General features: G+C 45.2%; 1 protein-coding gene across 1 annotated transcript; it reads left to right on the forward strand.

Annotated features, from left to right (window-relative positions):
- Positions 1–2,487: 2,487 nt before the first annotated feature.
- On the forward strand, positions 2,488–53,381 carry BAALC (BAALC binder of MAP3K1 and KLF4). The gene is made up of 3 exons (XM_088442661.1): positions 2,488–3,181; positions 45,687–45,850; positions 48,487–53,381. Exons 1-3 carry the CDS (start codon positions 2,989–2,991, stop codon positions 48,595–48,597), a joined length of 468 nt encoding a protein of 155 aa, XP_088298787.1. The 5' UTR covers positions 2,488–2,988; the 3' UTR covers positions 48,598–53,381.
- The last annotated feature ends 18,708 nt before the right edge of the window (positions 53,382–72,089 follow it).

Here is a 72,089-nt window from a genome sequence, read left to right on the forward strand (position 1 = left end):
GGTTACACAGCAGGTGCACAGGTGTATTCATTAATTATTAACACATTTTAACAGATCCACAGGTGGAGCTAATTATTTCACTTGTGATTCTGTGAGGTGACCTGGAAAACATGCACTGTTTGGGGTCCTGAGGACCGAGTTTGAGAACCTGTGCATTATTAGATTAAAGCTGGAAGACAGAAGAGGACCTCATGCATGGATTTAGATATGTAATAAATTGGAAAAGAGATTGTGTTGAAGAGTATTTATTTAACTCAAATCATTTGTTTCACTGTGGCAGTTTTTTATTTACCAGTAATTTTTGTGCTGTACAGGTCCAGCTACTGTACCACGGGTTTGCTGGCACTTGCCGTTCTATAAGTGCCAGTATACCCAAACAGTTTACCTCTGTCAGGGTTTGCTGAGACCAAAAGGCTGGACTAAGGCAAAGAACAGATGTCCAAAAAATGTCCAAAATACAATTAAAATGCAATGTGAATGCCATGAAATTACTTGGCACTAGTGATTGTAGCTAATGCCAAAGGTGTTGTTTGCATACGAATAAAATATTAAAGCAGTTGTGGGTGTGTTATGTTAGGTCGACAGTTCTCGTGTTGACATGCATCCGGTCGACATGAAAATATCAACATGGTCAAAATGTTGACAATCAACATGTCAACAGTGACCATGTCGATATTTATCATGTCTACAAGGATGACACATCAACATGCTAGAATGTCGACATAACATCCTTGGTGGTCCAGCGGTCACTTACCTGTTCCTGGTGGCAGCAGTGTCTTCAGCATCATTTTACGGGTTCCGCGTGCAGCACTTCTGGTATAGTCCTGTGCCGAGCGGCAGTTCTAGTAAGTATTTCTCTCCTAACTCTAATCTCTGCCCTTGGCCCTCTCCCTAATGCCTAACCCTATCCCCACCACATCACAGCCTAACCCTATTCTCCTCCCACAGCTTAACCCTCCTGGCGGCATCTAACTCTAACTGTTGGCATTCTGAGAATGTCGACATTTCACATGGTGACATTTCAGATGTCGACTTTGTGAAAATATCGACATTCTGAATATGTTAATATGGTGCCTGTCGACATGTTGACCCATGGCGACACTGTGATGTTGACATTTTGAATGCCACTGTATTGCCCATCCAAGTTCTGCGTACCCGCACACATCTGCACCTATGCCCATAACTGCCCTCTTTGGCTACACAAGCAGGTGCTCGGTGTACATGTACAACAGGGGTGGGGAACCTTTTTTCTTCTGAGGGCCATTTTGATATATATAACATTATTTGTGGGCCAGGTGCAGGCCACGCCCCCTCCGTGTGACGTCACGCTACAACCGCCTGTGATTACACCAATGCCCGGAGCATCCTGAGGATTCTCCGGGGAGCTGTAAGGGCAGCGGTATGACCACCTGAAGCATCCTAAGGACGCTCCAGGCGGCACTGTTGCATAGCTTCTGGCTGCAGGGTGCCATTCTAGGCACCGCTAGTCAGATGAGGTTAGCAGCAAAAAGCCCCAAGGGCCAGACCAAATGATTCTGCGGGCCTTATGTGGCCCCCAGGCCTGAGGTTCCCCATCCCTGATGTACAAGGATGTGCTTTGTGCTGCATTAGGTGGATGCCATAAAATCCCCCATAATGCTGCTATGAAGCGCTGAGCCTCCCATGTGTTGCACCAATACTCAGAGCCCATAGGCCACATAAGTGAATGTCTAGGACGGCATTGCTCCATGAGGGTGCCCAGCAGGCACCGCAGCCTGGCTTCTGATTGTCTAGGGGTCAGCAGAAAAAATCTTGCATAGGGCACCAAATGGACCAGGGTCGGCTCTGTCAGTAGCCCTGCAGCCAGTTGCATTCAGTGCTACACAAAGATCTTGAAAATCATGAAATGTTTCCTTTGTTGCAGAACCACTGCTGCCCAGCCAATAGGTTTATGTATATTTGTGTCTTATGGTGTAACTTATATACAGTATATGCATTTTCTATGAAGAAACCTGTTGTATTGTGAACGCTTCCATGTCCATGCTCATTAACCATCTGCAGCTGCTGCAATGCTATTTTCAGGAACATTAGATAATATAAATCTACACAAAAGAACTATAGGAACTACAGGATTATATGGGATTGAGTGAAGGCAATAACAAATAACCCCTCAGGAAAACAGCAATACATGTATAAAATAATAAATCACCATTTTTACACAACCATCACACCTCCTTATCATTGCACAGGTGATTCATAATGTATGCAAGTATTTTGTATGTGGGATTCCCTCCTGTTAGTGGATGAGTCCCGAGCCAGTGGTTCTGCACCCATGGGGAGATAGCTGCAGCACACGTCTAGCAGCTATGACGGTGTCATGACGTCACGGATCGATGTGCTGCTGGATTTCAGGGGGGAAGCTCTAATGCACAAACTCCACCTTCCTCACGTTGTGTCTCTGACACCAGCACAAAGAGCTGCTGCAGCCTCACTCTGCAATAACCAGCTCCCACAGCAGTCTGCCTACACTATCTGGGGTGGGGGATGCTTGCTGCTATTTACTGGGACCATTCAGGACAGAGAACCAGTGCACTGAAGTGCAGGATCTGGGAGGAAGATGCAGCACATAGCACAGGAGATAGAGGAATGCAGCCAGAGATGGGGACACAATGATCGCACTTTGTAGGTTTCCCCCCAGCACCAGCCCACCTCTGCATCCTACCCTGACTGGCAGCCTGGGGTCTTGGCATGTTCCTCCCAGGATCTCACTGCCTGGCTCCTGGATATAAAGTATGGACAGACATCTGATGTTAGCTGGTCCTCTGTAAGGGCTGCACTGACCACTCAGCAGCAGCAGCATCTCCAGTGCTTGTGGTATGACTGCAATACTAGGCAGTGTGCGCTGCAGGTAGGGAGCGGACCAGTCCTTGCGCCTCACTCCCCACAGTTCCCACACATTAATATTATATCATCCACTGCTGCTGCTCAGGTTGCAGAGTGGAGACTACTATGGGCTGTGGAGGGAGCAGAGCTGATGCCATTGAGCCCCGTTATTATGAGAGCTGGACAAGGGACACTGAGTCCACCTGGCTGACCAGCACTGATACTGAGATCCCACCAGGAGGACTGGGACATTCCTGCCAGGACGACCACAACTCAGCCGAGTCTGGTGTCAGGGACAAAAGAGGATCCATTCACCCTGGTGAGACAAGTCACTCATCATCATCATCATCATCATCTCCACCACCAGCCAGATACTTATGGTCTACTGTGTTTTTGTATTATGCTGACTTATTGTCATGTATCTCCATTCATTTGGGGTGGGGGGGCAGAGAAACTTCATCTGAGGACATTTGCTCTGATTTTGTCACTGAGGTTGCTATGTTTAGTGTCTGCTCATATGTCATATGTGTGTCGTGTATTAAAAAAAATATTTTGTAGAATATATAGAAGAAATATAATTTATTTTGCTGCAGTTTCTATTTTTCTTTTTAAGACATTGACGAGTCCGGGAACTTAGTAAAGTACATAAATTGTCAGAAATGTTTTGGGAAGTAGCTGCTAGGTGACTTTAACATTTGTATCTTGCAGAACTGTAGCCTAAGTAAAAGTTAATGATTGTCCCAGTAGTTAGACAATGATGTCTAGACTGGAATGTGCTCAGGGATAAAATAAAAATGGGGGGGGGGAATACTTTTACATGTTCAATAAATATTTTGATATGTTTTCATTCAAGCTCTTATAAATTAGCTGATCTTAGAGGGGTTTAATATTTGAATTGTTATTGCCACCATCTATGTACTGCATATATATATATATATATATATAATATATATATATATATATATATATATATAGTGCCTTTCAAAAGTATTCGCCCCCCCCTTTGCATTTTTCATGTTTTGTTGCCTCACAACCTGGAATTAAAGTGGATTGTTTGAAGGTGTGCATCATTTTATTCACAGAACATGCCTACAACTGTGAAGTTGTGTTTTTTTTAATATTGTGAACCAAACAACATTTAGGACAGCATAACAGAAAACTTAAGCGTGCATAACTATTCACCCCCCTAAAGTCAGTACTGTGTCGAGCCACCTTTTGCGGCAATTACAGCTGCAAGTCACTTTGGATACGTCTCTATGAGCTTGCCACATCTTGCCCCTGGGATTTTGGTCCATTCCTCAAGGCAAAACTGCTCCAGCTCCTTCATGTTGGATGGTTTCCGCTTGTGGACAGCAATCTTCAAGTCTGACCACAGATTCTCAATTGGATTGAGATCTGGGCTTTGACTAGGCCATTCCAACACATTTAAATGTTTCCCCTTAAACCACTCGAGTGTTGCTTTAGCAGTATGCTTCGGGTCATTGTCCTGCTGGAAGGTGAACCTCCGTCCCAGTCTCAAATCACAGGCAGACTGAACAGGTTTTGCTCAAGAATATCCCTGCATTTAGCACCATCCATCTTTCCCTCGACTCATATCAGTTTCCCAGTCACTGCTGTTGAAAAACATCCCCACAGCATGATGCTGTCACCACCATGTTTCACTGTGGGGATGGTGTTCTTGGGGTGATGGGATGTGTTGGGTTTGCGCCAGACAAGCGTTTTGCTTAGTGGTGGCCGAAAAGTTAAAATTTTAGGCTCATCTGACCAGAGCACATTCCTCCATACATTTGGGGAGTCGCTCACATGCCTTTTGGCAAACTCATATCGTGTCTTCTTATTTTTATCACTAAGTAATGGCTTTTTTCTGTCCACTCTTCCATAAAGCCCAGCTCTATGGACTGTTGGCTTATTGTGGTCACATGCACAGATACACCAGTCTCTGCTGTGGAACTCTGCAGCTCCTTCAGGGGTTACCTTTGGTCTCTGTGCTGCATCTCTGATTAATGCCCTCCTTGCCCGGTCTGTGAGTTTTGGTGGGCGGCCCTCTCTTGGCAGGTTTGTTGTGGTACCATGCTCTTTCCATTGGATGATGATGGATTTGATGGTGCTCCGGGGGATCATCAATGATTTGGATATTTTTTTATAACCCAACCCAGAATTGTACATCTCAACAACTTTGTCCCTGACTTGTTTGGAGAGCTCCTTGGTATTCATGGTGTGATGCCTCTTGCTTAGTGGTGTTGCAGCCTCTGGGGCCTTTCAGAAAAGGTGTGTTTATACTGACAGATCATGTGACACTTAGATGTCACACAGGTGGACTTCATTTCACTAATTATGTGACTTCTGAAGGTAATTGGTTGCACCAGAACTTTTGAGGGGCTTCATAGCAAAGGGGGTGCTTACATATGCACATGCCAATTGTCAGAAATTTCTTTATAATAGACTATTTCGTGCAGATCCATCACATGACATTCAGATAATTTTTTTTTTTTTTATAAATTACAGGTTGTAATGTAACATAAAAGGGAAAACGCCAAGGGGGGTGAATACTTTTGCAAGTCACTGCATATATATATATATATATATATATACATATATATATATATATATTGTTATGGATTAGGTATGAAATACCAGCAGTCGGGATGCCTGCTGTCAAAATGCCGACAGCGCACCCAATGCTCTGTGTCCCGACAGGGGCCAGGTAAGTATACTAACCAGGGCCAGCCCGAGGCATGTTCGACTAGTGCGGTTGAACAGGAGCGCCACCCCATAGAGGGCGCACCCCTCCCAACATCCCGATTTCAGCACTGTCCCGCTTCTCCAACTGTGTCCCACAGATGGTCTTGTCGGGAGATTGGGCACCCCCACCGCCGCAGCTGTGCGGTGGTGACGGACCCCAGAGTAGCTGAATGAATGCTGTGTGCATGCGTGCGGCATCCATTCAGTGCAGGGAGAGGGCTGGTGGAAGCTAGTGACGGAGTGCTGGACTTGCCCCCAGCCTGACATTACACGGGAGGCGTGCCACGCAGGCACGCCCCCAAATAACATTTAATTACCATAGGCAACGCCCCCTTTTCCGGTGCACGACTAGAGGGCGGATGCTACCCAGGCTGCACAGGGCGCGGCTACCCCTGGAGCTGGCCTTGATACTAACCCAACCCCCTTCTCCCCCTAACCCTCCCTTCTTGCACCCTAAACCTCCCCACCCCGCACCCTAACCCTGTCCGTTAGTGCCTAAATCTAACCCTCCCAACTTGGTACCTAAACCTAACCCTCCCCCCTTAGTGCCTAAACCCCCCAGTGGTGCCTAACTTTAACCTCCCCCCCCCGAAGCCTAACCCACCCATGGTGCCGAAACCTAACCCAGCCCCCCCGCGTGGCTAACAGCTAAAACGCCCCGGTGTACCCTCGATCGGGGTGGTGGCTGTCAAGATTCCGGTGTTGGGATCTGGACTGGCATCAGGATTTCGATGACTATTTTTAGTCCCGGGTCGGGTTTCCAAAGCCGGGATTTCCATAGATATCATCCCGTCCGCCTGCATACTAACTACATACCATGTGTGTATGTATATATATATATATATATACACACACGTGACATTTTTAAATACCCAAATGTATTTGATTCATAGACAACTTAAAGAAATAAGCCACATTGTACCATTAATGTTCCATCACTATTGTATTTTTATTATTATGAATATTGTTAATACTACATTTAAGGTGAATTGTATTCTGCTTAACTATGATTCTCATTTTAAGCCACAATGTTTCTTGTATTACTATTTTGCCACAAAGCAATACTAATTATCAAATCATTTTAAAAATGAGTGGTCAGATTCAAATCAATGTTTTTTGCAGCCCTTAATGCTGGGGTGCTAATGGGGAGGGGGTGTTACAAGTGACTATAAATATTGCCTAAAAAATACTTGCCATACCTCTGTGTATATTACAAGTGTGTTGTGAGTATTATTCTTGTGTGGCATTAGATAAAATTAGTCTGAGTCATACCCATGAAAATCCTGTGTTTGCATTGATTTCATAACTTATGCAGTGTTTGTCTCCATTATACATTTTTTATTCTAATGCAACTAACCCTATTTGTTTTTATTTCTTTTTAAATGGTCGTAATCTCATATATTGTATACTTGTACTATCTAGATTGTTTGTATTTAGGTTATACTAATATAATACTAGGCATTGTAAATTGCAATTGATCTGGAACGTGTGCAGTGCTGTTGGGAATATAGGGCCTGATTCCAGACCCGTTCGCTAGCAAGCGATCGCTCGAAGCAAGCGATGTTTTTCAATGTGCACATGCGTATGCTTCGTATTGCGCGTGTGCGAACTAGAACGAGTGATGGGGAAACTCTCGCCAAGCATAGACAGCCCAGCTGAACAAGCGACAGGTCAAGCCGTTTGTGGGTGGTAACAGGGCCAGGCCACTGGAAACGGGGGAGTGGAGGTGCGAACGCAGGCGTGCCTGAGAATTTTAATGCCATTTCAGAGGCGTGCATAATTAACAGCCAGCGTCATAGGACACATCACTTGCTAGAAATATACACTGAAGTGCTCGCAGTGCTTGCAGCAGGGTATAGTCAACCTCAAGTGCTGCGTTCGCATCCGATGGTGCTCGATGTACCAATGGTTTCATGCACTTCCTGGAGATGACGTGCTCAAGTGGGCGTCAAACAAAAAGTGATCGCTCGCCAAAACAAAGTGGGAGTGCTTATGACTGGCCCTGCGAGCGGCTGCCTTGACGTCACTTAGCTGAATTTCCATACGCTCGGAGCGAGCGATCGCATCTAGCGAACGGGTCTGAATCATGCCCATAGTGTGTATGATTCATAGAAAACCACGGCAGTGAGAAATAATCTAATTATTCCATTTGTTCATTGCGTCCAGTGTTTGTTACTGATATGTATTGCAGTTACAAGTAGCATGACTGTCATGTTATCAGTGGCAATGAACTGATTATATTTTCCATCTAGTTCTAACATAATCGCCAACTGCTTTATTTGTCAGGATGGCAAACAACGTTCACAGAGATAAACAACTTCTCTGTGACGACCCCTAATAGCGCACGTGATTATTATGTCACACAGCTCTCCCAGCACCACACCTTTATAAATCATTGGCTCCTCTCCAGCTCTATTGTGATAGACAGATGGCAAACCCATGTCTTTCTCCACCTGAGTCTCACACTCAGCGGGCACTAATTATCTGGGCCCATTCGAGGGGCCCGGGTTGGGGCGGGCAATCTGCTGAGGGGGACAAATATCCCCCTTTGTAGCTTTGCAGAGCTGCACATAGTATTTTACATTGTGTTTATTTTTTAAGGGGGTGTGGCCACACCTCCTAGGTGTGAACACGCTCATTAGTATGCAGGCCCCTTAAACGTCTCAATGACCCCCCCGATTCCCAGCCTCAGTCCTCAAGGCACACTACTAGTCCAGGTTTTAGTGATATCCATGCTTGAGCAAAGACAGTTAACCCTATATATATACTGGGAGGTGCTACCTGATGAGACTAATTGCAGGCACAAAAACAGACAAATCTCAGGTGCACAACTCCAAATTATTTATAATATATAAATGCAATAAAATGTTGCAGTCAATAGAGGTTTTTAGCATAATCTTGGCCAAGGTTATGGGCCTACCCACTATATTCAGGTAACCTCTTTAGGGTAGGTCTCTAACATACTATGATTCAAATCCAGAGCGCAGGACACCCCCAAACTAGCCCAGCTAAGCCGCCCCAGGGCACCGCCATAGTAAGAAAAGTGCAGTGTAAAAGAGATAGGAGCAGCTACTGCTGCATATAAAGAATGAAAATAAAAAGTGAGGTACATATATAGTAAACAAACAGTGAAGGGTTAAAATGTGTTATAAAGGAAAAATGTGTTACAATGCGGTGCCCTGAAACAGATCAACAAAGGCAATCAAGGGGGACCCACGCCCCAAAAATGAACCAAAGTTGCACTACAGTATATAAAACTTGTAGGACTTACCTAAAAATGTGCCTAATACCAGTGTGCATATTCATTACAAGACTCCATGCTTTTAAACCAATAAGGAGGCTGCGGCTCAGCCTCGAACGGGGATCCGAGTCAGGGAGGGAACACCCGAACAGCGTTCGGGTGGACTCGGATCCCCAAAGTTCGGAGCGGTTCGGATTCCACAGAATCTGAACCGCTCATCTCTAAAAATAAATTAAGGTTCCTATAGTGGAACTGCCCAGAAACCACCTTACACTCAAGGCAACTGCCCTGAAGAGGTATGGTAGCTGTGATTAGCTCCTGACGTCACATTGGGGAGAGATGCATCAACCATAGTGAGATGTTGGAATCTCAGTACAGAAAGGGGCAGTAAGCTTCCAGGTGTTAGGCATGGGATATATTACAGGTATGGGCCTTTTTTTTGTAAACTCCCACTTATTGTCCTTGGCAGCACCCCCATAGAATGATTTCATATGTACCACAAATTGTCTAATTGGGGCCATTACACAAGTATATATATTTTTCCTAAACCTAGTGCAGAAGTGCTTCCCCAGCCCCCTACCCCTAATTTAATAAGGTATGGGCTGTACCTAGGTGCCGTGCTCAGTTTTGCTACACCACCAAATTTACACCAAACTCCTGGCACAACAGTGCAAGGTAATAATGCAGTCTATTAACTAACATAGTACGGTATGCTAAAATACACATATATATATATATATATATATATATATAAATAAATAAATCAATTATTTTGGTGCTAGGCCAGTGTATGACAATGTGAAATAAAACAATAATAATAAAAATAAAGAACACCCTAAATGGGTATAAGTCTTTTGAAGAAGTCTGTGTTTTGTGCCTAGAAAAATCCACTCATATTGGACGGCCAAAGCTCCTTGTTGTCAAGCACACCAACTTCTTCAATCTGAAAAATAACAAAAAACAAGGGCGCCTCCTAGTGCAATAACTGTGTGAAGAGGGCTAAGAGTGAACCTGTACCATGTGTATAAGATTAAGACAGCTTATCTCATGTCCTTTGTGAAGATCCTCATAAGGTCACTGACATCAGTAGTGTTTTTCACAGTTTTAATGGCAATCCAAAAATATAAAAATAGACATCCATAGTGTAATACAGTTTAAAATTTCAGAGCTTCAATATTGCAAAATGAATGCCCGTACATTAGAGATAGTAAAAAACAGCTTATCTAAGAATCAGCATACAGTAAAGTACCCAACGCGTTTCGTCCAGGTGGAACTCTGTCCTCTCCTCTAGACTTCCTCAGGGGTAAACTATCCTCTAGACTTCCTTGTTTTTAGCTTAAATAGATGTCTGAAAATATCTTCATTAGTAGTTAATGTATCTCCAAATGTAAGTTGTTCCTTGAAGAGTATATTTTCTGCCTCATCATCTGTGAAGCTGTATGATTCACCATGAACAGCAGTGATTCCTGTATACCCCGCTGCTTCATTCAAATGAGACGCAGAGCTCTGCTGCTCCATCTAATGTCAGACTGCTTGCAGATCTGGCACTGAAATAAGAAAATCCTTGCGAAAAAAATGATGAATATCTGGGAGGTGCCTTGACCCTTAGGGGAAATCCCAACGAAGTCCCCGATACAAATAAGTCCACACGGTCCGGCAGTCTTTTCCTTCTTATGTATTGGCCTCCGTGCCTTCCTTAAAATGGTAAAGACAGTGAGAACAAAGAAGGCGGCACTGGAGGGCTTAATTGCGAAATATTTACTCCAACGTTTCAGGGCATATACAGCCTTTTTGTCAAGGTTACATAAGAACAAAAACAAGTCTTACCTTAAATACTGTCACCCGAGTGTGCAAGTGCTGGCTCCGGGGATGGCGCGCATCTGCACGTTGCAGAGAGCGTATCCCGGTGATGACGTGAACAGGAGGCAGTTTATATATATATATATATATATATTATATATATATATACATTTTGCCTTGCTGTTGCACCCAACACATTGCTGTTGGAACATATCTTTCTTTATGCAGCCAGAATGTGTCTTCCTCCTGGTCCTCAGCCACCAGTGCCACCAGGCTTTGGGCATCTCCTTGTTGTGCATTACAGCTGGATTACATAAAATGAATATATTCCTGTCTGTGATTGTTTCCTATGTAGATATAGTGCACACAGACAATATCCAGGCTCTCGCTGAGACCGACAAGCTCTTGCGGGTCATTTAAATAATAGAATTCCTTCAACTGCTCATGTCATGATTATAGTATCACTAGATGTGCTGATTGCTTCTATTGCTCAAGCTATATATTAAATACAAAGACTACATACACACTGGTGATTGTGATGTTAAATCATAATATTCATATACAAATCACATTGCATTTTTAATATGTATTTGGGACAAAGGAGGACATTGCCGAAACACAAAAGTGTCTAGTTGCATCTCATCGTATTTACGGTGTTCTTCCATACTTTCATCTTGGTTGATGTGCATAAGATGCAGGGAAATGAAACAAGAGGCGTAGAAATTCAAGCTAAGCACACGTATGACACAAATATATAGGGCCAAATGTAATAGGGTGAGAGTTTAGAAAAGTGAGAGTTTCCGACACTTTTTAAACTTTGCTAATGTAGTAGAGTCCAAAAACAAAGTAACAGAGCGAACTTGCATGTTTTTTTAGATTTAAAAAACACTCACGATTTAAAATCTCATTCAGATGTTTTCCCATTTTGAAGATAAAACTCAACCAATGTGAGAGGTTACTGCTAAACTCTCACATTTTCTAAACTCTCACCCTGTTACATTTGGCCCATAGTCTCTTGTTTCGTACAACTTTTACTGTTACACTCGTTTGCATGTGTTGCAAATGCACCTTCAATACAGAATTTTAATGTTAGTATGTATGTAGCCTAACAGAGTTCTCTCTTGTTATTAGGTTGTATAGGGCTAGTTCTGAAGATGTTGGTAGTGTAGCCATTCTACTGTTATGTCAATGCCTGTTTGCGTAGTTACACTATGTTGGTCAATGTTTGAGCAGAATGGAAACCCAGCAGTATCCGAATGAACTTCCTGAATTCCTACTGCTACCATGTAATATACAGAGGACCTTTCTCTAAAGTCCCAACGCCCTATACTAATAAAAATAAAAAAAACCTCTACAGTGTTTCCTCATTACCAGCAGTAATATACTATAGATATCAATGGAAATTTGATTCACTTCATATGAAATCTGATTGTTTAATATTATTTAAATTCCCTTTATGTTAACTACTATTATTTTAAAACAGATTGGTTTCCCATTTTGAACATTTTGTCCAGTTCTTTCAGGTTTATGATGGTTACCCAATGTGGTGTAAAAGCCACGTGTTTGATATGCAGTCTCCATGCTGTATGACTGTGGTTGGTATGCATTAAAAGCCATTCACAGCGAAAGCGTTCAGAAAGCATGTCTCCAAGGATGTTTACAATGGTTCTGTTGGATGTGATAATTCATATCAGGCTGAAGGTAATCTGAATTCATCATCCTTCTATTAGCTGCAGAAACACATACATGTTATAGTTCAGTAATTTCTTCAGTACTTAGGGCTCTATTTATTAACATTATGTTGACTAAAATAAAGTGAAAAAGGCTGTTTTCACACCCTTTTCACATTATTTTAGTATCACCTATAGTAATTACAGGGCAATTGGAGTAGAATTCGTAAAATTGTACTCCAACCCCTAAGTATCACTTATTTTTAGTAAAGCAGATCGCATTTCCCATAATTGTAATGGGAAATGTGATCCGACCAGAGTTACTAAAAATAAAATGTGAAAATATATCGGGGAAAGCCCTGTGATAATAACGCCACCTGGAGGTGGCGTTATCCAGGATCTCCCCTGGTTACCGTCCTCCTACTCTGCTCTAACGGGGAGAGCAGAGCCGGGAGTCGGTCCTAGTAATCAGCTGTGTGGTCTACACAGACCGCAAGCTGATTACTGTAAAAAAACAAAAAAAAAGTAGTAAAAAAAAAAATTTACTTACCTGACTCCAGGGACCGGTGATCCAGTCTCCGGTGATGACTCCCCTCCGGTCAGCTGGTCTCCCATAGTGCACTGCTGCCCGGTCATCAGGTGATCGGGCCCCAGTGCAGTATGGGAGATCACCTGACCGGAGGAATGGAGAACATCACCGGGGCCCGGAGCATGCAGGTAAGTGTAATTAAGGGAGAGGGGGGTCGCGGGGGGGAGGGTCCGTGATCGCAGGGGTGGGGCTTAGCGCCGGGGGGTAGCAGCGGCGACTGGTCGGCGCATGCGCGGGCACTTAATCACGGTATTTTTTGCGAAAATACCGTGATAAGGCTCCGAAGGGGATTTGCAGGGACAGAGCTTTATCGCAAGCTCTGTCCCTGTAAGGGATTTGTAGTAAATCCCTGTAATATTGCCTGAATTCGCAATGCGAATTCACTCTGTAATATCACACTACAATCTGCATTCAATATGCGGATTGTAGTAAATAGAGCCCTTACTGTTGGATGGCTGATCAACAAATGGTAGAGCCCATTAGATCCTGGAGGATCATTCGTCGGTCAGTTTTACTCCAGTCTGCAAATACCTAGAGGTCATACGTTTTCTGGACTAACAGTGCTTTTAAATAAGACTTTTTAAAAAAAAAAGTTCTGTCTTTATTTAAAAATAAATACTGACAGCCGAGACAGTTGAATAAACTTGTGATTTGAGCTATCTCGCCTCTTACAGACACCTGATTTGTCTGGTAGTCGGTCAAATCAAACTATAGATTTCTCGATTTGAATTCTTATTGTACCATTAAAAAAAATAAAAAAACATCTGGAAGCCAATATCTATGTGCCAATTTGAAATCTAGCTTTTTTTTTTCAGCTTTGTGCCCGTTAGTAAATCTGGTAGTTTGAAAATCACCAGGAAAGTTACTTAAAAATCATTGGTTTCAGTAAATTCCACCCCTACACCCCCAAACCAGAAGGAGCATGTGGCGGAGAACCCAGGTGCACTGGTATGCATGCTGTTTTGCCTTGTGTTATACCCACAGTTGCCAACTGTCCCTAATTTTCAGGGATAGTCCCTTTTTTGCAAAAAATACAGTGATAAGACTGTGGAGGGGATTCGCAGGGACAGAGCTTTATCGCAATCTCTGTCCCTGCAACATACATGCCTACCCTCCCGGTTTTCGCGGGAGGCTCCCGATTTTTCGGGTAGCCCCCCGCACCCCCGGAAGGGTAGGCATTTCTCCCGCATTCTGCCCACTTCCTAGTGAAGTGGGCAGAATTAGGAGAATACCCGCGGCAATCGCGGGTCTCCGTGAAGGGGGCGGGGCTTAAGCTGTGATTCTGCATGAATCACAACATTTGGCCCCGCCCCCTATGTAAATTGTGCCCAATCGCGGCAATTTTACCGAGAGGGGCGGGGCTTAATGACGCGAATCATCAAGCCCCGCCCCCGTCGGCCCCCTGCTGCATCTCTTACCCGGGCTTCTCCCGGGAAAGAATGTTAAAGGTAGGCAACCCTGCCCTGCAAGCGATTTTTGATAAATCCCTGTGATATTTCCAAAATTTGCAATGCGAATTTAATCGAAAATATCACACTACAAGCGCATTTTAAATGCAAATTGTAGCAAATGGGGCCCTTAGTCCATTTATAAATGTATTTTATTAACAGTAATTTATATAACACATATATATAATATTACCAAGTGCTTTAGTAATTCACATTGATCCTTGCCCGGTGCAGATAACAATCTTTGGGGGTCTATTTACTAAGCAGTGTTAGGAGACAGAGTGAAAAGTGATAAGAAAGTGATAAGGTGCCAGCCAGTCAGCTCCCAACTGTCATTTTTCAAACACAGCCTGTGAGATGACAGTTGGGAGCTGATTGGCTGGCACCTTATCACTTTCTTATCACTTTTCACTCTGTCTCCTAACACTGTTTAGTAAATAGACCCCTTTATTTCTTACCACTTGGACAAACATTAGGGTGTATATTGCAACGAGCCAATTAACTTATTAGTATGTATTTGGATTGGGCAAGGAAACCGGATCACCCAGAGTAAACCACCAAACATGGGAAGACTATACAAACTCCATGCAGATAGAGCCCTGGTTGGAATTCAGACAATTACCCCAGAACTGTGAGGCAGCAATGCTATCCACTTTGCTGCCTTGCTGCCCTTATATGTAAAAAAAAGGTGAGACTACAGTAATCGTAGTTACTGTTATATTAGTGGATGGGTCCACTGTTGGGGGACAGGCAACACAAGTCATTTGGCCCCAACCCCCACAGCGCAATGGCGCAAGTCACAGCAACAGGCACAGGGGGTGGGTCCATTATATGATTGATTAACAAGAGCATAATCCGGTCTATGCCCCGTCCATTTCATTAGGAGATTGTCGGGATGTTGGAGGGTGCAGCACTCTTCTGGAAGACTGCGGGGGTCATCAAATTTTCATAAGTTGTCAACTATATCCACAGTGCATTTCTACATAGCAACTGTGCAAAGCTGTCACTCACACCCACCCTGCGCAGTAAGAGAGGCACCTTGCTTCTATTATGGCAGCCTGCGAAAGTATAAGCAGTCCGGTTATATTATGTACATTATTCAACTCAGCAATACGCATCTTGATTTATATTATAATAATATAATATACGGGCTCAACATACTCTATAATGACTATTTTTAAATGAATGTGCCATGTATAAGGACAGCAATTAAAAATAGCAAGTGCACAATTTTCTTGCATTTTGTCAGTGCTAAGCATTTAATTGCTACCCTTCTATCCAGCACACATTTCCCCATAGAGATTAAAGAGCCCATAGCCTGCAGCATTCCCCTGTACAGAGCTCACGCCTGCATTGCATTAGGAACCCAAGACTAGCAAGTTCTAAAAATGTGATAATTTGTTAGAGCCAATAACATTTGTATACATAGCAGTGAAACATGTTTTTCTAGCAACAATGCTCTGTTGTTCTAAAACAGGGATGGGGAACCTCAGGCACGGGGGCTGTATAAGGCCCGCGGAATAATTTGGTCTGGCCCTTGGAGCCTTTTTCTGCTAGCCTCATCTGGCTACCAGGGTGCCTAGAATGGCACGCTGCAGCCAGAATCTATGCAGCAGTGCCACCTGGAGCGTCCTTATGATACTTCAGACGGTCACACCGCTGCCCTTACAGCTCCCCGGATCATCCTTAGGCTTCTTCGGGCATTGCTGTAATCACCGGTGATTGTGGCCCCGCCCCATGTGATGTCACACAGAGGGGGTGTGGCCTGCAGCAGGCCCACGAATAATGTTATATATATCAAAATGGCCCTCGGCAGAAAAAAGGTTCCCCATCCCTGTTCTAAAAGAAAACTGTGAGGGAGTTGTATCAAACCTTCTAAAGAAGACAGGTGGGGAATTTCCCATAGCAACCAATCAACTTTACAGACTGTACATTATTGATGACCGCTAGAAGTTGATTTGTGGCTATGGACACCTTCTCTACTTTTTCTCTTTTGAAGGTTTGATACATCTCCCCCAAGGATGTAAGTCCACAGAAAGTTCAGAGCTAACAATTCACGGATTGGATTTAATGGATCTAATTTACGAAGTGCTAACATGGTCCGTCCGTCGTCAACAAATCAAGGTGCATGGTGTACGCTCTGCTATAGGGAAACACCCCTGCCTAGGGGAATGGGTATGAAATATGCGGCCGGCGGTTCGATTCTCGTCAGCGGCAGCCCGACATCAGCAGCTCTGGAAATCCCGATCGTGGATGGGTGAGTATCTACTAACCTAACCTAACCCCCCTAACCCTAACCCTCCTTAGGGGTGCCTAACCCTAACTTCCCCCCCAAGTGCCTAACCCTAATCCCCCCTCTAAGTGCCTAACCCTAACCACCCCCTTCCCCGTTGCCTAAACCTAAGTCCCCCGGGGGGGTGCCTAACCCTAAGTCCCCCCCGGGGGTGCCTAACCCTAACCCTCCCTCCCCCTAGCTTAACCCTAACCCTTTAGGGCTCCCGGGGGGGACTTAGGGTTAGGCATCCCCCCGGGAGCCCTAAACCTAACCCTCCCCACCCGCGGCTGTCCGCTCGCGGCGCCCGGCATCACTACGATCGGTCTCCCGGCATCGGGGAAATGCGGGCATTCACAGACGCCCGCCATTTCACCCTTGCCGGGATATGACAGTCGGGAAGCCGGCTGCCGGTATTTACGCAGTCGGCTTCCCGATTGCTTCCCTGCCTAGGGTTGCAAGAAAGCAGAGAAATCTCGAGAGAAGCACTGTGCAAAAGCATAAGTGCCTACTGAACTGAAAGGTCCACATTTTTTGTGAAGTCCACATTCTTGTGAGTGTGGGGACATTGGGGCTGTTATTTGCGTGGAGTGTGCTTAGCAATTAATTTCTCCATTAAAGATGGTATTGTTAAAATTATGTGAGGAGACCCTTAGACCGCTAGACCTGATCTGGAGCAAAAATAAAGTCCTTTTGTGAAATGAAAATATTTGCATGCCTCTTGGCACAGCAAGAAATGCCCAGTAATCATGCCCTCCTCCCCTTTATCTAATTCCAGTAATCTTGCTCCATATAATGATACAGCATTTTGGATTTTGTTTCTTCACTGTTCAATGGATACTCTAACCCCCAACCCCCCCCCCACCCCAACTAACTTTCCCACTGACTACCCAGAAATCCATTTTGTTTGCTGCTAATCTAATTGCACCTCTGCAAATCAAGAGGCACAGGGAGGTTTCAAGTAAATAATTCCATGAAAGATGAAGGGAAATATTTTTTTCTGGTTCTTGATCATAACTAACAATCCAGCAAGGGTAACAGGTGTGGTGGCCCTGTTTAGCTGCAAACTATAGAGATGGAAAAAGGGTGTTGATTACAAAGTACCTGTTTCAGGAGTACAGAGGAGATGTATCCACGCAACTTCTACAGAAGGGTCCCAAAGTGTTGTTGCCATACCTCATTGCCAGGTCACCTATGCTGCTTCACTCCCCCTCTGAGCAGGAAGTGCAGATCGATCTGCAGCAGAGCACCAGGTAAGGTAAGGGCAGGTGTCCCGTAATAGAAGACCTGGAAAGAAGCCCCATCAAAATGTTGCTCTGGTTCCTTTCTCACAGTAACGCAGCAGCAATTATGGGAATAATTTAGAGATGAGCCGATCTTTCCGCCAAGCTCAGTTCTCAGAACGATGCAAAACATCATCTTTCACGGACAAGACGTCTTCTTTGTCTGTAAAATATGACGTTTTGCCTCGTTCTGAGATCCGAACTTGGAGGGAAGATCTGAGCCAAAACTGAACCGCTCCTCCCTATAATAAATATGTCTTGTGAGTTAAAAGATTTTTAAGTAAAAAATAGAAACTATCCCAGGAAAGCCAGGACACATGGGATCCCTAGGGATAATGTGTAGGTTATAAGTGTCATTGGCAGCATCTGAAACCTTTATTCTGAAACATTTTACTTATTTGTCATGAATGGAATCATCCTGTTTTCACTCATTTATAGCGACATACTGTTGTTGTCACCAGCGAGGAAATCGCATATTACTAATATGCCCTTTGTCATGAATTCATCACTTCCATTAGTCATGGAAGTGATACCGTGTAGAGAGCACTGGAGTAGCACATTGTGTCTGTGTGGGTGTAATAGAATTTCCATATTACTTTTTATTGACAAGAGTGTAGATATAATAACCTCTAACACCTCGCACATGTGTTATGGCACAGAGGATATATAAGGTGCCTCAGGTCTAATTGGCTGACATCTCAGTTTCAGATATTGCAATCTTGCAAGATCAGCGGCAGGTGTGCGCGACACCATTCTCCGCTGCTCCGCTGTGCAGAACAGTGGTGAGCAGGACAAACTTCTCATTCCGTCAGTACAGGAGGTGGGACATATGCCTCACATTGGGATGGTCCCATCTAAATTAGGACATTATTACCTATTATCTTGAAATCATGTGTACTTACAGGGGCAATTTCAGTCTGCGCATGCGCTACGATGGATACCACTGAAAGATGCAAATTGAAATTGCGCACTGAGAGATTGATTTTCAGTAGACATTCCTGGGAGGTAACAGCGGGGTGGCTAGCCAGACACGGATGTGTCACGGGTATGTCGACCTTACTGGTCTTTCCCAAAACAGACTCTCACCCAGACTCGGACTGGGCCGACGGGGATTCGTGGAAATCCCAGGTGGGCCCCCATGGACTTGAAACTCCGCCCACTCCCGTGGGTAGGCGGGGCCAAGCATGCCTCACATCTTTCGCAACCCAGCTGGCTGGCTGCATGGTGCAAGCTACCGCCGGGGGGCGAATGAAGTGTCACTCACCTCCACTCTGCTCTGAGGGTTGTCCGCCGCCCCCCCCCCCCCCCCCCACTTATAGCTTCGCCCACTTCCATGGGTGGGCGGCGCCAGGACTGCATCACTTCATTCACAACCCAGCCAGTCGGGAAACAGCTACACTTAAGGCCTCCATACACGGTGCAATATGCACCTTGCGATGCGACAGCGGATCCAATGGCCAACATATCGGACAGTCCCCACACACGGAGCGATTGGGTGGCTGCCCGTCCGATATGCCGGCACCCTCCTCCACGACCTGCGCTGCATGGAATCGTACATTGTTCCCCCAGATCATCTGAACATGCAGAAAGATCTGGAGGAGCGATGTACGATCCCACGGGAGCGCGCACTGGCCGATATCATACTCACACACGAAACGACATAGCAGCGATATAATTCCAATCTGTCGGATCGACTCCTATCTGCTATATCGCACCGTGTATGGGGGACTTTACAGTAATATATTTACAGCAATATATTAGTTCATTCACCAGCCGGCGGCTGGTGAATGAACTAGTGTCATCTCAACCCTCCTCTGAGGGCTGCCACCGACTTATAGCTCCGCCCACTCCCACGGGTGGGCGGGGCCAAGCCCTCTGCAGAGTTCATTCACCACATCTGCCACACCAACAGGGAGATCAGCTGATAGCCAAGCTCACCAGTTGGATCAGAAGACGGGATATGGACTGGGAGTCAGTAAAAGGTAAGCATTATACTGGAGGTTGATGGCATGGCTGACAGGACCCGGTACCACGGCAGCGTGGAGCCAGTGGCCAGATAGGGTGGGGGGCCAGTGCTGTTAAAACTCTCAGGAGTAGTTTTTCTGACTGCCCCTTGCTCCCAGCATGAGCTTTTGCAGACAGGGAGAATGCAGAGAAGCTGCCCAGTAGCCAGCCATTATTACGGGTGTAATGGGCATTTGTGGATTCAGGAGGGGAGAGGGGGGGGTCATATGTCATTCTGTGCTTCCATCCCATCAAGCTGTGCTAAATCCAGATGACCTCTGTGTCCCTACTACTACCCCACCTAGCCCCTTCTACGGCTACCACCATCACCAACACCACCTCTCCCAGCTGCCCTGTGGCACTACAATACTTACACACAGTCCTAACTACTACTACTTTTACCCCACAGCTATCATGTATGTCGATACTACTACCACCATTCCCAGCTGTCATATATGTCCTTATTACTATCGCCTTCCCCAGTTGTCAAACAAAACTACAAACACCTTCCCTTGTGTATATCCATGCGGCCGAGTGTGCAAGAACAGGGGTGACCACTTTTAGCAAGCCCTGATACCGATTGGTGCATCCTTATATGCCACCATCGGTTGCACCATCCATACTATAATGCTCCTATAATAGCTGGCCACGCCTCTCTGGTGGTTGGCCACACCCCTTCCGAGCCACCCCTTCTGGAGACTGTCCACACCCCTTAGTGGGCCCCTATGATTGCATTCCCCTGGTGGGACCTTCATGTCCCAGTCCGACACTGCTCTCACCACCTCAATCAATTTTGAGGGCTGCTGTGAGGCTGATCTTCCTCGCTAAAAGTTCATCAGCTCCTGCTCCGCTCTGTCAGTCCCTCCATTGGTTATCTGTATTCAAACGAATTCAACATAAAATACTTTTACTTACACAGAAGGCTATTAACCAAACTACACCAACATACATGTCTTTCTCTAGAATTATCTCCCAACCCGACCTCTGCTCTGCACAAGATCTGCGCCTCTCATCTACACGCATTACTTGCTCCCAGTCATGGTTACAGGACTTTTTCGGGCTGCACCCACTCTGTGGCATGCCCCCCCACGCACAAAAAGACTTTCCTCTAGTCTCCGAACCATACTTGACGACTTTTCGGCTGCTGCCTCCGGGAGGGGGCGCCAGATTGGTGCAGAAGGGGCGTGGCTGCATCATAGGTGGGCGTGGTGTGGGGAGGTAATGTAGTCATTACTGGCATTGCAAAGCAGGGGGCGGGGCTACAATGACACAATTCAGCGGGAATCACGCATTGGCCCCTTCCGGACGGCCCACTTTCGGATGGTAAGCGCGGGGAGAGGGGAGCACAGGGAAAGTAGGCCAGTCCGGGAGACTTAACCCCCAAAATAACCTCCATAAGCAATCCTACCCAATTATATCCCCACTATACAGTCCACACATAACTTTGCATACTGTATATTCTCCTTCACTTTCACATCCTCCTGACCCTAGGCCAACATTCCTGTGTGACTGGATCATACAGCCCACCAGGAACCTCTGCAGTCTTGTGTATCAATCCCTATTTCTCAATAGAGTGTAAGCTTGCGAGCAGGAGCCTCTTACCTCCATGTCTGTCTGTTATTATCACCCAGTCTTATTTTATTACTGTTTGTCCCTAATTGTAAAGCGCAACAAAATATGCTGCTGGCAATATATAAGCAACTGTTAATATTAATAATAATGATAAAATGCCCTGCCGCAGATTTGCTGTTAGGATATGCTGAAACTGTAGCAGGACATGCTGGGGTGTATAGTTCCACAGCAGCTGGAGTGCCGCACTCTGCTTTCCTCTGGTGTAGATTTCTTCTATTGGTTTAGAATTGGTAAGCTGTAGACAATGATATATTGTGATGACTGCGATATATCCAGCCTGTTCCTCTGTACTGTCCCCTTGTACTGACCTGTTCTTAAAAATACATCTGCAATAATGACACTGAAAAGTTTATCTGTCACATGCATACTTACCGACTTTCTGGCAACCCCCCCATTATTTACATTACAAAGCAGGGGGCGTGGCTATGATTCGATTCACGCTGAATTGCATCACCGTAGCCCCCCCCCGAACCTCCTACTTTCACATGCGGGCGCGGGGGGGAGGCGGATAATGCGGGGGACTTGCCTACCCTTGCGGGGTGCCGGGAGAGGCACCCGAGTTTCTGGAGGCTCCCGACAGTCCCGGGAGAGTAAGCAAGTATGGTCATATGTAGTTTTAGGTGTCACGTCAGGGACAATGATATATTCCAAATATGGCTTGCCCAGCTCTTGCTACTCCCTATGCATGAGCCATGTTATTAAAGTTATTGATTTATTGACTTCATTGGAAAAAACAAGTAAATGTTCAATGTTAGGTGATAATGAGGCCATGAAATAATAATGAATGAATAATGAAACACAACAGCACCAACATATAATAATTATTATATATGATTAGGAAAAATCCTAGATGTTATATTTGCCTTTCATACATTATATGCCAGCCATGGTTTACAGAGAGCTGTTTATTCCTGTCACATACACAAACCTAATCACATTTTAGGCACCCACATGGCCACATGGCCTGATCGTGGGAGGCGTGGTCACGCTGCGCGCTGGGGAGGGGGGCGGTGTGAGCCCCTCAGCCCAGCGCAAAACTGCGCACGGGGGGGCAATTAGCGTGATCGCTCCTTCCCACAGGCATAGGAGACCGCAGTCTCCCATTGCAGCCCAGCACGCAGCAGCGTGTGCTGGGCTGCTGTGATTTAAGATGGAGGGGGGCGGGTACTAATTACCCAAGCCTGGCGGGGGGCCTTGGGGTTAGAGTTGGGAAGGAAACAAGTGGTGCAGAGAAAAGGTTTAGAGCTCTGCCTCTCTGCGCCCCTGAATACATGAGCAAGCCCTGAAATGTATCACTGTGTTTGTACTTTGTAGATCTTATTTACTGCTTGGGGACATGTTTACAGAGCCGTAACAGGGCACAATTGCGTAGGCTTACCATACTATGGGGTCTCTTTACTAAGCAGTGTTAGGAGACAGAGTGAAAAGTGATAAGAAAGTGATAAGGTACCAGCCAATCAGCTCCCACCTGCCATCTCACAGGCTGTGTTTGAAAAATGACAGTTGGGAGCTGATTGGCTGGCACCTGAACACGTCCTTATCACTTTTCACTCTGTCTCCTAACACTGCTTAGTAAATAGACAACAAAGCCTTTAAACCGGGACACTCATGAATTACACAGGTTCTGTGGCTGGCTGACTTCAGGTCTGCATCTCAACTGGTTTTAATCAGCCACAAAACCTGTGTAATTCATGAGTGTCCCGGTTTAAAGGGATAGTATGGTAAGCCTACAATTGTGCCCTGTCCCGGCCCCGCCCCCTGAGTGCACAACGTCATGATGTACTGCGCATGATGTCATTATGTTGCACAATGGGGGGATGACCACCAGTTCCGGTAAATGCAGAGCTGACTGGGGGCGTCATCAGGACTCCCAATCGGCTCCATTGGATGCTCCGCGGGTGATGCAGCAGCAATCCAGTCAGCAGGTTGCCATTCCAGGCACCCTGCTAGCCAAGGGCAAGTGAAGTGGGATGGCGACGGTGCCACCCACAGAGCCTCTGTAGTCTGTATGGCGGCACCAGTCACCCATAGCTAGTTATGGCGTTGCTTTTTACATTTGGATGTAAGTATATTTTATGACATGCCTCTCAGATGTAGCAGTACACGCCCACTTTACCGCCGCGCTCATAGGTGCTGCTATCACAATCTCCCTTAAATGTTTTTTTTTTTAAAGTAGGCAATTATGCGCTAATGCATCTGTATGGTAATGCTGCGAGCTCAAAGGCAGCACAGACGGTGTAATGGTTAGCATTGCTGCCTCACAGCACTGAGGTCATGTGTTCAATTCCCACCACGGCCCTAACTGTGCAGAGTTTGTATATTCTCCCTGTATTTGCGTGGGTTTCCTCCAGGTGCTCCGATTTCCTCCCACATTCCAAAAATATACTTGTAGGTTAATTGGCTCCCAAGAAAATGAGACGTCCCCACGAAGCTATGCCCCATTTTCATGTGCGCGCCATCATTTACAAAGTCATATGCTAGGAGGTATCCATTACCATCCCGCTCACCAAACAGCAGGTTAGTACGTCCAGTGCTCTTTTATAGAAGAGCTATGGGGGGAAGACATTTCAAAATTTCTAAAGAGATTTGATATATCTCCCCTATAGTCAACTAAATGGAGTAAATCCTTCTGAACTGCTATCTTACAGCAGCTCCTGGCTACAGTGTCTCAGGAAAGGGGACAATTTCCCCCTGTAGCAGATCATCAAGAAGGACGGTCGTCCAGAAGTGGACGTCTTGTTCCATTTCTGAATCGCCAGAAAACAGCAAGTTTCATATTTTAGTGGAAATAACCACCACGCGCAGAAAACCCTAATGGTATTGTGCTTTTACATACGCTCCTTCTTTTGTCTTCATAAATAATAATAAGAAATATTGTCAGCTGCAGCTAATGATTCCTAGAAAATGTCAGCTCTGTTCATTCTAATGGAACTGAAATATTCCATGGTCTACCACGCTGAGCACTGACAGAAAGCATCTTGTGGCTCAATACTGATATCATTAACTGACGGCAGGAAAATCCCACTGCATTAGCTCCTGTTCCTGCTCATGATTGATGAGTCTTAACAGCCTGCAAGTGACAGATGCGACTGAGCTTTACATATCATAGCACAACTCCTACTGATGGAAATACATATGGCTCACCCAAGCAGCTATATAAATGTGCATTAAGCATACTATATGCATTTATGAATATTTAGATATATGTAGTTTAGTGTGGGTGGATATCAAGATAGTGAAAAAAATCTAAATGAAGGGCAGAGAGTAATGTGGGTAAAGTGGGTTTGTGGACTTCGGCATACTGCATACATTCCTACTCTCCCGATTTGGCTGGGAGCATCCCGAAAATCGTGTGCCTCTCCCGGCCCCCCGGAAAAGTAGGCAAGCCTCCCAGCTTCTCCAGCCCCCCCCCCCTGCAATGCATCCCCAAACACCCGCATCGGTGGGGCTGCTGACGCGATTCTCGTGTAGCAGGGGCGGGGCCAAAATTAAGTGAGTACGTGGCTCCGCCCCTAGCCCCGTCCCTAAGCGGTGTGTAATTTCCCCGGCCTCACCCCCCTGCTAAGCCGGGCTGGCTGCTCCCTCCTGGAAGGGGCATATCGGCAAATATGGCATACTGTGCATGCGCCATGAGGGGGAGGGCTACAGGGTTGCCAAGTAGATAGGGGTAGGTAATGATTACCTGAAGGCGTTTCTGGGTGAACAGTTACTGCTCAGACGCAAACCCCTAACCATCGGAGCTGTACGTTCATCATCGGATGAACGTATATCTCTGATTTGGCGCTATTTGTGTGCTATATAAATGACTTTTAATAAATAAGCAAGCTTAACATCATTTGGCATAAGTTTGCCCTTTTTTTTAACCTCCGTTCAATAAATGTGTGTTTTTGGTAGTTATTTTGTGATGATCCTTAATGGGTGTGGTATGTTATGTCGACAGTTATATTGACTTGCATTAAGTCGACATGTGACCAGCAGTTCCGGCGCAGACGTCTGACGGTGAGGAATTCCAGTGAGTATTTTCCCCCATCCCTAGCTCTAAGCCTTAGTGCCCAAAACAACTGAATCGCAGCCCTTGATTGCCGACATGGAAACTGTCGACCGTGTGACCGGATACCTGCAGAATGTATGAACTACACCTACAGACAGAAAAAAATAATATGTTCTTTGTATTACAGTTTCAGATTTGTAGATTACACGACACACAATATGTTTTCAGTAAGATACAAGTGTGGGTAGCACACTGCGAATATAGCAAATTAAATGCCTCCGTTCAGTGAAGGAGAGGGCATGACACCAATATAATAAGATACATGATATAAATATTGGGTTGTACAGATTTGCAGATGATTGCTTTTATGTGTGGCTAAAACAAATAACGAGTAATGTTTATTCTTCCAATTTAGCTCTATAGCAGATAAGTCACTGGGTAAAGTCATACACTGTTTAGTCATCTGTTGTGTATGTTATTACTGCCTGACAGTCACAAGATTATTTAGTAAAAGTTTATTAAAGGAGATGACCTGTAAAATTTCTATTTCTGAAGTAAATGTCTCACCCAGTTGGTAGAAACAGCAGAAGTCCTGTGTTCAGGACCTATACAGTTCCCTAGAAACTGAGCCTAAGTAGGGAATGTAATAGATTGGGAGTTTGCAGAATGTAATTAGGTTGGGAGTCTGGGACTAATTCTGCATACACACGTAAAGATTTTCTGTCCAACCATCCAACTGGTTGATTTGTTGGAATGAAAATCTGGTAACGTATGGGAGTAACTGATGATCAGCAATTTGCTCCTAAATGCCAGGAAACAGATGAAAATGGTCGTCAGACAAGTTTGTTAAATGTTTGATCTAAACAATTTGTTCAAACAGCAGCTTTTGTCAATTTTCCAGCATTTGGGAGCAAATTGCTGATTGTCATTTGCTTTCATACGTTACCAGATATTCATTCCAACCAATCAGCTAGTTGGCTGGTTAGACAGAAAATCTTTACGTGTGCACCCAGCTCTGCAACCATTCATCACTATGTGTTGGGTTTAGAAACCACAGTTGCCAGCGTTCCCAGTGTTTATTTAAAGAAAAAAAAGTAGAGCCCCCCCCTCTAAGTATAGCTATGCGCCGGACAATTTTTGCTGGTTTTGGTTCTAATTCGTTGTCTGATTTTGGTTTTGGTTTTGCCAAAAATGTTGTGACTAGTTTTGGTTTTGTCATTTAAAAAAAAAAAATTGACAAAAAAGCTAAAATCACATCATTTGGGACTTTTTTGTTCCTAGAATATTATTAACCTCAATAACATTAATCTGGGGGTTAGGGTTAGGATTTCCTAAAATCTGAACCACTCATTTCTAAGTATAACCAATATTAGTACTTATACCTAGGCTGGTATTGGACAAATTGGAGAGCCAAAGAGTGTGGGATCCCCCCCATTTTTCCCATTACCAGCACTAGAGGTTAGTGGAACAATAGAGGGGAGACCCGCAGTGTGGGGGTCCACCGACCATGATACCATCAGTCCTAGGCCAGTTAGTACCATGACTTTATTCCCCAGGGGAGAGGGGGGCCCGCAAAAACGAAACATGCAGGCTCCCCTTTTGGGTACAACCAGCTCTTAGTGCTAATAGCACTGGGGCTATTCTCCGCACTGTACTCCCGGGACTTTTGGTACTAGGGTAATGGTTAATAGAAGAAATAATATATTTTTTTTTACAGGATTTACTACCGGCCCTAGCAAGGCTTGGAGAACTACAAGTGCTTCATGTCTGGGCTTCAAGGGCCCACTGGCACCTGCAGTCCCCCTTTAAAAAAAATATTAGAATGAACACAGGGCACACACCATAGAAAAATATCTTGTGGACATTCTCCGTATGAATGAATGGCGCCGCTCTGATTGCTCAGAGCATGGCAGTTCCTTATGATATAGTGGTAAAAAATCTTCTATTTTTGCAATTTATCATAACAAATTAGCCTGGGGAGCTGAGCCTTTCAAAATAGAAAAAATATGTTTCTATGGCGAAAACAGCTATTTTCACCGTAGATAGGGCATATTTATGAAGCTCCGCAAAGCCATATCAGTAGGTTATAGAATGGCTCAGAATGTTGTAGCAACAAATAACGCTTGGTTTATAAGACTATTTCTTGCAGGGAGCTCAGTAAATCCGCTTAGAACCCATGTAGTTTTTTTTTCCTAACCATTACAGCTGAGCTGTGCTCAGCGCCAGGCTCAGTATGGTTTCGCGATTGCAGTATCACAGAGCTGTCGTGTACTTATCACATTTTACCAAACGTCCTTTTAAGTGTTGTTCCGTTCATGTTCTCCGCCAGCATGTTTCAAACGTGAGACTTTGTGAAGAAGCGTTCTCGCAGTGTAAGGAATGGTTTTCTTGATCAGGCTTATTTTATGCAATGTGATCTTTTTTTTTTATAACTTATTTCTTTTGCTTCACTTCTTGGCTTCTTTATGTGTTTTCATTCTTAGCTCCATTCTCTTTCCTTTATTCATTTTTAATTTTTTTTATTTTTTGACAATTGACATATTTTTTGCTACTGTACCTTCTTTTTCTGACAGATTTGTAATCTGGATAATGTAGGTATATGGGCTCCTACAGGAACCCTGACATCACTAGCTTCAGACGGTAGGCGTTCCCATGGGCACGCCTCCATCTGGCAGCCACGCCCCCGTCACGCCCACCAAAGGGGGCATGCTGTCAATCAACATCGACAGCACGCCCCCTTTGGTGCGAGACCCGGAGCGCCGGAGAGCCCGTCGCTATCCGGGTCTCGCGCATGCGCACGACGGAGCTCCCTCCATCGTGCGCATGCGCAGTGGGGCAACATCAACCCGCTTGCGAGCGTCCTGCAGAAGATGTGAAAAATGCAGCCCGTAGCATACTGTACCTACTCTCCCGGAACCTGAGGGAGACTCACCATTTTTCAGGTACAATAGTCCCCCAGGCTACTGGAAAAGTAGGAATGCAGAAGGTAACAGGGCGGTAACTAGGCTAGTGCGGCCAGTGCCATCGCACAGGGCACCACAGGTCGGGGGCGCTGTTTGGGCCTGTGAAATTTCTGTTTGTTATCCTTCTCACTTGTAGCTTCCTCTTATTTCATCCCCAGCATCTCCTGGCCTCTCCTATCTCTTCCCTGGCCCTTCCCCATGAAGCCATGGCCCTTTTTGGGTGCATTATGTCCCTTTGAAAAATGAGGGGGGCACCAATGCTCTTTCTGGCACAGGGCACCAAAAAATCTAGTTACGGCTCTGGAAGGTAATCATGCTGTGGTTTAAATATCTGTTTTATGGGGTCTTTCATAGATAATGGAAGCTGTACTTACTATATACACAAAGTAGGCAGTAGCCTAGGCCAGCACTGTTCTAGAGGCAGTGTAGAGCAGCTAGAAGTGGCCTATCCTTTTTATAATCTTACTGTTGGAGAGTGCAATTGTGTATGTGCTCCTGTCCCATTTTAAGGTCTCCAGCCAATGGCCACTAGTATCCCAGACCTTGCCCCAGGACCTGAAAAGGAAGGATTCTTGGCCCATTGGATTGTAAAAATGAATGGGGACTAGCTGCAGTCTTTCAGTGAGAAAGACATCTGTATCTCCTCTATTAGAGGGAAGGCTACTGTATATTGCAGCCTACACCAGCATCAGCCTATCAGAGCACGTAAAACGATAGAGGACCAGCCAGTGGCATGCTGAGACTGCTTTGTGCAAAGATTGAGTGCAAACAAGGACTTTATTCTGCAAAGGTTCCCCTTCCATGAGACCCTGGTTTTGTGGAATTATTAAGTGCCCTAATTAATAGACTTATTGCAGGAGAGAAAAACACAACAAGACGGCAGCATCAGCTGAGACGGAAAATCACTGAGAGTAATAAAGCTTATAGAGGAGTTTGTGTATGGACAAAATAAATTACAGCCTTGTGTAAAGAGTGGAAAGAAGAAAAAGAATCTACTCAAAGAGTTGTAGCAAAGCAGGAAGATGAGTAAACGGGTCCCCATTAGGGGAATGATGCTAGAGGAAGGAGGAATATGGGTGAAAAGTGAATTGGGAAAAGGGGAGTCTCTGGAACATGCACAGTCGCCAAACTGAAATCAAGCTTTGGACTACAAATCCCAGCTGACTAAACGTCTGCTTAAAGAAATCTAGTCTTTTGAATCCCCTAATATAAATCCACAAGACTTCTCCTGTCAAATACCCGGGGCGGATCAAGTTAGGGTTAGGCTGCGGGGAGAGGTTAGGGTTAGGCTGCGGGGAGTGGTTAGGGTTAGGCTGCGGGGAGTGGTTAGGGTTAGGCTGCGGGGAGTGGTTAGGGTTAGGCTGCGGGGAGAGGTTAGGGTTAGGCTGCGGGGAGTGGTTAGGGTTAGGCTGCGGGGAGGTTAGGGTTAGGCTGCGGGGAGAGGTTAGGGTTAAGCTGCAGGGGAGGTTAGGGTAAGGTTAGGCTGCGGGGGAGGTTAGGGTTTGGGATGAGGTTAGCGTTAGGCTGCGGGGGAGGTGAGGGTGCGGGATGAGGTTAGGATGCGGAGGGAGGGTTAGGGATATGGGAAAAATACTCACATGAACGCCGCAGAATCAGAAGGCTGACCCGGAAGTCACATGACCACCAGAACTCGGAAGACACCTCTTAAGATGGCATTGCCTATTGGGACCGAGCTTTGGAAAGTTCCAGATTAACCATTGAAGTACATATCAATAGATAGAAGGTAGCTATTGAGAAAGTGTTATCTCGGGTGTGGTACACGTGATCAACATTCATCATGTCGACACTAGAAAGTCAACATTCAACTGGGTACCCCACTTTGCAGAGGTTTTATGTGACCTAGCAGATGCAGGGCCTGTTATATTAGTCATGGATCCATGTAAAATGCAAAGAAGTATGTTACCTTTATGCTGATCTCGGGAAGGGCTAAGCATTAGACACAGACAAGATTTCTTGAGTATCCACCTGCAATGGAAAGTTGTAGTTTTATTTGTTTGGACTGGTTGGAGTCTTCCTTACCTATATGTAGCTTCTCTGCAATGGGGAACCTCTGAAGAGAGTTATTCCTCTCTGGGCAGATAGTCACTTCAGTTGGTATTCACTGCTCCGGAAATTTGCCTTTTTTTGTTGGAATATAACAATGCCCTTGTCATAAAGCAAAGGTTTGACCAGATAATACATAGTAATAGATTTTTTGGTGCACAACAAAATGTGAAATTCCCTGAAGAAACAATTTTATATTATTAAACTGTATTTGCTAATGTTGTACCAATTGTATCAGTAATGTTTCTTAGAATTGGTGCCTTAGTGAAGATTACTGTCCCCAAGCCTTTTCCTTCTAATCCTGCCACTTGTGGATAATATCCAGCCACTTCCCCCTGTGTCTCTCTAGCCCCACAGTATCTCCCTAGCTCTAGCCCCTTCTGTCTCTCCGGCTCCCAGTGTCTTTCCAGCTCCAGCCAGCCCCCTTTTGTCTCTCCAGCTCACCAGTGTTTCCCCAGCTATAGCCAGTGTCTCTCCAGCTTCAGCCCCCTTCTGCCTCTCCAACAAAGACCCCCAGTGTCTCTCCAGCTGCAGGCTGTCAGTGTCTATCCAGACCGCCAGTGTCTCTCCAACTCTAGCCCCTTTCTGTCTCTCCAGAAAAGCCCCCCAGTGTCTCTCCAGCAGTGACTCTCCAGGATTCTCCTCAGGATGCCCAGGCCCAGGTAAATAGTACCCACTCCCTCCCTGGCTGTGCTACAAAATACAAAAATCGTAGGAGGCGTCTAAAACGCCCACTGCAGGCTTCTCTGATCCAATGCTGCATCCAGAGATGCAGCCATATATCTGATTAACCCTCAGCTTACCTAAGATGTCCGGGGAAATCAAGCTGCCAGGACAGTGAAGCTGTCTCCAAGTGTGCAGCCACTGGCTTCAGCACATCCAGAAAATGGGGCCGGCAAGCCCACGTTTCCTTGCATGCTCCGTGTCAATCATGCTGTGACATTTGGGGCACTGCGAGCGACATCGCAGCCCCAGATCAGCACATGCAAAGTGCGGCTTCTGTGCATGCGCAGATCTAAAAACATTGGAGATATGGGGGGAGATGTATGAAGCAGCGAAAAGAGTAGTGTGCCAGTGGGGAAGTTGCCCATGGCAACCAATCAGCAACCAATCAGCTTTGAGGTTGCATTTATCAAGTACATTCTATAAAATAATAGGTAGGAGCTGATTGGTTGCCATGGGTAACTTCTCCACTGGCGCACTTCTCCACTCTTTTCACTGCTTCATACATCTACCCCATAGCTACTAGCCTGGCGGTCGGGATGCCGGCGCCAGAATCCCGACCGCTAGCATCCCAACGGTATGCATTAGAGTCAGGTTTAGGGTTAGGCATTAGGAAAGGTGGATTAGGGGTAGGATTTTGGGTTTGGTTACTTACCTTCAGGCGTTGGTATTCTAACTGTCGGGGTGTCTCTGTTGGTATTCTGACTGCCGCTATCTCGACCGCTGGGATCCCGCACTCAATCCGCGTAAGCATCGGTTCTACGTACTTAATTAGGCCCTTAAAAACCAGAAAAATTGTAACCAATTTATTATGTGTATCACATGCCTATGCCAGCCAATGAAAAACATCAAACAATTTATGCACCAACATTTTATCCATTGTGTCATATAAAACCAGGTCTCAACGGCTAAAAAAAAAGCTGACTTACCACATCATGAAGTTCAGTGCTCATTATCACTGCACCATCCATTAATAATAAGCCCCACTACACACTTACCAACAAGCTATAACGTGTTGTAGCAATTATACAAATGTAACTCCTGGAACATATTGCGCTGTCACAAAATATTTAGTTAAATGTACAAATCTGTTGTGGAGGCTCAGTTAAATGAAGGTATTTATTGCTGTAACCGTCTGCATTTCCATGGGATGGGAAGCAGACTTATCTGCACAACCATATGTCTAATAAAGTATATTCTGGTAATAATAAAATATGCAGCACAGATGGCTTAAAGCCTTTTCAAAAACACATTTCCTTCATCTATTATCTGTCGCTGAGTTAATGAGAAGTGTGCTTGTCGCTTGTTCATAGAGAAGGCGATATAGTGGGTGCTAATGCTACCACAACATTCACTCTATCAATTCACAAGGTACCAGCGGTGACTGAGGCATGAGGCACAGAGTAGACTATAAAATGTGAAACACTGATGAAAATACCTACATAGAACATTATGAAAATGGATAGAAAATCTGCATATGTCTCCAAGCTTATTTCCTTATTTCCACATGAACCCTCTTCTGCTCTCCACAGGGAACTTGAAGAGTGATTGTCGCACAACTGCTCACACCTCAATATTCTAACACAGGGGCTACCTACTTATTCCAGTGGTCTGGGTCTAATGCCCAGAGCCACTCTCAATTGGGTCTGTGCCCTGGGCCTAACACCCAGGGTCTTATTGGTGGCTCAGGCTATAAACTTGTCTAGTTCAGGGGAGCAGAGGAGGGACTTAGGCCTAATGCCCAGAGTCCCCTTTTTAATTATATATCACCTCATGCCTACGGGCCTTCCTAACTGAGGGGCTCAACTGATGGCCTGGGAATAATGCCCAGGGCCACTTTACACAATTATTGTGGGCACAGGCGGACTGCCCACCTATTTTCTCAATTAGAGACTGGGCCTAATGCCCAGGTCACTTTCACGTAAACGGGCTAATTTATCTCTATAGGGCCTAATGCCTCCTAATTAGCCTGGGCCTAGTGTCCGCCTAACATTGGCATAGGCCTAATGCCTGACTTTACCCCCACGGGCTTAGTGCCGACACCTGGTGGTCTAGGGAGGGCTTAATGGTAGGCCTCACAGAGGCCTGTATGATGGAAGAGGCTGCAGCGGTGAGCTTCGTTAGTTCTTTTGCATTCCTTCCCCGCAGTCCTCTATGTTCCTCAGCCACATTCTTCTGCCGCTGGCCTATCCTGGCCAGCGGCATCGCCTCTTCTTTTCTTCTTCCAGCCGGCGCAGCCGATCTTCTTTCTTGATTGCAACTTCTTCCGTGGCAGCCAGAACTTTTTCCGCGATGCTCCTCTTCTTCGTGCGGTCTTCTATCCGCCACTGCACAGACTGCTTCCGCTCTGCGGCGTCTAATATAAGATGCTGCAAGTGGGCGGGGCTAGGACACAGTGGGGCTAGGAAGTGACGAGCCACACCCGCCTGCTATAGACTACTAGACCGCTAGCCGTTATTGGCTCGCGGCCAGAGCCAAATGCCCGACTCTTCCGCCGCTGCCGGGCAACGAGCTCCAATCAGGCCACACCCGAGGCCAAGTCTCACCGCTGTCACTGTACCAGCGCTGGGAACAACACACTGTCCCAGGGGACACCTCTCTATTGTCTGCCTCTTCACTTCCAGTGCTGGGATCGGACACTTAATCCCAGGGCTGGTGACTGCCCCTATTTCCACATTATTCTAGGTACACACCGCGGTAATGAACTGTGGTATGTACTCGAAAAGAAGCAGATGCTTTTGCTTAGTACATCCCACCATTGTATGCACGGCAGCACGCACTGCACATGGGGGCGCCATGAGTCCCTCAGCCAGGGGCAAATCCGGGGGGGGGGATCAGTGTGTTTGCCCCCTATATGCACACACACACGCACACACATCATGCAGGCAGGCAGAGAAGACTGTTGCTGCTCAATGCCAGCAACAGGACCCTCTGCAGCCCAGCACACAGCAGCAAGCCCCCTGCTTCCTTGAATATTCCTTGTACAATTTTTAAACATGTAGCCATTATTATATGATGGTATTCAAATTATTGTCACACATTTTCTGTGTCCTTTGTTGGAAAATCAGCATATATTACAGCTGATTCTAATCTGTCCACTTGAGATTTCAGTAGACACTTCCATTAGTTTTGTTAGTTTCCAAGCAATATGGTGGACATTGACTTGTTAAACCTGTGCGTTTTAGCCTAATAAGCAAGCCAATATACTAATAGTACTAAAAAATAAAATATTGCAAGCAATAGGCCAGCACACACACACAGTTTCTGCCAAATGCTCTCTTTGATTTGCGTCAATTTCTTACTTGTCTAGAATGGCCAGGAGTCTCCCGAAAATCAGGTGGGTTCCTGGCTGCTCGGAAGAGTAGGCAAGTCTCCCGAAGCCAACACCCCTCTCCCACAGCCACCAGGGGCTGGCTGGCAACTTTTAGCCTGGAGGGCAAATGCATGCAGGCGGCCCTGGTAGAGGAGTAGTGTGTAGCCGTGGTGCCCGAAAGAACGTGCGTGCTACGGCGCCCCCCCCCCTCAGGAGAGGACACCCTTATGCAGGCCTCGAGTAGTGCCCCCAGTAGTGATCCCCCCTATGCAGTGCCCCTTGTGCCCCCAGTAGTAAGCCCCTTATATAGTGCCCCCAGTAGTGGTAACCCTTATGCAGTGCCCCTTAAATAGTGGCCCCAGTTGTAGTCTTCCCCCTATGCAGTACCCCCACTATTGCCCTTTATATAGAGCCCCCAGCAGTGGTCCCTCGATGCAGTGCCCCCAGTGGTAGTCCCCTCCCCCCTATGTAGTGCCCCTAGTAGTAGTCCCCTCCCCCCTATGCAATGCCCCTAGTAGTAGTCCTCTTGTAGTGCCCCTAGTAGTAGTCTCCCCCAGTAGTAGTACCCCCCTTGTAGTGCCCCCAGTAGTAGTCCCCCCCTTGTAGTGCCCCCAGTAGTAGTAGTCCCCCTCTTGTAGTGCCCCCAGTAGTAGTAGTCCCCCCTTGTAGTGCCCCCAGTAGTAGTAGTCCCCCCCCTTGTAGTGCCCCCAGTAGTAGTAGTCCCCCCCTTGTAGTGCCCCCAGTAGTAGTAGTCCCCCCCTTGTAGCGCCCCCAGTAGTAGTAGTCCCCCCCTTTGTAGTGCCCCCAGTAGTGGTCTCCTCCTTATAGTGCCAGACCCCCCGCAGTAGACACACATAATATAAAAAAAAAAAACACTTACCTGACACCCGCTCCTGCTCCTGGTCCCGCCGCCGAGATTAGCTCCTCCATCCGCCGCTTTGCATTATGGGAGTGACGCGTCATGGGAGTGACGCGTCACTCCCATTAGCCACTGCGGGAGCCGGAAGATGTCCGGCTCTGGCAGTGGGAGCAACAGCCGATGAGAGTCTGTCTGACTCTCATCAGCTGCTAAAGCAAACACACAGCTGCCGGCTCTGGCGGCAGCTGTGTGTTTGTGCTGTGTAGCGCTGACCGAACTCCGTCACACACAGTGACACAGACTGCCCGCGGCCCGCATGACGCTGCGGCCCGGGGGGCACATGGCACCCTGTCTACCGGCCCAGCCCGCCACTGACAGCCGCCCACACACCCCAGCAGCTTCCCACAGACCGAGCAAAAGTGGGTGGTCTGGGGAAGCTGATGAAATTGCCCTCACCAAGTGAATGTACAATGAGATAGGGAAAAGAGGGACCGTCACCTTTACCGTGCAGTTTTATCAAAAGACTGGAGATGTTTTTTGACACCAGAAAATTTTTTTTTTCCCCACTTTAATTATCTTGGGATGCAGCTGACAGGGACGTCACCACACCCACACACTTCTAACAAACATACAGCCATGGCCAAAAGTTTGGAGAATAACACAAGTATTGGTTTTCACAAACTTTGCTGCTGCAGTGTTTTAAGACCTTTTTGTCAGATGTTACTATGGTATACTGAGGTAACATTACAAGCATTTCATAAGTGTCAAAGGCTTTTAATGACAATTACATTAAGTTTATGCAGAGTCAATATTTACAGTGTTGACCCTTCTTTTGCAAGACCTCTGCAATTCGCCCTGGCATGCTGTCAATCAACTTCTGGGCCACATACTGACTGATGGCCGCCCATTCTTGCCTAATCAATGCTTGGAGTTTGTCAGAATTTGTGGGTTTTTGTTTGTCCACCCGCCTTTTTAAGGTTTGGGGAGTTTCCTGGCCATGGATCCAAAATTTTGATGTTTTGTTCCCCGAGCCACTTAGTTATCACTTTTGCCTTTTGGCAAGGTGCTCCATCATGCTGGAAAAGGCATAGTTAGTCACCAAACTGTTCTTGGGTGGGTGCTTTTGGAGGACGTTTTGGTACCATTCTTTATTCATGGCTGTGTTCTTAGGCAAAATTGTGAGTTTTACTGTTGGCATGACACAGGACTGATGGTAGCGCTCACCTTTCCTTCTCCGGACAAGCATTTTTCCAGATGCCCCAAACAATCTGAAAGGGGATTCATCAGAAAATATAACTTTACCCCAGCCCTCAGCAGTCCAATCCCTGTACCTTTTGCAGCATATCAGTCTGTCCCTGATGTTTTTCCTGGAGAGAAATGGCTTCTTTGCTGCCCTTTTTGACACCAGGCCATCTTCCAAAAGTCATCACCTCACTGTGCGTGAAGATTATTTATTTTATTTATTTATTAACAGTTTCTTATATAGCGCAGCATATTCTGTTGCGCTTTACAATTGTAAACATTAATAGAACAAAACTGGGTAATAACAGACAGATATATAGGTAGGAAGGCCCTGCTCGCAAGCTTACAATCTATAGGGAAATAGGCATTGATACACAAGGATAGGTGCTATATATTGCATTTGGTCCAGCCAGAATGCACAGTTTCTTGGTTGGCTGCATGATCCAGTCACACAGGAATGTCAGCCAAATGTCATGAGGATGTGAGAGAAAGACAATGTGTGAGGTTATGTGTGGACTGTGAGAGGGGATGTAATTAGATATGGAAGCTATGAAGGTTATGTGGGAGGTTCTGGAATTTGATAAGCTTGCCTGAAGAGGTGAGTTTTCAGGGATCGCTTGAAGGATTGGAGACTAGATGAAAGTCTTATTGTGCGAGGTAGTTCATTCCATAGAGTGGGTGCTCGCGAAGAAAGTCCTGTAACCGTGAACGGGAGCAAGCAATGCATGGGGATGAGAGACGCAGATCTTGTGCTGAGCAGAGAGGTCGGGTTGGGAGATATTTTGAGATGAGTGAAGAGATGTATGTTGGTGTGGTTTGGTTAATAGCCTTATGTGTAAGTGAAAGTATTTTGTATTGAATACGGTAGAAAACCGGCAACCAATGGAGGGACTGACAGAGCGGGGCAGCAGAAGAAGAACGTTTTGCAAGGAAGATAAGTCTTGCAGCTGCATTCATAATGGATTGTAATGGTGATAGCCTGTTTTTGGGAAGACCAGTAAGGAGGCTATTGCAATAGTCAATGCGGGAAATAATAAGTGCACTCACACCTGCCTGCAAGCTATTCCTGAGCAAGCTCTGCACTGGTGGTGCCCCGATCCCGCAGCTGAATCAACTTTAGGAGATGGTCCTGGCGATTGCTGGACGTTCTTGGGCGCCCTGAAGTCTTCTTTACAACTATTGAACCTCTCTCCTTGAAGTTCTTGATGATCTGATAAATGGTTGATTTAGGTGCAATCTTACTAGCAGCAATATCCTTGCCTGTGAAGCCCTTTTTGTGCAAAGCAATAATGACTGCACGTGTTTCCTTGCATGTAACCATGGTTAACAGAGGAAGAACAATGATTTCAAGCTCCACCCTCCTTTTAAATCTTCCAATCTGTTATTCTAACTCAATCAATATGACAGAGTGATCTCCAGCCATGTCCTCGTCAACGCTCTCACCTGTGTTACCGAGAGAATCTCTGACATGATGTCAGCTGGTCCTTTTGTGACAGGGCTGAAATACAGTGGAAATGTTGTTTTTGGGATTAAGGGCCTGATTCAAACCCGGTCGCAAGCGCTGAGCGCTCGCAACCGGGTTGATGGTGGCCCACAGCGCATGCGCACGATGGAGCCGGCTCCATCGTGCGCATGTGCGAGACCCGGCTAGCGATGGGCAATCCGTCGCTCCGGGTCTCGCACCAAAGGGGGCGAGCTGTCGATGTTGAGTGACAGCTCACCCCCTTTGGTGGGCGGGGCCGGGGGGGTGGCTGCCGAAACGAAGGCGTTCCCATGAGAACGCCTGCCGTTTGGGGGCGGCCCCTCTGACATCACTCGTTAGAGCCGAAATCTCTCTGGGGCTTGCGGCCACGAGACCCTACCACAAGGGTCTCATTGCAAGCCCGATGGTCGCGATGGTCTTGACCATCGCGACCATCATCATGGCCGTTCGCAATAGCTGTGGGTGGCCGATCCAAAAAAAAAAAGCCTGGCCCTGATTCAGAGCGAGCGGCTCTGAATCAGGCCCTAAGTTCACTGTCATGGCAAAGAGGGACTTCATCTGATCACTCTTCATGACATTCTGGAGTATATGCAATTGCCATCATAAAATCTAAAGCAGCAGACTTTGTGAAAACCAATATTGTGTCATTCTCAAAACTTTTGGCCATGGCTGTACACAAGAGCCTGTTTGCACTGGATAGTGTTACTAGTGTCTGACACACACATAGTGATAGTAGACTGCAGTTGCTAGCTAACAAACACATAAAAAGTGACAACGATGTCTGCAGTTTCTTACACCCTACCCAGTTCCAAACACTCCATCTACCTACATCGCTCTCTAATGTCATCTATTGAAGCACAACTACAACCCACACACTCTCCATATACTCTCCTGTGTGAAATGGCTCCTGATCACATACAAGATTTGTCTGGGAAAATTATGTTTTGTTTCATTTTGAGATCTAAACTTGGCGCATACTTGCCTACTCTCCCGGGACTGTCGGGAGCCTCCCGAAAATCGGGTGCCGCTCCCGACACCCTGCAAGACTAGGCAAGTCCCCCAGAATAGATGCCGGCTCCCCACTAACCCCCGCGCCAGCTGCAAAAGTGGGTGGTGCGGGGGTGTGATGACGCGATTCAGCGCGAATCGCGTCATTGTAGCCACACCCTCTGCCTTATAATGCCAGTAATATTGGCATTATAAAGCGGGGGGCGGGGCCACTATGACGTGATCGCGTCGGCACGCCCCCGCTCCGCCTCTTTGACCCGCCCCCATCCTCCCTGCTGGACGGACCTGCCAGCCCCCTCCTGGATTCCGCTGCCGAGATGTCGGCAAGTATGACTTGGCAGGAATACCAGAGCCGGGACTCGGTTCTCCTCGGAAACTCAGAGTTAGGGTGGTTTTCTATATGGGATTGCTATTTTAATTTATTTTTTTTAATTAGAAGATATGACATTTTAAAAATGGGCATCTTTAAATAGGAAATGACTTATTTATTACAGATCAGTCTAGAATATTAATATTCATTTCAGTTTCTTTACGGCAGTGTGTTTAGGGGGAAAGCTGGAGACTTGTTACATCCTAATATGCATTAGTGTAATCCTCAAAAGCTCCAAGGCTGAAGGTTTTTATAATTTCTATGGCCTTTATGCTAATTCATCAATTCCCTCTTGTGATAATTGCTGTTTCTATCATGAAATTATTTAAAGGGAGTTAACTATTTCCATGCCTCAGTAATCATCAGATAACTGTTCACCAATATTTGATGATTGCAATAAATATTAAGTTAAAGTAGAATTATATAGTTATCGTAAGGATATAACAGATTTATTTTAATTTTGCGTCGCTAAGCTAAATTTATTACTGTCTCACATATAAACCTCATAATTGAGGACCTTGATGAGATGATTTGTAAATGATTGACACATTGAAAACACAAAGCTAGCGAACAATATAGTTTAGTACAGGTGGAGTCTCCCATATCCAAATATTCCAAAATACGGAATATTTTTAGCATGACTGAGATAGTGAAACCTTTTAATGGTTCAATGTACACAAAGGGCCTGATTCAGAGCCGGACGCTATTTGCGGACGGTCGTTCCAAAAAAGGGCCCGGCTATTTAAATTGAGCGCTCGCTCTTTGCGGTTTGTTGACGCCTATATGCCTGAGCGAGTGAACGAAAAATGCGCTCGCTATTTTGTAAAGACGCCCCTTTGCCGTTTGCATCACACATCATCTCTGGTATTTATTAGATTAATCGGGTACATCGAAAGGCATCTGAACTGCTCGCAGTGCTTGTGGTAGGTTTTTCTGACCGCTATCACTGCGAGCAGTTCAGGCTAAAAGACAACCAAGTGACGTGGTCGATGACGCTCCTTTACTAATTATGCACTCCCATTAAACGCCCTTTTACCGTTAGGCACGCCTCCACTCCCCCATTTTCAAGCACCTTCCCCTGTTACCACCCACAAACGGTACATTCTGTCAATCAAATTAGCAGCCCCTCGCTGTTTTGCGAGCGCACGATTTCCAATCGCAATGACTGTTTTGTGCATGCGCATTACGACCCATACGCATACGCAGTTGTGCGAACATCGCTCAGAGCGAACGAGCGGCCGCTTACGAGCGGCTCTGAATCAGGCCCAAACTTTGTTTATGGCAGAAATTTATTAAAAATATTGTAAAAAAAAATTACCTTCAGGCTGTGTGTATAAGGTGTATATGAAACCTAAATGAATTTTGTGTATGTACATAAACTTTGTTTGAGCCACAAAATTATTGAAAATATTGTATAAAATTACCGGCAGTCTGTGTGTATAAGGTGTATATAACACATACGGTAAATGCATTCTGTGTGTTTAGATTTGGGTCTCATTCCCAAGATATCTCATTATGGTATACAAATATTCCAAAATACAGAATATTCCGATATCCAAAATACCCAATGGTCCCAAGCATTTTGGATATGGGAGACTCAGGGGCCTATTCATCATTACTAAAAATTCTCTGGAGGTAATTAGGTTTAGAACCCGCATGGAGTTCTACTAATTACAGGAGGAATTCATCATTCCTCCTCACCATAACTATCTATTCCGAAAAGCTGTCATTTTTGTGGTGACAGCTATTCGGGAAATAGATACTTTTACCTGCCTGCTCTAACTTACCGCAGCTGTAATCAGTGCTGCGCATGCACTGCTTCTATTCAGAGAAGCAGCGCATGCGCAGCACTGACTACAGCTGTGATAATTGTGTATATATATATATGTGTGTGTGTATATAGCCTTTTAAGTTAACATCTATGTTCTACCCGCCACTGCACTGCATACTGCTGACGGGAAGACGCTTCAGATGCCTGTTGCAGCATCTGCGTTTGAATGATGAAAATTATAATAATGTTCTAATCCAAATCTTGCTACTTACTCATGGAGATTGACATACCAGTCGGAAAAACTTTATACTGTCTTCTTTAAGCATGCTACAATCCTGTATCTGACTTCCTAAACTGTCATACTCATTAGCAGTCAGGCTTCTGGCCGAGGCAGCATCTTATGTCCAAAGTAAAACGAGGGTTCTGTTCTGCAGCAGGTAATTAATTTTCCTGCCACTGTCTCAAAAGTACATTTGTTCTGATAAGTGAATAGTTTAGTGCTAATGTATAGTTCACAGGAATTAAAAATCAAGATATTTCTTGACTTTTTTTTTTTCATTGTGGTCTCTGTAAAAGATGTGATTTTGTTTTGTGCTCATATTGTTCTTTGCTTTTTATTTTGCTTTTTAATATATTTGAAAACTATAAGTATGTAGTTATAAATAGTCCAACTAATCTGTTGTAACGCTAGGGTGGGGTACGGGGAGCCGGCACTCAGGACAGGATGCCGGCGCATAGGTTTCTGACGACAGAGTTAGAATACAGACACCTGCAGGTAAGTATCCTTATCCTTACCCTACCCCTAAAACTACCCCCCCCCCCCGCCGCAGCCTATACCTAACCCTCCCCCTAGTGCCTATACCCTAACTCCAATACTTACCGTCAAGATGCCGGCAGTTGGGTTGCTGGCGCTGGTATTTTGACTGCCGGAATATGAACTATACCCGTAATGCTACTGTATCGTAGATAGTTGTATACATTTTTCTAGGTAATGTCTACTCCATATTTTTCATTTTAAGGCTCATACGCACTGGACGATGTGCTGAAAGATATTGGCGCTAAGCAGGAAAACAGCTGCGCGATCTGCACTTTTGTCGGATTTGAATTTAATAGCTTCGGGAGCTCCTTCCCGCGGCTAGTCAGTATCGCGTTGAATTGAATTCCTCCCACTGTGACCCCGGTCAGCTGTACTGTAAACTGGCAACTCAGTTTACAGCACAAAGATGACCAAGGTCACAGATCAGGATCCTGGCAACCAGCTGACTGAAGGAGAGAGCTCACCAATCACTGGGCAGATAAGAGCAAGTGGTGGCAGCGCACGTGTGGAGACACTCTGACTGAATTTTTTACAAAGGATACAGGGGCCTATTCATCAAACGGTAAATGGCCCGGTAACCATGCGGAAACGCTTTTTAGGTTACCGGACCATTGATCTTTAGGGAATATTCAGCAAACTCTGAAAACTGAAAGTTTTTGGAGTTTGCTTCCGAGAACAAGCGCCATTTTGAGACGCCGCTTGTTCTCAGATACCCTCTCCTTCCTATGGGAAGGAGTTCGGGGATGCAAAGAGGATCCAAGCAGATCCCTACACCGCCTTCTCACGGACTCCCCTGCAGCTGTGCATAGCCGGGCCGACGGGGAGGAGGTAAGTAATGCAGTGAAATCTGTAGCTGTAAAGCAGCCGATGGAACAGCTGCTTTTTGAAGCAGCTGTCCCCGCACCTGAGCAATGATGAATTGCTCCAGTGAAAAGTTGGATACTTTTTTGCTCCGCTACTAATTGGATACTTAATTATCCCTCGCAGTAAGATCAATACTAAATCATCGGGGGACATACGGCCTCCGATAATGAATAGGCTCCACAGTGAGAAGTGTGTGGTAAGGATTCGCAGGGACAGAGCTTTATCGCAAGCTTTGTCCCTGCATGCGATATTTGATACATCCTTGTGATGTATTCATATATTGCATTGCGATTTTGTGATAAATATGCCCCTATATATGTAAAATGCATATCAAATTTGTTTTGTTACATAAAAAAGTTAATCTCACTTTTTTTTGGCGAATGGCTGTTATTTAAGTTGCTCCAATTGAGCTGACAAACATATATAATATATATCCGTAAGGTTTAACTAAATATATCCACTATGGCAGCAGGAGGAGTGAGTGAGAGGCTTGCAGACTATCTTAGGAGGAGTGATCTCTGTTGCTCAGTCAAATTTGTTTAGTTCTGCTCGAAATACACTACATAAAATTTCCAAAAATGTTATGCTAAAACCCCATGCGCTTGTTTTGTATTTTTTCTTTGATTCATTATAAATAATATACGAAGGTGGATCCAAACGTCAGTGTCCTGACCATGAACAACAGAGGAATTTAAGTGCAAATGGCATTTATTTTTCGACATTTTCCAAAGTGTTCTACTAATACCTCTAGTACATACATACAGAAAATCAATATGGGGCGACATCTACTACTACTACGTCAGGACACAGACTTTTGGATCCACCGTCATATTTTTTAACTAATTATATATTTTATTAGACACATTGTTATAATACATTTTTAATTATAATATAATACCTACCCTCCAACATGACCCCTTCCACCCGTTACACATAGCTCTGCTCCTGGACTTCCCACCTAATTAATGATTGCAGACACCGGTGTTGAACTAGTTAATAGATGAGACAGGTGTTTCAGCACAGGTGGCTGCAATCATCAATTAAGAAGGAAGTTCAGGAGCAGAGCATTGTGTACCGGATGGAAGTGGTCATGTTGCAGGGTCTACATAATATATTCTTATACTATCTTAAGCAGTAGACAAGGAGAGGGATTTCAGGAGGTGCTCTTTGTAGTATATGTGTAATTAGAGATTTCCTATCTTGCTTGAGGAGGTTGGTTTGACCTTGAAAAAGCCTTTCATCTTCATTTGTTTGGGCAATTCTTTCATCCAGGAATTTCTTTTCTCTGCAAAATTTAGCAGCAGTTTATAGCAGTAAATTACTGTAACACTTTTAACTACGCAAAATGCCCCGAGATGTGTCTGATACTTCAAGTGGAAAATTCACATTTTCCAGGGCAATGTGTAGCACAAAAGGCCATTGACCTTGTATTTTTTATGTTGTTGAGTGCAAAGAACTGGACGGTAATATGTCCATGGGGACGTTTTAGTTATGGACTAGATAAATCAAACTTTGTTACTTGTGTATCCACAGCAATTGCATGTGGACAGATGCCTAAGAATATACCACTCTTAGGGGTAAATTTACTAACGTGAGCGTTTTTAGAAGTGGAGATGCTGCCCATAGCAACCAATCAGATTCTACTTAACATTCAACTAGCACCTTCTAGAAGATAATAGTTAGAATCTGATTGGTTGCCATGGGCAACATCTCCACTTCTAAAAACTCTCACTTTAGTAAATGTACCGCATACTCTCTCACCACTGCTGCTGGTGCTAGTACTGCTAGATGGCTAGCCTTCCACTACAACAAACATGAGTTAGCAAGGGATGTCGTTTAAATTCCGGTGGTCAGAATGCCGGTACTCAGAATGCACCAGTCAGAATTTCGGCACCTGCATTCCGGCGGTAAGTAGTGGGGTTAGGAGGAGGGTTACGCACTAGAGGGTGGGTTAGGCACTAAGGGGGGAGGATTAGGGTTACGCACTAAGGGGGAGGATTATGTTTAGGCGTTAGGGAGGGAGGTTAGGTTTAGGGTGCAAGTAGGGAGAGTTAGGGTTAGTGGTAGGGGTAGGCTTAAGATACTTACCGTCAGGTATCCTAACCCTGTCGGGATTTGGACCACCGACATCCTGAGCGCCGGCATCCCGCACCCAACCCGTTATAGGGAGTTATGACCTGCAGCGCCCTCCCTGACTCCCTGTAATCAAAAATTTATAAAAGGTTTTTAAAAACAGCTAAAATCATGTCATTTTTAAAATCCAAAACCAAAAATTCAGATTTAAAATCCAAATTCACCAAACCGCGGGAAGTGAGAATCGCAAATGGGATCTGTCCAAATCTACTCAGGAGATCAAAACCGTGACACAGATCTGTCCATAATTATGACATTCGGGTGGATTCTGTTTTCTGGAGATCCGACCACACATCAATTAGTGTTAGTTGAAGCAGTTTCGGCCCACATTTGTAAAAATAAATATGGCCTAGCAGGCTTTCTGGTGAATAGACGTGATGTAGGTATTCTTTTTAATATTTTCAACAACCTGAATAAATACATTCAGCATTGTGATTAGATATAAATAATTGATATACTGTATCTCATTTGTCTGAGGCTAATTGTTCTCTAATTAAATAACAGAGACAGATCATTCACCCACCAACTATTTTTCATTGCAGGGATTTTGGAAGATGGAAAATCAACCCAAACATGCGTTACAGTGTCATCCTCTGGGAAAGAAGGGCTCAAGAAAACCAATTCAGGGACACAATGTGGGAAACCAACAGTCTACTCCACAGGAACAAAGACGCAGAAACAGAAGGGTGTTTGCAGGACGACAGAGGTATTTACTCTTCTACTCCTTAATATAGACCCATTGCCAGCACAGAGTGGAAGCAGCCATATTGTGGGCTCAGCCAATACTCCCTTTGTGCCCCATGCATCAGTGATGTCACCAGCTTCTGCTGAGCCGATAGTCTGCGTTCTCATGAATATTGGTTCATCCACAATTGGCAATATTCAAATTAGGAACAAAATAGGCCACACCCCGATCCGCTCCACATCATCATCAAGCCATGCCCATTGTGTGTGAAACCACTCCCCTTTCTGTCAGCCCAGGGCCCTTTTGAATGGTGAAAATGTTACTGGACCCCATATATAAATTGGCTGCCTCCACTCTGTTTTAAGGACGGATACACTTTATTATGTACTGTCTATTATTGCATGTCTGGTTGCTAATTACATGAGGTATTGTACATGGTTTCCTAGGTTTTCAGTGGAGAATCTGAGAACACACACTCGAAAGAACAAACCAGTCAACCCCACTGTAGAGTCCATCATCTTCATATGAGCATGAAAGACAGGACGCTGTGTTAAGAAAAAAAAAAATTTGGTTTAAATTCTCAAATTTTTCTAAGGCTTAAGAAGACGGACAGTTCAGCACTAAAGCTCAATGAATGTAAATTACACATTATGTATAACATGTTCTAGAGAACATTCTGTTTACTGTAGATATGAAGATAAGCTACAGCACTTCTAGGTATACTTAGTGCTCATTAGGATAGGGCTACACACATTTTTGGTGAATTATGTTCAGTGTCGGACTGTTGCATGAAGTACCCCCCCCCCTCCCCCGGGGGAAATGCAGTGGTAGGCCCCATGCTTAAGGGGTGTGGCCAGCCACCACAGTGACTGCAGTGGACATAGGGCCTGATTCAGCAAGGATCGCTATTTTCCTTATGTGTGCGCCATGCAGTTGCTAATATCAGCGGTGATATGTCAATGTTTCCATTCATATTGCGATCACAGCCAGACATAAGGACGCCCACTTCCCCTTACTCACATCCGTATACTTTGACAACATAGCTAAACAATCGGTAACATCGAGTAACATCGGACCCGTACGCAGTTAAGGCAGGTCAGACCTCACTCAGGAATTGCATACTTCAGCGCACGCTATGAGTCCTCAGGTGGCGTCTGGTATCGCAGTGGCTAATTTATGTATGCCCACGCAACAGCGTTGAAATGCACTGGCACGCCCGACCACCCCCCCTGTCACCACCCACAAACAGCACTTCCTGTCAATCACTCTGCCATGGGTCTGCATAGCCTCTGCGATCGTAGTCCCGATCGCAGCGCCCGGTTCGCGCACTGCGATATGTACACATGTGCAGTGTGAATCAATCGGCCGTTTGCGTGCGTATAACCAACTGCGTTCCTTGCTGAATCAGGCCCATAGTCAGACTGCAGAGAACACGGCTGCTACAGTATATGGTGTGGACCCCTTTATATTAGAGATGTGTGCGGACTCCTGTGTTCTAGTTTTGGCAAAACCACCCTCAAGTGTTTTGGTTCGGATACGGTTTTGGATTTCCTAAAAACAGCTAAAATAATGTAATGTGGACCTGTTTACATGCAATCTAAAACCAGAGATTCTTTTTTTAAATCTGCGTTCCAAACTTACAGCTGACCCGAGCCAGGATTTGTGATCCGAACAGGGCATTGATTGACTTGGAATCCCAAAGTTCGGGTGTGTTCGGGTTTCAGCACATCTCTACTTTATATATAGTTTATACAGATAGTGCATTAAGTACTGTATAATGAGGGAGATGTATGAAGGGGTGATCTGGGGAAGAAATGGCATCAGCGCACTGATACCGCTACTCCCCCATTTATTATTGTGGGGTTTAGTGTTAAAAGACTTTGGGCTGGGCAATGTATGAACGGTCAGTGGCACTGACCATTCTGACAGCTGCAGCTATCGATATCGACAGCTGCAGATGTCGTTGATCTATCACCACAGCAGGGACAAGACAGTCGGGCTCCAAGCTGTACGTGAGATCTCGCTATGCTCGCGGATGCCCAGTGGAGCCAACCGGGAAGGGAGACACAGTGTATAAGCAAGCACTAGGTTAGACTAACAGAACAGACCTAGCCTAGCTGGAGAGGAGGACGACCTGCCGGGTACGGGTAAGTATATGCATCCTCGGGAGGGAGGGAGGGAGGGGACGGGATGTAGTTGGGGGCAGATGATGCGGGACAGATCAGCGGGTGAGCTGGGATAGAGAGGGGGGTGGGAATGAGTGGGGGCGGAGCAGGTCAGAGCAGCAGATATAGAGGGGGTGGGGTGGGGCAGAGCAGTATACAGAGAGGGGGGCGGGGGTAAGACAGAGTGTTGGACTGGACAGAGCGAAGCAGCAGGGGCGGTGGGGCGGGACAGAGCAGGGGCAGTATGGAGCAGTGGATGGTCTGAGGTGACCAGGCATATACTAGTACATGTATGAGATCATTTGTACAGTTCAGTTGGTCAAATTCTTTAAAGAAAAAAAAAATAGGGACATTTTTTGGGGAAGATCTTTAAAACCTGGATGTTATGGACAGTTGGTGACTTTATGTTTCACTGTTTATTTTATTATTCTGCTTATGAAACAATCTTCATTGGGGCGCATAATATTATTTTAAAATTATTATTTACAACAGGCCAAAAGAGACAGCAAAAGGATGCCCAAAAAAGAAGTCACAATCAACTTATCAAAAAACTTACGGCCAATTGACAGCGATGGGCGCATTGCAGAGAATTGTGTCAATTAGGATGGACCGGCAGGACCTGCGGAACACTCTCCCTACCATTTGCGCACTTTAAAGAGCTGAATGCCACAGGGAATATAGACCCGTGGAAAGACTAATTATTTTGTCAAAGGTTCCGTTATCCGCCTTGGAAGCAGGTCTGTGACATGGCGATTACACACAGAGGTACAGAGATGGACACTAGGACACAATGGTTTGTTGCTGAGTGCCTTGAGTGAAACATCTTTTCCAGTAGTGAGTTGATGGGTACATAGCGAAATTGTGTATATGGTTATCCTTATAGATGTATGGAAGCTGAGGGGCATTGAATTATAATTGTCTATTATATCTATACTTAATGCGTTCTCTGTGAATTATTCGGGAAAGGAACTGCACAGTTTGATCCTTCCAGTATGAAATCTCCACGGCATTAGCTTGTGACTTACTCCTCCTGTAAATCTGAAATGTTCTTCAAGTTTCTTACAGGTAGACAACGCTGTGATAGCCAAAACAACTGCGCGAAGGTTGTTTTTACTTCATTTTAATAGTAGGTTGTTTTCTCTCTTTTATTTTAAATAATAAAGAGCCATGTGTATTGTGATTATACTACCCCTATTAGTGACTGTGGCTTGGACTTTGCATGCAATAACTGACAACGTCTGATCTTTAGATGCTAAGCCAAATCCGTCTGCATAGAGACCGTTCATGGTGACGGCCTATGTCTCTGTCAGTGACTCTGGGTCTTGGATGTTTTACATTATAATCCTATTTCTTTCATACCCCTTTTTTGACTTCCCAACTAACCTAGGTTGTTGCTGGGTCTACCCGGGTTGCAGCAATGTGTAAAAAGGTCCTTAAAAAAAATCACCCAGGTCAAGTTACCCAGGAATCTGACCCTGGTGGCTACCAGGGTCGAACCCGGGAGCGGTGTAATGCCTCAAACCAGCGGATTGGCTGGCCTAAGTAGCACTTGGAGATTACATCATCTCAATCGGGCCTATTTATCATCACTTAATTTCTACAAAAGTAGGTGAAAATTAAAATTTTGACCTGCAATTGTAGAAATGAAGAGTCCGGGCCATTCATCAAAAGGGTAAAGCAGGAGATATCACAGATATCTACTACTTACCTTTCTCTCCCGGAATAGCCCGCTGTCCCCATACACTAGTATCACAGATATCTCCTGCTTACCTTTCTCTCCCTGAATGGCCCGCTGTCCCCATACACTAGTATCACAGATATCTCCTGCTTACCTTTCTCTCCCTGAATGGCCCGCTGTCCCCATACACTAGTATGGGGACAGAATTCATTAAGCACCGAAATTACAATATTTCTGGAACTTGACTGCAGGAGCATTCGCCATCTTCAGATGGCGTTTCCTCCCGCAACCCGCTCCCTCCCTATGGGAAGGAGTCCCGGGTTGCGAAGAGGGATGCTTTCGGATCCCTCCGCCCCTGTCCTGCTACTTCCGCCAGAAAGGGGCAGCTCTCGTGTCAAGTTAGTATATAAATTATCGGGATCCAATTATTAGCATAATGATTAGGGCCCCAAGTATCCATTATAAAGCTGGAAGACTTGGGTCACGGTAGACCAGAGTCAGGTGTGTGTATGGCTGGACCTGGGAATAACCAAGGTCCAGCCACTGGTGTGAAAGGGGTAAAACCTGGCTCCAACCCGTGCTCAGTATCCCAGGTTAGAGCCATGTTTTTGATGGAAAAGGGGAAAAAGTAAGACAGGACAGAGCATGAGGCACATGTGCTACCAGCTAAATAAGGATGTCTCAACATGTTGGTTCTCTGGTCACAACTCCAGTTCAAGGGGTCAATAAGCATATATATTTAATTTGTACTTTTGTGGTTATTTATATTTTTCTTAAAATCAATATTGTTTGTTTACTGTTTCATAGGTTATTACATCTGTTTTATTGTATGTCAGATGCAGAGTTGATTACAGTTAAGGCAAAACATGGCTCCCCGGTGCAGAAACTCTTAAAATGCTTGAATGTACAATCAGAACAGTCATCAGGTTTTAAACCTTTCAACTGTCTACAGAAACCGGAGGCAGCCATGTTGTGGACTGAAATAATATTCATGAGTATGCAGCCGGTCAAATCAGCAGGAATTTGTGACATTATTGTGGTTCTGTATTTTCTGCAGTTGGTCATTATGTGTCTCTGAGAGTCAGAGAGCATAGTATTGCATTACAAAATATACCAAGGTCTGAGGTGAGCAACTGGAAAATTGTGGCCTTGACTGTCTCCTGACAGGGCTGCTGATCAAACCAATCAAAAGCTTTGTTTTCCATCGTGTTGCAGTCATGCCTCTAGTACCGTATATTAATAGGCTGCATACTCATGAATATTGGCATCAGCCCACAAAATGGCTGCTTCCACTATGTAGGCATTTGCTGAATTTTCAATACTATTCTGTGGAATATTCCATCCTGCTATTCCACAGCAGAATTTATTGAGTGATGTAATCCACAGGACTATTCATTAACTATACATTCCACAACTGCTAATTTATTAATATGGCGCAAAATGGCATGCCGCGTAATGGAGACACAATATAGGGGAAATGGTCTGAATTGCCGTTATCTGTGTCATAAATGCTCAACTCCAGTGTGAGCTTAAAGCAAGTTTTGTGGATGTACTGTATATGGCGTGTTTTCACACTAAGGGCCTCATTTATCAACAAGTTTTATCATTCACAACGTAAGATAATGGTGCAGCAGCCAATCAGCTCCTAAATGTCATCTGTTCGATAAATGACAGTTGGCAGCTGATTGGCTGGATCACCATTTATCATACGCAACAAGGTTTATCACTCGTTATTAATGATAAAACCCGTTGATAAATGAGGCCCGAAGGGGTCTATTTACTAATGGCGCATACACACGGTCAGATTTTTCTTCAGATCTGAACGATAACGATTTTAAAAATCGTTCAATCGTTCATATCTGAAAGAAAAATCTGACATGTGTGCATTGATGAACGATGCGCGTTCCCGTTTGTCAGATAACGATATCTGACATCTGATGTGTTTGCAGTCAGTTTTGGACAATTTCCATTCATTTTAATGCAGTCAAAAATCGTTCAATCATTTGCAAATCGTTCAATCATTCATCTGACATATCTGACCGTGTGTATGGTGTAAGCCTTAATGAGGATAAAACTGGGTGGAGCTAAAGTGCCAGCCAACCAGCTCCTAACTGTCATTTTTCAAACACACCCTGTGACATGGCAATTAGGATGTGATTGGCTGGTACTTTATATCCGTCCATGTTATCTCCATTCAAAGCTTAGTAAATAGACCCCTAAGCATGGCCCGTAGCCAATTGTTCGCTACTGTGGTTGATGGAAAAACAGATGCCTACCACTCAGCATACAGTACCATGCATCTGGGGCTGGTTCTAGAGTTTGCGGAGCTCAAGGCGAGAGTTTCCTTGTGGGGTTTAGTTTGCAGGGAAGGGGTGTGGTGCCATTTCTCTAAGTCTTACCTTATGAACGCAGGCGGGAACCCGCTCCTCCTTCTTCTCTCTCCAGGGGCCGCTCCCAGTATACCATGTGTGACGACGTCACACGGCAGACTGGGACTCCCAGTGGTATGGCGCCACGGCCATTTGTAAGCTTTTATATGGCAGCGGGCAAGAGTAGGTGGGCGAAGTCAGATTGGACAGTGTCCCGGGCGATAGCCCTGCTTGCCCGACCCTAGAACTACTGTACCACTGCCTGCATGCAATGTAGGAACAATTATGGCCACCTTGCATTCAGCTCTGTATCTGATTCTCTGGGCCTGATTCGGAGGGTTGCGCGCAAAGCCGATGCTAGTGCAGTTGAGCGATTATTTGCTATTGCACATGCACAAAAAGTCCTGAAAACCCTTACGGCGCTGTTGCGGGCATCATCGGAGGCATTCGAACCAGCTAGGCAATACCAGGGCCATCTCAGGAGTGTCCTGGGTGTGTTAGTGAACCCGGCTGCATTCTTAGACACACAGCCACAAAGGCCATGTTCAGCCTTCCATAGGCTGGTGCAAGTGTTGATGGTGTACACAATGGCGCGTCGATTGCGGAGTGTTTGGAACCACTGGCAGAGTTGCACCGTCCACGGGCAGGGCTTGCGCTGTCTGGCACACGCTAGCACAGAAGGGGACGGCTGAAACTAACATTTGCATATTATGGCCGCTGCTCGCAGTAACGTCGGCAGTAGCGTCCACCTCAGCATCAGGCCCTCAGTGTTAAAGGCTATTTCTTTCTGCTATGTCTTTTTTCAATGTATATGTGTGAGTTTATGATGTGTATTATATAGAGAGAGAATAATAAAGGCAACGGTAGGAGCTCCACATCCTCCGATAATCCTGCGTTTGTCCATGTAGCATTTCCCGACTGGTTTGGAACCCCTGGAAAATAAACTCTATCTGACATATTGCTTGTTTCTGAGTTGTCAGAATGAGGCTGCTCTCCTCGTGCACTGAAGGTGTTAGACAACTACCACGAAGGGCTATTGTAATGTCTGACCATGTATCCACCAACGGTTATTTCTCTTACTCATTTATACATCCTGTCAATCTCTCTGTGTTATCTTGGTCCTTGCAAATCCTTCTCTCCGATGTGTCTGAATAGCTTATTCCTTGTGTTACAGGGCTGCTAGATAGCCAATTACCTGACTGGTCTTTATCTCCAGTTCGGAGATGGACTCCTCGCCATTCAATGCTTTTATGATCTTTTAATAAATATTCTTGTACTCTGCATATTTGTGTTTTCATTTTATTCTACCTTGAGGCTGGGACTGCTGATTAATATGTTTATGTAGGGAAGGCGACCACTGGCCCACTACCTTCCCCATTGTGACCTGTTTAATAAACTTGGTTAAAGTGTTTTTATTTTTTTCATATTTCATTGCTCATAAGCAAATATGTATCCAGACACTTTCATGTCTGCGGTTATATTTTGAGCTGCAAGTGGTAGATGTTTAAAAAATATAGGTCTTTCCCATAGCAACCAATCAGATTCAAGCTACAGTATGCTCTCATCTACTAGATAAATGATAGCTGGAATCTGATTGGTTGCTTTGGATGCATCACAAATTGTCCTTTATTTCAGAAGTTTTAATAAATAAATATACACCCAAATCTAGTGTATAGATGTGTTTGATACAAAACGCAAACCCACACAGCACTGGTCATAGCTCAGCAGCTTCTCACAATAGGTCCTTTAACAATTTTTAGCCCCAGGCCCATGTGGCCCTTAAACCACCCATGAATTTACTTCCAACTTTGCATCAGATCCAAGGCCGCTATTTGGGTACAATTATATCCAATGAGGAGAGTGCAGCAGATCTATGTTATATGCATGCACATGTAATTCATGGGCGGAAACCACAGAAGGAAGCCACAGAGATAAGCAGCATAGTAAAGGTCAAGCCGATGAACAACCCAAGCCGACAACTCCATTAAAAAATTGCATATGTCAAGGAGGTAAGCGGTTAAACTCAAAGCTTGTGAGATACTCATGTTTTGTGTCTGCTTAGTTTTTTAAGTATGAAGTGATCAACAGAATACCCGTATGTATAGTTGAGTTGTTGAGACCACAGCAAAATGGCGGCACTATAATAATTGAACTGTTGTAATTGAAGAAATAAAAAGAGAGATTTGAACACCATAAGCATTTCAAGCCGTTAATCATCTTAAGCAACTTTCTGTTCTTAAAAGTACCTAGTAATGAGTATTCTAGGCACAGTCATCACTTCTTGCAGGCTATAAGCAGATTTAAAATTTGGTGCACCACCAATTTGCCTGCGATCTATCCAGGGTCGGACTGGCCCACAGGGTAAATCCCCGGTGGGCCCCACTGCCTGAGGGCTTGGTCTTCTAATATCAGGTTTAAGTGCACTCAAATAATACATTGTTACTCTATTACAGAGCCAGTTAGCTGGTAGAGCAGGAACATGGATGAACAGACCATGCTATGTAGTTTCCCTGTTATCTGCAGGCTATGTCCTCTATAATGGTTGGCCAAGCCTCTGTGGTGGCTGGCCACAACCTTTAAGCATGGGCCTCTACCACTGCATTCCCCTGGTGAGCCCTTCATGCCTCAGTCTGACATTGAATCTGTCAAATTTTCAAACCTATTATGATACAGGTACTGATGCAGTACCTAAGCCCCCATACTGTATTTGTCACCCCCCATACTGTATTTGTCACTCAAATCCATTTCCATTAGGCCACGCCCCTATGATATTGTACTGTGACTCATCACACCTAAAGTAGATTGACAGGCGAGCTTTGGAAGGACATAAAAGGATTATGGGGGAGACAGCAAAAAATGTTGGATTCCAATGCTAGGAACAGTTTTAGGGAGCTATTTATCAAGCAATTTTGTCCTTTGCATGTATGGAAACTGCTGCTTCTATTAGCAGAGTATTGCATAGCAGGGCTAGGCCACTGGAATCTGCAACCTAGTAACTTGTGGCTGCAGTATGTAACCAGGTCTTAGGTTTATTTGACCAGGTGGAAACAATATGTAGCATAGCGATACAGGTATAGTAACTGTATAGAGCGGCCTAGAGCATGAGTGTATTGCCAGGCATTGTAGTGTACCAGGCAGTATGATGACAAACACCCTGGTGGTCAGTGGCGCTATGGCCGTCTACGGTACCGGTGGTAATACAGTGTACTTGTACTCTGTGGGTTCTGAATGGCTCTGTAGAGACTGCGCCAACAGGTTGCGCATGTCAGACGTCAGGCCTCCTGCTGGGGTCCTAAGGACCGCCTGCTCAGTTACCTGAATGCAGTGCGGATGGATGCAGGGCCATCTTAACGTACAGGCACACTGGCCAGCTGCCCAGGGCCCCACAATACTAGGGGCCTTTGACAGGGGCATCTACATAGAGTGTGCGGCCGCTCACTCCACAAATAGAGCAGCCACTAATGACAAGGCAGAGAAAGTTGCTCCCTGACCACTCTGATTGTAAAGTACACACAGTCAGAGTGGCCAGACAGCATTCTCTACCTGTCTGCAACCACAGAGCCACATTTAGGGGGTGGAGGCAAAGGGAGTGCAATCCCCTGGGCCCCCCTCTCTTGGGAGGCCACCATACTTTAATCACAGCTGCAGTGAAGAGCAGGATCTGAGAAGCAATCTTCAGATGGCATTAGCCCATTACCTTTAACTGAGGCAGCCCTGCTGGAGAGGGATCTGGTAACCCCTCTCTGAACATTGCTTCTTGTTTCCATTGTGTATCTGCCGCTGGGTAACTGCATCCTTCTTACTGATTGCTGGGACAGGCTTTTCTCAGTGCCTGAGTCTCAGCAATTTGGTACATTCTCCCGATAAAATAATTCTTATTGCAGCGATATGCAGTAATAATGATTCTTAATTTTCTGGGGATGGCTACAACTTATAATAAATCTTACAAAGAAAAGGCGTACTGTTTCTTTAAGCACAGGGGGTGAGTCTGGGGAGTCTACTAATAGCAAGTCCACATGATAGTCATGTGTCCAAAGCCAGAGTGGATAGTTCTCTGAGAGCCTATTGTATACAAAGAGACAGTTTCCCGAGAGTCAAGGTCAAGAGCTACAAATAAAATTGTCAGAGAGTCAAGGTTCAAGGACAGGAATGCACATAAAGCAAGAATGCTGGTTCACAGAGACAAGTTCAATAAACTAGCAATGTGTTGCTCACGTGATTCTGATTGTGTAGGCCTGAAACTATGGTAACAAGATCTTGTGTTGGCAAATCATTATTAGCAGGGCAGTAGGCCATTCCCAGAGACCTAACAGTCATCATTAGATAAATACAAAGGGAAAATTAAATAAACAGTGTGAGTTTTCTTTAAAGATGAGATAAATAATGACTCTTGCTTGTCCTCTTCGATCTACCTTTTACTAAGACCAATCCTCCTCTCTGAAAAGAAAACCACCTCTCCTGACCCAAAGACTTAATCTGTGCCTCTCCCTACTTATGGAACTCTATAGCTCACCTGACCAGCCTGCCTTCTGAACCTTCAAACGTTAGAAGGGCTCTGAAAACTCACCTTCACTATAATCATATATAAATAAACCCCTCATGGTATTACTCCACCTGACTGTACTAACAGCTGCCATGTCCACTCATGTCCATTCAGAATCCCAGTTACTTCCGTTGTCCCAGCATAGCCCTCGCCCTCTAGACTGCAAACTCTCACAAGCTAGTTAAAGAGAGACAGTTATAAAGGGTTAGCCTGTAGTCTCCAAGGCATCAAACATACTGTACCCTTAAAACTCATCTTCGTTCAAGCCTATCAGCTCTATTTCTGTCTGCACCATAACACTTGGATATGTGAGCAGGAGCCTCTTCCCTTCTTTAATTCTTCCTGCCACTGGACCCCTGTTTTACCAGACTTGTTTCTTGAGCCCATGTTCCTGAGCACAGTTTCCAGTCAGAATGTCGACAATCTGAATGTCGACAGCCAGAGTGTCGACATGGTTAAAATATCGACACACTCATAATGTTGTAATTTAACATGTCAACATCAGATTGTCAACAGTACAGTATAGTGTTAGGCTAAAATATTTAAAAATATACTGAACGTCAACAGTATATAAACAAGCCAACGTCAACAGTATATAAACAAACCAACTTCAGTGTAGCTGGAAACCTCGGGTGTGGCTGGATAGCAGGTGAGATGAGCAGACAGTCCCAGGCAAAGCAGAGGAAGAAATCATAGACACAGGTAACTTAATTTTGGGGAACTGCAGACAAACTGTGAGCTGGAAACTATGATAAGCTGTCAGTACCTAAGGAAACAGCACTGGTAATCAAATCCAAGGAACAAGAACATGAAACCAGAGTGGCTGGAACATGGTAGAATACAGCCATGGAAAACAAACAATGACCAGCGAGGTGCATGGTGAGAGACAGGAATAAATAGTCAGTGAGACAGGTGTACGTGATTAAACAGGAGATTGAGATAGACCAGTGGTTCCCAAACCGTGCGCCGTGGTACACTGGGGTGCCTTGGGACACTTGCAGGGGTGCCTCAGGTTGGTGGTCCAGCACCAAATCAAATTATTTATGGTCAATGTAATGTAAATATGTGGACAAACAGAAGCGCAAACCTGTCCAACACCACATAACTGACCCTAAGGATGACAGGTCAGCACAATTTACTTCACTTTACTAAAAAAATTTCTGAATTTCTCAATAACAAACTTTTGGCTTAGGGGTGCCGTGAAAACAATGCTGATACTCTAAGGCACCTTGGTTCAAAAAAGTTTGGGAACCACTGAGACAGACTCTTGTATGAGAGGAGAAAATGTCTGAATAGATCAGCAGCACCTCTGGTGACACAGAGGTACTGCAGGCCAGATACCAAATAAGAGGCTGGGTACAGGATGCCGGCACTCGAGATCCTGGCGGTCAGAATCCCGACGCCAGCATCCCAACAGGGTTAGGATACTGACACTTGTCGGTCAGTATCCTAACCATCCCCCTCTCCCTACCCCTAACCCTCCCTCACTGATACCTAAACCTAACCCCCCCTACCGCCTAAACCTAACCTCCCCCTCCTCCCATAGTGCCTAAACCTAACCTCTTTCTCCCCCAATTAGTGCCTCACCCTAGCCCTCCCTCTTAGTATCTAACCCTCCTCCTAGTGCCAAACCCCAACACCTAACCCTCCCTTAACCCCAGTACTTACCATCGGGATGCCGGCGGCGGGATTCTAAGCACTGACATCTCGCCTGTCAGGATTTTGACCGGATCCCCAAATAAGGACATAGGGCCTGATTCAGCTTTGGGAATAGAGTGAGATATAGCAAGTAACTGTGCATCTTGGTAAACCCATGTTGCACATCATGTGAGGCAGATTTAAAATGTTCAGAGAGATTTCGTTTTTGGAGGGGTGTGTCCAAATTGAAATTTACACGGCAGCGTAAATATAAAAGCAGCCAGTATTTACCCTATATGCCAAAACAATGTATGTATTTGTACCCCTTGCATTGCGACATGGTTTGGCCAGGTTCACAGTTACTTGCCAAAGCCGAATCAGGCTAAATCAGGTACAGCTTGTCAACTTAATATCCATGTCGACATTCTGGTGTCAAAATTCTGAATGTTGCCATTCTGAATATTGACTTTTCATGCTACACCCCCTGAGCACTGGTCTACTTCACCCAGTGGCTAATTATAACCGATGCTCACTGGCCTGCTTCTCCCAGTGGCTACTTATCACCAATGCTCACTTGCCTACTTCTTCCGGTGGCTACTTATCACCAATGCTCACTGGCCTACTTCTCCCGATGGATACTTATCACCAATGCTCACTGGCCTACTTCTCCCAATGGCTACTTATCACCGATGCTCACTGGCCTACTTCTTCTAATGGCAACTTATCACCGATGCTCACTGGCCTACTTCTTCCGGTGGCTACTTATCACCAATGCTCACTGGCCTATTTCTCCCAATGGCTACTTATCACAGATGCTGACTGGCCTACTTCTCCCAGTGGCTACTTATCACCAATGCTCACTGGCCTACTTCTCCCGATGGCTACTTATTACCGATGCTCACTGGCCTACTACTCCTGGTGGCTACTTATCACCGATGCTCACTGGCCTACTTCTACAGGTGGCAACTTATCACCAATGCTCACTGGCCTACTTCTCCCGATGACTACTTATTACCGATGCTCACTGGCCTACTACTCCTGGTGGCTACTTATCACCGATGCTCACTGGTCTACTTTTCCCGGTGGCTACTTATCACTGATGCTAACTGGCCTACTTCTTCAGGTGGCTACTTATCACCGATGCTCACTAGCCTACTTCTCCCTATGGCTAATTATCACCGATGCTCACTGGCCTACTTCTCCCAGTGGCTACTTATCACCAATGCTCACTGGCCTACTTCTCCCGATGGCTACTTATCACCAATGCTCACTGGCCTACTTCTCCCGATGGCTACTTATCACAGATGCTGACTGGCCTACTTCTCCCAGTGGCTACTTATCACCGATGCTCACTGGCCTACTTCTCCCGGTGGCTACTTATCACCGATGCTCACTGCCCTACTTCTCCTGGTAGCTACTTCTCACCGATGCTCACTGTCTTGCCAATAACTGGATCTGCAATTCTCTGTTCTGTTTATAGTCAAATTGTTGTCTGTGCATACTGGTAAAATGTGTCCTCTGTTAATCCCCTATATACGGTACTGTGGACCATTTGGGACACCATACAGATAAAATATTTATTTGCAAAGCCACAGAATAGTCAGCAACGCTTGGTTACAAATTTCAATTATGCAAACTTTGGCCCTCATTCAGACCCACTCGCAAGCGGGCGCACGTACGTTAGGCGTACGTACAAAATTATTTAAATTCAATGGCTCGCTCGTATTTTCTTTCGCATCTAAAATTCCTCCCTAAACTCAGGCGACTCCTCCTCTAACTAACGAGCGTGCGAAATAGCGAGCGTACATCCCCGAAATGGCTTGAAGGGAACGCACGCACAAGTGAAACCGGAAGTGGCCTTGTCAGATGTCGATTACCTGCTCCTTTATTCTGCCTACCTCCCTCAATCGTATCATGCCAATCAATGTATCAATTAGCTTAATTGTTGTTTTTTTTTCAACACAATGCAAGAAACTTTACTCTTGTCCGTGTTTGTGTTTACCCGCAGAATACGTACGGATGGAACATTCGCTTTTATTGTTCAAAAAACATGTGAACCACAATTAAACAATTGTTCTATTGCTGTGGATCCTCGCATATTTTCCGGGGTTCATTTCTTTATTTAAATTTGCAAACGCATGTCACTGCATCAAGCCTATCATAACTCTCCAGAGATTTCTGGCCCTGTTGAACACATGACTCATACACTAACCAATAAAATTGCTCCTGTTAATTTCCAAAATACATTAGCCAATCAGAAATTTATTGCACACTTTATCAAAAATGTTTTGTATGAAAAACTCCATTGCCATCATGAGAGCCTCCGCATTCACCAGGCGCGAGCTGCTGGTGCTTACGGAGGTGATGGATCGCCGTATCACCAGCCAGCCTCCACCCATCACCAACCGGCAGAAGCGCTCCGCGTATGCGGAGGCACGGTCCCGCCTGCGGTCCTTCGGTTCACGCCGCAACATCGGGCAGCTGGAGCGCAGGTGGTCAGACCTGCAACGGCGAACGCCCCGCTTGCTGGCATGCTTTCGCATGCAGATCCTGGAAAGTAAGTGTTATGTATTGTGGTTTTCATGTTTGTGTTTGTGGGGCAAACTGCGTGTGCATGTTTTCCTGTCTGTCCTATTTATTATTTGTCCTCATATCTGCGTGTGCATGTTTTCCCTCTATTTCTGTTTTTTTCATTCTACTCCTATTTGCATGTTTTTTGTTGGTGGGTTTTTTTTTTTTATTTGGGCCCCGGATTTGGCCAGAAACTAACCTCAATTTGTTTGACATATTTTAGGAGGACAGCCAAGACTACGCCGTCACCGTCCGGCCAGACGGCGTTCCCGGCCACTATCCCCAACCCCCAGCCAACACTCCACCCCAAATATTTCCCCTATACCCCACTCCTCCCCAGCCTTCCAAGACCCTCTCCCGGAACTGTCGGGCCTCCTTCCCCTCCGTCCCACTTCCCCCTCTCCTCCACCCACCCCTCTTCCAATTACCCCCTCCCCGGAGTCCGTCATTACCCCTCCCCGTTCTTTGGGGAATGAAGGCTCCTCCGAGGAAGAACATGGAGGGACTTCCGGAGCTCCCGTTTTGGCTCCCAGTATGTTTTTCTTTCACATTTTTTTTAACCACAAACTGTTTGTATGTAATCATGTGTCGTGCCTTTATTCGTGCTTGTTTGGTTTACTTTTGGTGATTTAGCAGTTTGCCTTTACCTCTTCCTGCTGATTTCAACATACACATATCACACCTGTGGGAATTTGTACATAGGCCTTGTATTTTTGGCAGCACCCCCTTTTTCTTTTGTTTTTTTTTTTTTAGGTTTAGGAGTGATTTCGTTGTGTTTTTGTTTTTTTAATGTGGATTCCCTATTGTTTGATTAATCCACACACTTTTCTCACCCACAGAGGAACAGAGGCGTCGACAAGAGGTGGACGAATGTGTTGGCCAGATGCGCCAACATGTCATTGGCATTCTTGTGGGCCTTGACCGGCTGTCTGGCATCCTTCGCCAGTAGTTTTTTTTGTTTATTTTCGTTTTCTAAATAAATTTTTTTGTTCTAATATACGTTCTGGCTCATTCTTTTTTTCCAAAACAAAAATAGTTTTCCCTGACATAAGTAGACTGTTCCTGCAAGGATTTCCCTTTTTTAAAAGTTAGATTGTGTTTTGTATTTGTATGTTAAACAGCCACAAGAAACACATAACAGTAACAATGTCATTTCCCTTTTTGGGTGTAGTGTCAATTAGATATTTCGACATTTTACAGGTTCCTAGTTGGTGTGCAAGCTGCTTAGGCCAATCTTCAAAATCCAAAGGTTTGGACAGGCTTCCTTTTGGTGTGGGTTGGGAACCTGAAAACATATTTCAGTTTACATCAACTGGTGTCAGTACTGGATTACCCCTTAGTCAAATGTAAGGTGTGTTAACCTGGTTACACTTGCTGTTAACGTCCAAAAAAAGGAAGACCATTTCACTCTCCAAACATTTATTCACAACATAAATGAGAAATCAAAGTGGTCACTCCCAAAAAAAAAAAAAACAGTGATAATCTCAAATACAACACATACAAATAAAATATTTAAATAAAAAAAAGAATCAAGAACTGGTTGACGAAGGACCATGCCAACATGATTCCACAAACATGGCGTTGCGATATGGGTTCCAGAATATATGCCCAAAATCACCAGATCCAGGTTTGGTAAGGGTAGCAGGAAGTAGTGAGCGTTGGAGTGGCAAAGATTATGTGAACAAACAGAAGATGGTGAAAAAAATAAAAATAAATTAGATGTTCGCAAACAAACACAAACACATTAGGTATAAACACTGTAGTTTTGGTCAAACTTACCTAAAAAATCTGGCCACCACATCATCGCGTATGGCCCCCCCACATACTGACCTCCGACCAACCTCGGGGGGGGGGCATCCTCAGGTAAGGCATCCTCTGGCTGCATTGGGACACCACTCCTTATGGCGATGTTGTGAAATATCCCACACAGGACCACAATTTTCGAAACCATATCCGGCAAATACATGAGCTCGCCACCAGAGCGGTGGAGGCATCTGAATCGGCCTTTTAAAAGGCCGATACAGCGCTCCACCACTTGCCTGGTGGCTGTAAGTGCGGAATTATACTCACTTTGTGGGCCTGGTGTGGGAGCCAAATAAGGAGTGAGCAGCCAGGACATGCAAGGGTATCCACTGTCTCCTGTGAAAAATAAGAGACAACATCAGGAACACTGTGTATCAAGCTTAACATTGTTATGTACTAAAGGTCTCCACTTACCCAGAAGCCACGCATCACCAGCTTGTAGGTTGGTTAATTTCTGCCATATCCCTGATTGCCGGATGATGAAGGAGTCATGTGCACTTCCTGGTAATTTAGCATTCAGGGACAGGATCTGGAGGGAGGCATCACATACCACCATTACATTCAGGGAGTGATAGTGTTTCCTGTTTCTAAATATTGGCTCCAGCCGTGCTGGAGGCTGAAGTGGTATGTGAGTACCATCCACAACCCCTATGATGTGTGGGAAGCCAGCTATTTGGTAAAAATTGGCCTTGGCCACACTAAGGGCACCCATATCCAAAGGCATTTGAATAAAATGATGGAGGTGCTTGAAAAGTGCCTCCATCACTGCCCTCAGGATCCGGGAAAAAAGGAGGATTGGGAGATGCCCGCCACTATTCCCACCGTTGTTTGAAACGATCCTGAGGCACAGAAATGTAACACCGCCATAAATTGCGTCAGTGGTGGTATTGCTGTTGGACTGTCAATTTGCCGCTCAAGATCACTTTCTATTAATCAGAGAGTGTCTATGATGATTTTGGGAGGTAGACGGTAGCGTCTTAAAACCTCATCATCGGGCATTCCAAAAAGGGTGACACGTGTTCGAAATATCTGGGGCCTTGCATGCCTACGATGCCTACGCCTGGGATGAGATTGAGGTTGGTCGGCTTCCGGGAGCATGGCCAGAACAATCCGCCCCAGATCAACCTGAAATTCAAAGATTTCAAAGTAAGGCTTTTGACCCACCCCAAAATTATATTAAAACAACTTAGCTTGATGATACCATCCATTGCTGCTTACATGCCGGGGTATTGTCATGATACGTCCAAACTGAAAATAAACACCAAAATTACTTGACACATTTCACTCTGTGCATTTTTGTTTAAAAATTTTGTGCTAGACCAAAGTTAAAATATGCCAAACACCCATTTAGCAAAACCGCAAAGCGACATTTAACACAGTACATCAAAACGGGTCAAAATGTTGGCTCAAAAAGCGAAAGATAAACCACCAAAAAGTTAGAATGATTATTAAGCTGTTTAAAATGCGCTAATTAGTTCGCTAATACAAGTCACAAGAGTAACTACTAAAAATGCGCTAATTAGTTCGCTAATACAAGTCACAAGAGTAACTACTAAAAATGCGCTAATTAGTTCGCTAATCCAAGTCACAAGAGTAACTACTAAAAATGCGCTAATTAATTCGCTAATACAAGATAAAAAATGGACTTACCAAGAGCAAATATCTAAGATGCAAAATCAAAAGGTCTTTGGGGTCGAAAATAAACAAAATCTAAAATAGAAAAAATTAGGGATCCAAAAATTACAAAATATACGAAACACAATGAAACAACAACTGAACAAAAGTTAGACTTCACAAAACTTACCAAATCAAGAAACGAGGTCCCAAAAATATAAACCAACAAAGATAACGGAAAAAAAAACGCAAATCTAACCAACAAAAGAATCTCCAACCGCCAACTCCTTTCTACGCAATCAATAAACTCCAGCCAAGATAACCTCCAACAATCCAAAAACGCCACCTCGACTTGAGACACACCAAGCCATAAATAGTGTTTCGTTTCCCGCACAAATTAAGGAGGGATCATAGGGCCGCACAATCAATGATGCGGCCGCAAAATAAGGACGCATGTATAAATACGTCACGAAAACACATTCAAATTCTGGTGTATTTCTTGTTTGGACCTCAGACATGGCGACAGACCAGGGAAAAAATGGCCAAGAGTCAGGCGGTAAGTCTTTCATGCATTTTCTATCAACGATTAATTTGAAACATAAGATTAGGCAAGTTGTGATTTGGTGAATTCTGTAAATTTACACAAATAGGTGAGGAGGATGACATGGAAGAGGCTGCTGGGCCCAGTATTCCGGCCAAAGCGGGCAAAAAAAAAGGCAGCCACATTTCACAAGAAAGGAGATGGAGGTTTTGATCCAGAAGTGTGTGGACATCCTGCCACAGGCAGACAGGAATATGAGTCTAAGCCAGAAGTGGAGAATGTGGGAAGAGGTAGCCGTTGCTGTCAGTAGAGTGGGTGATTATGTCCGTCTAGCCCGGGATGTCAAACGGCGGTAAGTAAACCCTTGCCCCCCCTAAAAACAAACCCCATTTTAAACCAAAGGATAATGGCTTCCATTTTTCCCCACAGATGGGGCGACTTCAAATATCGCCTAAAGCAAAAACTTGCGGACAGGGCTAGGCATGCAAGTGGGACAGGTGGGGGTCCCACCCCTGTGTCATTGGAGTTGACGGATTTAGAAGAGCTGGCACAGGGGTGTGTGCAGCCTGTGGAGGTGTTTGGCGTGTCCAACATGGATACGGACATGCCAGACTTTGCGGCTCCTCATGTTGGCCCAGGTAAGTATTGTGATGTCACCAACTCTGAAATGCTATTGTGCCAATATGTAGATTCTAATGTGACTCTTTTCTCATTTTTCCAACAGAGACACAGGCGGATGAGTCTGCTCCAGAGGGAAGCCTTGGCCGCAGAATTTCTGCTGGCTCTGCAGGGGAGGAACCAGTACATCCGGCTGAGGACCCTGCAGAAGCCAGTCCAGGGCGTGCCCCCTCGCAGGCAGTGGGCCTCCTCACAGAACTCAATTTCAAATCGGATTTCCATACGGAGATTCTGCAGAGGATGGACGCCAGTCTGATACAGGTGGCTGAGGCCCTGGAGCAAAATGCTGTGGCCAACGTGACCATTGGTCAGGCCCTGGCGGAAAATACCAGGGCCAACATCCGCATCGCCGATGCCCTGGAGCAGCTCGTTCGCCAGCACATGGTGGAGCCGACCTCCCTTCCTGCCGGAACATCAGGATCCTCCACCTCTGGCACAACATCAGCCAATCCTCCAAATGTGCCTAGCCCTGTGCCTAGTCCAGAGGCCACAACATCTGCCTCTGGACAGGCCAGCCCGATGGCATCCCGGACCCGGTCTGGCGCCCACCCTCCCCCATCCAAACGTGCGAAAAAACGGTGACAGCAATGGCGACTTTTCCCACACTCCTTCTGTGCTTGGCTCATATTCCTTTCTGGTCAAAACTTCCCTCTCCTTTCTTGTGAAATGTTTTTAATTTATTTTTGTACGTTTATGTTAGCAGTTATTGATTATTTATTTTTGATAAAAAGTATCTTTGCCAGAAAAAAACAAAACAAAATATTAGCCCAATTGGTTTGTGTTTAAACAATAAATTTATGTTAAAAATCTGACATTGTATTGTGACATTATTGTACAAATGGGTTACATTTAATCCTGGCCCTAAAGGCAAAAAAGGACACCAAAAACCATTTCATTTTTTTAAAAAAAAGGCCTCTTGAAGGAACGTTTAAAAAAATCACATAACGATGCAAATTCCACATTAATAAAAAAAAGGGGAGCTAATTAAAACATGATGACATTATTGTCACAATAGGCCATAAACAACAAATTGAGGCCAAAAAAACCCCCCAAAAATGTACGCCAATTGATTGTGTAATCCTGACGTTAGCAGGTATGATTTCCACCTGCGTACGGTTTTGTGCTATCCCAATAAACTGCTTTCCAAACACATACCAAGCCGGTTTTCAATACAACACTAATTGCTTTTGTGACCACCCGCGATTAATCGCTGCAACATCATGGAGTCCCAGGCCGGAGGAGAAGGCCATCGCCAATGTGGTCGAGTAATCCAGACCCTAAACTGTGCGAGCATTTTGAAGGGAAAGAGGATGTTCCAGTGACGTATGTGACGGTCCGAACACATTTGACGTTCGCATCTGCTAATGTATGTACGCCCCAAAAACGCCTCGCCACGCCTGCGTTTTTCCATCTCCACCCCGTCAACACCCAAAAACGCCCTATTCTGTCAATCACATTTGACATGTCACTTCCTGTACGCTATTTTAGGAACGAGAGAAAAAAAGCTTGCAATCTGCCGTACGCATGCGCGGTTAGTCAACATCGGAACGCAACGAGCGTACTGTTGGTAACGTGCGGCTCTGAATGAGGGCCACTATTTTATTTGTGCAATAAAGTGTATTCAATGGGGCTCATTTACGGTTGTACACATTTGCTTATTAAATATGTAGGAAAAGATGCATGTATGAAAAAGCATACCTGATACTTGCCAACTTTAGCAAGATTCTCTGTAGGAGTTTTCAGGAGAAGGATGGTCCAGGACGGTGTGATGGAATAGGGATGGCACGAATCATGTCATCAAGTCACATGTGACAATTTGACAAGATCCCTGGCTTTGCGTCACTGGGGGCACTGCTGTGATGATACAATTCGATACAATTCGATAGCATATCTCGTCATCACTGCTCCTTCACTAGGGGCCAGGGGGTAAGCGGAGGGTGCGGGAGATTGGCCCACCTTCCCAGGAGTTGGAAGACTCCCCTTCAAACTCGGGAGTCTCCCAGCAGTTCTAGGAGAGTGGTCCCACTCAAAAAACAGTAGCATATGCACCATACGTCAGGCATAAACGTGTGTGTATTCGCTCCACAATAATGTAGAGATCATGGACGTGCAGTCAGTGGCCTCCACTGTCATACTGCAGAGTTTTTCCCTATAAAAATGATGAAAATAAGACAAAGAAGATATGTATAACTTAAAAATATCTTCTTTGTATTAATCTAATCGTTTTTATAGGCAAAATTCAACAAAATTGTAGCACTCCCTGGAAATACAGAGGGAGATGAGAGATGAGGCAGTAAGAGCTCAGCCTCATCTCTGCTAGCTCATACACTGCCTGGAGCTGGGGGGCTGGGCCACGAAGCAGCCAATAAAACACAGAGAAAAAGAGCTAATGGGGGCATGCCTCACTGAGATGGGGCGTGCTTTGAGCTCTTATGGACACCTCTGATGATCAGGTGACAAGTCCAGGAAGTACTCAGGCAGCAGCAGCATTGGGATATCCATACAGAGGAAACACACAAGGGAGAAAAAGGTGAGGGTCCACTGCTAGGAGATGTGTGTGTGTGTGTGTGTGTGTGTGTGTGTGTGTGTGTGTGGAAACTTTTGTGCTAGGTGGGATCTTATGTGCTAGTGGGAGATATGTGTGAGGGGAATCTGTGTGTGCGTGGGAGAGGGGGGGGGCATTTGTGTGAAGGGGCAGGTTCATATATGTGTGTTAAAATCTGACCCAGAAACTAGCCAGGGCCTCCCCATCCACGGACCTCACAGCACGTCCTTGGTAGAGATTAATTTGATACTGTTTCTAGTAAATGCTACAGTTGCATGACGCTATTTGTACACATATAGTGATACAATTTAGTGTGATATACAAAAGAGATAATAGTGTCTTGACAGTTATAAATGCAAAAATCACATTTTCAATTCAAAATGTAAGCAAATACAGACAGAAATACAAATTAAATACAATCAGCTACAGATACAGAAAGCAAATAAATGAACAGAGGGGTACATAGGGGAATTTTTATTATCAAAACCATAACGGCTTCTTATAGAAGCAGATTTCGCCTTTATTTTTCATGACCGATGAGAGGGCAAAGGCCATAGATGCAAAAGCCTCTTTTCCTTTCATCTGAGTTAATGGGCCCGATTGTGAGTTGCATAAATCCGCGTCTGGCTACTTGCTTCTTTATGTCAGCGCGAGAATCCACCCGTAGCCGATGGAGATCCACCCGTAACCGATGGAGATCCACCCGTAACTGATGCTGAAGCTCTGCCGTGTCTGTGCAGGGCCGGCTCTTGGGGCGTTCTACCAGTGTGTTCGAACAGGGGTGCCACCCTATAGAGGGAGCACCCCTCCCAACTGTGATGTACTGACTGGTGTACCAATAGCACCGGGTTCAGGTGTGTTTAGAAATGCTTAGGTGGCCGAGTTCTTCGTAGCTTATATAGGACACACCGTGACAGAGAGGCAAGTTTGCTAATGTTCCCTTTTGTTTTTGCAGACACAGTGACCAGACCGAAAGGAAGGTACAACACAATTTTATTGTAACCAATCAAAGAATAACACTTGACACAGGAAATGTTACCATTCACAGATTAAAAGAAATAAATGACACTTCTTAATATCAAGATCTTTGCTTATTACCTCCCTGTCCTCTACCGGTGACCCCAGCTGGCAAGCGAGTGTAAACAACAAGAACCACAGTATCTGCAAACTTTACTTTAACTCCAAGCAAAAGAAAGATCAGTACTTGAAACCTGCAGGTCGAGTTTGGGTCAGTAATGCACCAGCAGGCTATAGCTTTGATATACAGTCCGTGCTACTGCTTCAACTTTTGCTAAAAAAAACGTGGGAAAACACATGCAGGCCAAGCTTGAACTTGTAGTTCTCCAGCTGAAAACGGCTAACAGTTTATGCAGATAGCAGTAATTCACCGGCAACTTTGCAATAATTTAACACACTCTTTGAGCCTTGAGAAAATAGGGACTACACTGAGTCTATGCTGGTAGCAGTAGTTCACCGGCAACTTGCAATAATGTAACACAATCCTTGAGCCTTGAGAAAATAGGGATCACACTGAGGCTATGCTGGTAGCAGTAGTTCACCTGCAACTTGCAATAATTTAACACACTTCTTGAGCCTTTCGAAAATAGGGATACAATGAGGCTATGCTGGTAGCAGTAGTTCACCGGCAACTTGCAATAATTTAACACACTCTTTGAGCCTTGAGAAAATAGGGACAACTGAGACTATGCTGGTAGCAGTAGTTCAACGGCAAATTACAATAATTTACACAGTCTTTGGCCCTTGAGACAAATAAGGACAACACTGAGGCTATGTTGATAGCAGTAGTTCACCAGCAGCAATAATGTAACACAGTCTCTGATCCTTGAGAAAAATAAGGACAACACTGAGGCTATGCTGATAGCAGTAGTTCACCGGCAGCTGTAATGTAACACAGTTTACCAAAACGCCTATGCCACAAATTACTACCACCAGAATTGCCAGACGGGGTTACACAGAGCTAAATAAACAAGTAATGTACATTACATTATGGAAATTGACAAGGTAACAGATTCACAGTAAACATACACCTTTTGCTAATGAGATAACAGCACAAGTAATATACATTACATCAGCATGAATGGACCTTGAAATGGATACTGGGCCAAACAGTGTATAAGAGACAATTTACATTAACACCAGGAAATATTCAAACATTTGATGCAAGCAAAATATTAATCAGCATTGACAATAATAACACAGCGAGCAGTGAACAGCTTTACAGAGTGCTATAACAGATAAAGGGCCGCGGAGGGCCACTATCAACCACTTTAGCTAACACACGAGTCAAACAGTAAACAGAGCCAAATACATATCACATGGCATTACATTTAGTTTAAAGCTAGACATAAAATCCTTTATACATCACACACAGTGGCATCGGACATGAGCCGACACCCATAAGGCAGGTCCCCTCCTGGACATGAGCCAGAGGTTCACAGGAAAGAAAATGACCACCAATACAATTCTTGGGGAAAAGAGGGGGTGACCTATCTTTTACTTCCCCCCTATTTCATAACTACACACACTTTACCTAATTTAAGACACTATGGGCCTGATTCAGAGCCGTTCGCTATTTGTGGTCGTTCGTTCAAAAACAAGGGGTGGCTATTCAAATGATCCGTTCGCAAATTGCAGTCTGTTCCCACCTCTAAGTCTGAACGAGCGAGCAAAACATACGCTCGTTTTTTTGATAAAAACGCCCCCTGGCCGCACGCACCATACGTCATGTCCGCTATTTATTAGATTAATCGAGTACATCGTATGAACTGCTCGCTATTCTTGTGGTTGGTGTTTTCAACCGCTATTTTGCGAGCAGTTCTGAGTTAAAAAAAACCAAGTGACGTGGTCAATGACGCTGCTGTATTAATTATGCACTCCCTTAAAACGCCCGTTTTGACCTTTAAGCACGCCTGCGTTCGGATCTCCACTCCCCGTTTTCAAGCACCTTCCCCTGTTACCACCCACATATGCCTCATTCTGTCACTCAAAATAGCAGGCCCTCGCTATATTGCGTACCAACGATTTTCGGCCGCACTGACTGGTTCGCGCATGCGTACTAAAAACCGTACGCATGCGCAGATGTGCGAACATCGCTCGGAACGAGCGTACTGCCGCTAGCGAGTGGCTCTGAATGAGGGCCTATGACTCCTTTCTAGACCCAGTTGTGTGGGAGACTAAACCCCGGTCCCAGCTTTTATACAAAACCTAGTCTCCCAGCCTAATCATGGTTAGCCACAAGGTAAAGGATAATGCAATAGACCCAGGGGACCCAGATAGGATAGGTGTACAGAGGGGCAGGGCCTTAATGGAGGGAAGATAGGAGCTGTGGAGGGACAGAGTATAGGAAGGTTCTGGTATGATCTCACCCCTGGCAGTGGCTGTTCAGCCTCCCACGATGTCCAGGGCAACTCTGGGATGCACAGCACCACACTGGAGCTCCCTGCTGCAGACTTCCGGCAGGTATTTTACAAGGAGCAATAGGTGCAAAATCCCTTTTCACAGGAGCTCTGTCCAGCAAACAAAGAAACACAGCAGCAGGAGGGGTCCTGAAGCACTCTTCCTCTGGGGCTGTCTTTTCTTCTGCCCGTGCAGGTGCCAGTAGGGTTTTCGTCACTGGCGGGACCTTTTCCTCAGTTGGTGCTTCATCTGCGATGATGGAGCGATGAGACCTCCTTCCCAGGCAGCTCCTCTTCTCTCCCAGCATGCACAGACTTCCATATGCGGCGCCTCCTGATAACAGGCACTTAGGAAGGCAGTCCTTTATTCAGAGGGGGCTTCTTCCAAAGCAGGGCGCTCTATGCAAATCACCAGGCAAACTTTCTCCAGGGACTCACATCCAGCATCAGAGCACCTCTCCTGGTAGGATAGATAGGTAGCCTTCCAGGCTAATGTGAAGTCTGGTAATTGTAATCCAGGGCAAACAAAAAGGGGTATCGCACCCCTATTTTTACAGATCCAAGGGCACTCCACAGCAACTCATTACAGACAGCATACCAGGTGCAGTATTTGTAATTCAGGGTAACATAAGAGGGGTTACTGCACCCCTATATTTGTACAGATCCAGGGACACTCCACAGAAACACCTCACAGACAAT

The sequence above is a fragment of the Taudactylus pleione genome, unplaced genomic scaffold (assembly GCF_031769625.1).
Source record: "Taudactylus pleione unplaced genomic scaffold, aTauple2 ptg000314l, whole genome shotgun sequence".
NCBI lineage: Eukaryota > Metazoa > Chordata > Amphibia > Anura > Myobatrachidae > Taudactylus > Taudactylus pleione.

What these genes read in the sequence shown, in the direction of transcription:
- BAALC (XM_088442661.1), top strand. Translation starts at nt 2,989, where the DNA reads ATGGGCTGTGGAGGGAGCAGAGCTGATGCCATTGAGCCCCGTTATTAT. An exon ending in AAGAGGATCCATTCACCCTG is followed by an intron (nt 3,182 to 45,686) that starts GTGAGACAAGTC and finishes TTTTCATTGCAG; the next exon opens with GGATTTTGGAAGATGGAAAA. An exon ending in GTGTTTGCAGGACGACAGAG is followed by an intron (nt 45,851 to 48,486) that starts GTATTTACTCTT and finishes TATTTACAACAG; the next exon opens with GCCAAAAGAGACAGCAAAAG.